Source organism: Marmota monax, unplaced genomic scaffold (genome assembly GCF_021218885.2).
Source record: "Marmota monax isolate L192 unplaced genomic scaffold, Marmota_monax_Labrador192_F-V1.1 WCK01_AAM20220418_F8-fsc00701, whole genome shotgun sequence".
Taxonomy (NCBI): domain Eukaryota; kingdom Metazoa; phylum Chordata; class Mammalia; order Rodentia; family Sciuridae; genus Marmota; species Marmota monax.
In genome coordinates this window covers 133,528-187,237 of record NW_026692643.1, presented here as the reverse complement: position 1 = coordinate 187,237, position 53,710 = coordinate 133,528, and the positions used below count along the sequence as shown (strand labels likewise).

The following is a 53,710-nucleotide window of genomic DNA, read 5'->3' as shown; positions in this document are numbered from 1 at the left end:
GGTCTGCTGAAAAGAGGTCTGACTTGAGCCAGCTGAAAGATGATCACAATCTCATCTGCTTTTTGGACCTGAGTCAGTTGCTAGATGAGGAGATTATGGCAGAAGTGAGGACAGGCCTCATGTTTCTCCACAGTTTTACTTCAGAGCTGGACCTGACTCAAGGAGGACTTCTGTTGACATGGACAAACACATTGGAGAAAAGAGCACATACTTGGGTGGAATAATACATGCAAACACTGATAAACAGTTATTGGCTTCTCAGGGACATTGGGTGGAAAAGAGTTTGATTTCACATAGTGGTAACAGAAAGACACAAGGCTACTATGACCTTATACTTAAATTTCCATCACTCCAGACTCAGAAACGCTTTTATGGATGCCCTGGCCCATAGAAAGGGCGATTGTGGCCAAAAGCTATGCAACACCGCCACCTGGAGGAAGTAGCGAAGATAGCGTTTCATCCCACCGTCGGCAGGTGTGACTTGGAGGTAGCTGCGGTGTCCCCACTTGCCTTCTCACTTTTCCAGTACAGATCAGACCTAGAAGTTGCAGTGTGTCATCAGCAACCCAGTGGCGGTGATCGCTGCTTGAGAAGTGAGCACTTCTCCTTAACTTTCTTCATTCTCCTGCAAGCCCACAGTCCTCAGATGGTGTAAATAGGGCTGATCATAGGTGTGTCAATGAAGCTCAGCTTTGATGTGAAGCTCAGGTGTTATAGCTCCATTGCAGGTGACATGGACGTTTGCTTGGCCAAACTTTAGTCAGGCTTATGACTCATCCGTATGAAATGCACTTAGAGCAAAGAACCCTTGCTACATCAGCTTAGGTAGAAATTCCTGGGCTGATCCCTGATCAGAGTTGTGGTCCCTCACCTTCCCACAGGTAGCCACTGACCATCCTGGGCAGGCTTCAGCAATCGTCCCATTAGGTCAACTTAGCCAGAGGTCCCTTAGGCTGGTGCTTGGATTTAGCCACCTTCCCTACAGATCCCGCACCACTCCATCCCCACTTGCTGCACTCAGAGCTGAGCCCAGTCCCTCTCAGGCCTGAGCCCTAGGCCCAGCACAGTGGTCCTTATCTATTGTTTTCCTACTTCATGTTAATTACTATCACTGAATGATTTTTCTCAGCAAAAACATATAATGTAAACAATAATGTAAAACTGTCAGAGCCTTCTCCCAGAGACCATGGAGAAAACATGCCAGCTGGAATGATGAGCAGCTGGAAGGGGAGAAATGCAGTATCTCTTAAAGTGGCCCTTTATTATTTATTGACATTTTTAAACTTCATGGAGGAATAGTTTACTGACAACCTTTAACAATGATTTTTGGGTAAAGGAAGATATCAGTACGGTAGATTCACTAGTAAAGGGATATCAACAGAAACACCTGTTTTCCCTGAAAGCAACGTACAGCAGCAAATGCACCGACACAGACAGTCCAGGAGCAGGGGCGATCTTACCTATGTTCGTGGGGATTTCAGATGACACACCCGGGAGGACCACCGTAAATCAGAGGCCATACGCAGGACGGCCAGCAGGGGGCACTCTGCTCGCTGCGGAGTGTAGAAAACCGTCCCACCGAATCAAGGACAAGGTTCTAAACTCAGGAAACTGGATGAAGCCTTCTGGACCCCAGCACAGCACAGAGCGCAAGAAGAGACTGCAGAGGTATCAGAGAGAGAGGCCTCGGGAGGTGCTGGGAAGGAAACCCTCCAGCTCCAGGGTCCTCTAGGCCGACTGGGGATTAAACTGGCATACAGAGACTAAGGGAATGGGCTGGGATATAGCTCAGTTGGTAGAGGGCTTCCCTCAAATGCACAAGGCCCTGGGTTCAATCCCCAGCACCACCAAAAAGAGACAGATTAAGGGAGAAAAGCTATTCAGTGACTTGCATGTGCGTGGGAGTCGCCCTCAAGTGGAGACCTAGAGAAGGGCCAGGTAACTGAGATGGCAGAGCCTCTTGAGCTACAGAAAGGGCGTGGGCCTCTGGCATGGTGGAGGGAAGGGAGCAATCCAGGGAATGAGGGTAGCCTTGCTGTGCAGATAGGTCTGCGAGTGCCAGCGTTGTGGGGTGAAGCCCTCTTCCTGGAAGACACCTTCACTGATACAATTTCCTCCCCAAACGAGGTTCTTCAGAGCCACTCCTGTGCCTGCAGTTGCTCAAAAGAATGACCTTGGAATCAATAGGCCAGCGGGCATATTGGGGGGCCTACTTTGGTCTTTAGAGTCATAATTTAGGATGGCATGTGGTGAGCCCCAACATCAAGGCACCCACTTGGGAAGGGTCTGCCAACGCTGTAGGCTTCTGAAGGCTTCCTCTAGCAAGCTGATTGTCCCCAATTCCATTCCCCTTGTGCAGTCCTGACACAGCCACTGTCCCTCACTCCAGCACGCAGAGGGCACTCATCTGTGTTTCTAGATACACCCTGGTCAACCCCAATCTGGAGGTTCACTGAGTCTACTGTGTTAACTTGATGCTGAGACCAAAATACCTGGCAAGAACTGCTTAGAGGAGCAAAAAGCCAATCTTGGCTCATGGTTTCAGAGATTTAGTCCATGGTCAGCCAATGCCACTGCTCTGGGTGGGTCTTGGGTGGGGCAGAGCGGAAAGGCATGGAGGAGGAAACCTGCTCAGGGTGTGAGATGAGCTTCTGTCATAGCAATCACTTCCTATCTGCAGAAGAGGGTGCTCAACAGGCCGTCACCTTTGCTTGTGGGCTATGTTGGGTTTTGTCTGCTGCTTGGGTTTCTTTTGGGGTGGGGGGCTTTTGCTCAGTTTTTGCTGTAGTATTATTTATTCACATTTTACAGCATGTATTTATAACATATAACATATTTATAACATATAAACTTTTCTCTACTGCCTGCAGTCAAGGTGTTAATGGACAGGTCCCAGACTTGACCCCAGTTCTTCTCTCCTGCTGGGCCTTCTTTCAAAAGGGCAGCTATAACTGTGCCCACTCTGCATGATGACCCACAGTGTTCTTTGTCTTCTGACTCGGATTCAGTTCCAGGGACATCCCCAAAGTGGATGTTGTTCTTCACCACATGCACCTCCCATAAAGCTTTAATCTCTAGCATATATAAAGAACTTAAAAAACTTAACACCAAAACCCACAAATAACTCAGTCAATAAATGGGCTAATGAACTGAACAGACACTTCACAGAAGAAGAAACACAATCGATCAACAAATATATGAAAAATTGTTCAGCATCTCTAACAATTAGAGAAATGCAAATTAAAACTACATTAAAATTTCATCTCACTCCTGTCAGAATGGCAAATATCAAGAATACAGGCAACAATAAATTATGGTGAGATGTGGGGAAAAAGGTACACTCATATATTGCTGGGTGGGACTGCAAATTGGTGCAACCACTATGGAAAGCAGTATGGAGATTCCTCAGAAAACTGGGAATGGAACCACCATTGACCCAGCTATCCCACTCCTCCGTTTATACCCAAAGGATTTTAAATCAGCAATTACAGTAATACAGCCATATCGATATTTATAGCAGCTCAATTCATAATAGCTAAACTATGGAACCAACCTAGGTGCCCTTCAATAGATGAAATGGATAAAGAAAATTTGGTATATATATTCAATGGAATATTACTTAACTTTAAAGAAGAATGAAATTATGGCACTTGCCAGTAAATGGGTGGAGCTGGAGTATATCATGCTAAGCAAAATAAGCCAATCCCAAAAAACTGAAGGCCGAATATTTTCTCTAATATGTGGATGCTGATTCACAATAAGGCACTAGGGAAGAATAGTGTTACCTTAGATTAGATAGAGGGAAGTGAAGGGAGGGGAGGGGAGGAGATGTAGTGATAGGAAAGATGGTAGAATGAAACATACATTATTACTGTATGTATATATGTGACTGCAGGACCAATGTGATTCTGCAACATGTACACTCAGAAAAATGAGAAATTATATACCATCTATGTATGATACATCAAAGTGCATAAATGCATCCTACTGTCATGCAGAACCAATTAAAACGAACAAAAAAATTTAAAAAAAAATGTTTCTCTGCCATCATAAAATTCAGGTGGTTTTGATTGCTTTCATTTTCATTGTTTTTATTTTGGAGAATGCATGAAGAAATGTGGACGTAGGTAGCTACAGTGTGCTGTGGAAGCCCTCCACTTCTCCTTGGGAGTTTTAGTGGGAGGTCTCTTCACTATGTGACCCAGGCATGGCCATGGTGCAGAGCCACCAGCAGAGGAGTGCTGTCCTGAGGTCCTGAGTTGGAGACTGGTTCACCCCTCAGTGTGACAGCTCTACGGACTGCCAAGCTGGGAGCCTCGGAGAGCAGACTGGAGATGGCTGACTAAGGCCTTCAGGTAGGACAGCCCAGGCAGCAGTATTCTTAAATTGTCAAAATCAAAGGGGAATCCACACTTGACACATACCATGTAGCTGTCTGTGAAAAGGTCTTGCTGCTCCTCACAACTTTGAAGGAGGCTCCCTGGCATGTGAGAGCAGGGAAGGAAGGGCCAGAGATGTGAGAGGCACTTTGTGCTCATAAAACTGGTCCCAAACAGCAACAGCAAACAGCAAAGCCAAGCGAGGGACAGGAAAGACGCACACAGAGGGTGGGAAGGAGAACTGACTTCAGGAAGCCAATTTCAAGACGTATTAGAGAGGATATGTGCTGAAATAAAAATATGCTGTGCAGAGATATTCAGTCAAAGTAAAATATATTAAAAATATGGTAAGAAATCCAACAGAAGGGCTCAATGATCAGAGTGAGGAAATAGTCCAACAAGCAATCTATAATCAGAAAGAAATGAAAATAAGAGAAAAAAAACAGAAAATTGATACAGAAGGTGGAACACTAAATAATAACAGTAGTCTTAAAAGTTGGGGCTGGGATTGTGGCTCAGCAGCAGAGCTCTCGCCTAGCATGCGTGGGACCTAGGTTCGATCCTCAGCACCACATAAAAATAAAGCATTGTGTTGGGTCCATCTACACCTAAAAAAATAAATATTAAAAAAAGTAGAAAATAGAGGAAAGGAATCACTAATGGGATCAGTTGACAGCGTTTACATCTGAAAGTCAGGTATTACCACATTAAAGGGCTTTCTGAGACCACGGCAAGGTGGTGAAGATGGTTTACTATTCATAACATGCAAGGAAAGCAATTTCTCCATAAGCTTCTGCAGAGGCTAAAAGGATCAGAAGTTCAATGGCTTTCAGTTTCTCACCAAGAAATTGAAATTGAAAATTTTCAAAGTAAAATATTGTCGCTAATCCAAATGTCATTCACATAGAGGCAAAAATAAATATTTTTAAGGTCATAAAAGTTTAACTTCTCTAGGAAACTTTTTAAAAGACTCTGTGTTTCTGTAAGAATAGAAAATATGAGGGAAGAAGATGTGAGTTAAGGGGCTGCAAGTCCAACAAGCAGCTGGGGCAGGTCTGGGAGCTGAGATGGGGCTGTGCCTGTGACGTGGAGGACTACCAGGGCGGAGCAGGCTGAGCTGACCCCAGCAGACATAGATGTCAGTCTTGACTCATATAAAACCTGATGGGTGACTTTTCTGAGGTGTAGATAAGTTAGGCAATAGTTATTCTGTAGATTTCACACTCTCAAGGTACAATTGTAGTGAAATATGTTTGTGCATGATCATTAACTTGAAATGCCTTCTCTCTGCTCTAAAGAGTATGAAATAATTTATTCCCCACCCACATTTGTGCGGCCTTATATGTTTTAGTCTGGTGATTTATAAGCACTGAATCCTCTATTGGGAATATCCAACTATCCATTTTTGTATATTCTGTTGATTTCCTGTCTGTAGCAGTATTCCTTTCTTTTTGATACAATCTTAGTTTTTCCATGTGACGTATGTACTATTCTTCTTGCTATAATAATAGAGAAATAAGAATAAATTTCAGTATTTCTAAGTTGTGCTCTAGAACTCTGCTCTGGGATCTACCAAGGGGAAGAAGAGAGAGCCATTGCAGACACTAAGACTGAATGACTAAATGCTCCAGTCACATCCAGTGTGGGAAGCTCAGTGCTCAGAGCATGGACAGATGGTGTTTGGGGACCTGCACAGAGGAACTGCAGCAAGATCCTTGGAGAGAATGTGCTCAGCAAGTTTAGAGCACAAACTTGCCCCCAGTCTCCTGGGACAGAACTGGGAGCCCTGGGACTCATTAAGCCCTCTGCTTCTTCCTCTAGTTGCTGTCAGGCAATTAGCATGTTTTCTGTTTCTTGTGCTCTCTGTCTCTCCTGGTGCAGCCTGTCTGTTGAACTGAGCAGGAAAAGACAGTCAAGGGTCTTCTGTTTGCTTGGAAGCGTAGGAATTACAAGGTGATTTGTTAGTTTTTGTTGCATGCAGTACTGGGCACTGAACCCAGAGTTGGTCCACCACTGAGCCACATCCCCAGCCCTTTTTATTTTGAGACAGGGTCTTGCTAAGTTGCTGAAGCTGGCCTGGAACTTGTGATCCTCCTGGGTCACTCAGCCTTGAAGCTGGGATTACAGGCAGGACTACAGTGCCTGGCCAAATTGAAGATTTTGATTGATTTTTCTGCCTGGTTTTATTTGAGAAATGTATTTGATGATTCCATTTTCATAAAATTGATGCAATCCCACTGGCAAATCTCTTTATTTACTTATTTATTTTTTTGTTGCCACGAACTCGTATTAATGAATTAGGAATATACTTACATAAATAAGTTTTTAAGTAACATTTCCTAGTGAACTTCTGAATATCTGTGTTAATTCAACTACAGATGTGGGCTGACTTTGCTGTTTCAGATGGGGAAGAAATTAGCCTCAAGGATTCATGCTGCTCCCCAGAGAACATGCCTGCTGATGCCCACGTGAGTCCAAGGGAAGACTCAGGGGAGCCTTCATCTGCCCTGGGCATGGTAAGAAAGTGGAGATGAGGAAGCATTGTTCTCACCTCTTTGCCCACAGGTGTGGGTTGCAAGGCTTGTGACCACTGGAGGCTGAGTGTGGTGGCACATGCCTATAAAACTAGCAGCTGGGGAGGCTGAGACAGGAGGATTAGAGTTCGAAGCCAGCCTCAGCAACAGCAAAGCTCTAAGCACCTCAATGAGACCCTGTCTCTAAATAAAATACAAAGTAGGGCTGGGAGTGTGGCTCTGTGATCAAGTGCCCCTGTGTTCAATTCCAGGTATTAAAAAAATTATGAAAATTATGGATTACTCCACATTTTTGGTTTAAAGAAGCTGATGAGGACATTTCCTATCATGGAAAAAAAATACAACTCTGGTTTTCTTGTTTTCTGTCACAGGCCAGAGGAAAAACGTGGTTGTACAAAACAGAAGTGTGACTGATTCCCTGTAATTTCTCCTCTGTCCCTCCCTTGAGCCCAGGGATCCCATGGGGAATGTGAATGCCCTGGAGTCCTCTTCCCGCTATCTCTGAGGATCCCTCTGGGGAGACTACCTGTCTGATGTCAGCTTCACGAAACCCTTGTCCTCAGGGCCACTGAGGCCCGCTGGAGTCCAGTAGGCGAGGGGAAGCTCCAGGGTCCCTTCCTCTTTCTCTCCTAGTGTCTCTGCTGCTTTGTGGCACAGGAGAGTCATTCCCACCAGCTCAGGCTGGGCCTATTCTGGAGAAAGAGTGAGAAAACAAATGGGCATTGGAAATCACAGGGCAGAGGGCTTTGCTGGAGTCAGACCACCCCTCTTCCTCCTTCCACAAACAGCCAACCTCAGCTGCCTTGGCAACATGACATGCCACCAGGAATGGTGAGCAGGGTATGTACCTAACCTTTCTGCTGATTCTTCACTCCTTCTTCTGTGCATTAGCATGCTGACTAACGACCTCCTTGAACCATCCAGAGTGTGCAGGTAATGCCAAAGGAGAGGCATGGCCTCTGTTCTTAGAGAATTTAATAGAGTGATGCACACCTGCAGAGTGCGTGCCACACACAGACCTACTCAGAGTCCCACAGCAGGGAAACTATGCACAGCCAACTGTCTGGAATTCATTTCTGCTAGTTAATCAAAGAACATAGGCTATAGAAAATACACTTTGAGCTACTCTTCAAATAAAATAATAGGCAAGGATATGCATAGCGATATAAAAGAGAATGGACAAAATTTGTTCATATCAATGGCCCAGAGGGTAAAGAAGATACTGAACTGCAGTAAGTTAATGAAGGGCAGTACCCAGCAGAGAACACTTTCATCTGAATTTGAAGTAAACTGGTGTGTAGAGACAGGATGGGAAAGAAGAAACCCAACCTAGATAGGTAACAGAAAACACTCTGTCATCAGCCTCAGCCTAACACAGGCTGTGGTAGGAAGTCTGGATGTGATGAAGACCAAGGGTAAGGTATGAGAACTCAATGTTGGAGTGATGTGAACACACAGCCAGCATTGGAATTGATGTGGTGGGCACCAGGCACCAGTATCCCACGGAGTCACTGTGCTCTAGAGCAGGGTGAGGAACAGTGCTGTTTCCTGTGAGGAGTAAATGGCCCTCACAGCCAGGTCCTGAGGGGGTGGGCAGAGCTCCTGCCACTCACCTGCTCTGTGCTGGTCACACCTATTGGCACTACCTACCACACATCTGCTATGTGGGTACCTGATTCCAGTGCAGGAGGGAGAACCAGACATCCTCTTGTGCTCAGTGACCTCCACAGAATAAAACCTTAGGGCAGAATGAGAGACAGTATGCTACGTGGCAGGGGAAATCAATGCCTAGGTGTAGGGACAAAGGGTGTGTAGGAAGAAGGGAGGCCCAGGGGACAGGTGGAGACCAAGGCTGCCAAAGCAGGGTCAGTGCAAGCAATCTGAGCAGTCCTAGGAGCTGCACAGAGGAGGGTGAATCCGAAGGACATTGTGAAGAGTGTGCCCAGGGCTGACGGGCCAGGCAGGCTTGCACGCTGCTGCAAATGGCCACATACAGGCCATGGAGTTTGGAAAATTCTCAGCCCTGGAGAGTAGAAGTTGGGACAGAAGACACATAGGCCATTGATGAAGGAATGGTTTGGAAGCAAACCCGGGCACACGGCAGGGTTTTTGGAAAGCAGGCAAAGGCAGCTGGGGATTCATCAGGAGGTGAGCAAAGGGAAACATTTAAATGTTGTAGGGGGAGAGTAGTAATTCAGCAGAGGACTGAAGGCCACGGACAACGGTAGGGAAATGGAAGAAGTGGGGGAACTAGAGGAGGAGGGAAGAGCATAGGGGACACTCAGCATAAATCCAGGCTGTGGTCCAGGTAATGCACAGGCAGGCACAGTCAGCTGAGGTGTGCACCATGGATACTCAGGGAAGTGGGAAACTCCCCACGGTGAAGCACCAGCTCCTCTCTGACCTCCCACTGGGGTTATGATCTTAGTGCAGTGAAAAGATCTGTGTCTTGCTTAGTACTGGTGGCATGAGGTCTAAAATTTTGGTTTATATAAGCCTTTAAATTTCAAATATTTGAAAATGGTATCATTAATTTAAGAAGCAATCATAGCACCTTAAGTTCTATGAGATTTCAAGGTGGTGTTTTAAGGACTGAAGTTGACCTCCTCCTACCTGGACAGTAGATGGAGTCTTAGGAAGCAGTGGTTTTAGCAAACGATACAAAGAGTGGGAAAACGGAAGTGAAGTTTGTTCCACAATCAAGGAACCTGCAGCAATGGAAGGAAAAGAGGCACAAGAGGGTCAGGTCCCCTCTGCCAAGTGCATACTTCTTCATTCTAATAGGAGGTGGAAAAGGGACAGGCTGATCTCATTAACGTCTGTCTGAGACCTGCTTATAAACATTTAGTGATCACCAAACCCCGAAAATCTGGCTAAAATATTCCTCCCTCTGGGTCCATAGGGAAGTCAGTAACCATTTCATTAATTAGTTAAAATGCAAAGTTCTCAAGCTGAACACAGGTACTAGAGACCTAGGATGAAATGACCGTAACCTCTGTCTTCCAAAACTGTCTCTGTATCCCATCATAAGCCTGGGTTAGACACCAAATCCTCAGACTCAGCCTCTTACAGGGTGACTGAAATCACAGACCCTGGAGGAATCAGACAGGCGGGAAAACTCACATCAGTCTTGGTGATGAACGGTCATAATGTGGAAAAGCCAGAATGTCTAGGTGAATCCCTCCCTCTCTTTCTTTTCTTTCCCTTTTCTTTTGTCTTTCCTTCCTTTCTTCTCTCCTCCTTCCTTCCTCCTCCTTCCTTCCTCCCTCCCTCCCTTCCTTTCTCCTTCCTTCCTTCCTCTCTCCCTCCCTTTCTTCCTTTATTCTTCTCTCCTCCCTCCTTCCTCCCTTCTTTCTTCCTCCCTCCCTCCCTCCCTTTCTCCTTCCTTTCTTCTCTCCTCCTTCCTTCCATCCTTCTTCTTTTCCTTTCTTTGAGGAATCTGGCAGGAGCCAACCTCTCCTAAAGATTGGTGATGACGAAAGTTGCCACGGCGTCCACCCAGCCTCAGGTGCACTCAGGATGCTCATTCACAGAGAGAGGAGGGACTCCGACCCTGGTACCATGTCTCCACTTTCCTCCTGGGCTGAGGAAGAGGACAGACGAGCTCTGCTTGTTCATGGGGAGCCTGATTCAGGGGGTTCAGGTCTAGAGGAAAAATAGGGAATTTTCTGCCCTAAAAATTATTTCTGTAAATCTTAAAAATGTTTTCATCTTCAAAAAATTTGATCAATGTTTAGCAAAATGTTCATAATATAGTGTTTAAAAATATACTCTCTCTTTAAGAATATGTTTATTTTTGATTCCCACAAACTTTCTGTTTATTTTTTAAATAATATTTAGGTTTTACATTTTGTTTTGAGTACATTTTTTTTACCTCGATGTATAAACACTATTGATTTCTGGTGTTAACCCAGTAAGCGATGCACATGGACAGACACGTTTTCACCAGAAGTTCCAGATGTTCTTAGTATGTGACGGGTGCAGAGGGGCTGGGAATTACTTTTTCTTTTCTTTTTTTTTTTTTTTGTTTCAAATTCCATTTTCCTCAGGTGCAGTAGAGATGGATAGGACCAACGGCAGCACCCAGGGCCATTTCATCCTCCTGGGTTTCTCTGACCGCCCCCACCTGGAGAGGGTCCTCTTTGTGGTCATCCTGGTAGCCTACCTGCTGACCCTGGTGGGCAACAGCACCATCATCCTGGTGTCTCGGCTGGACTCCCGGCTCCACACGCCCATGTACTTCTTCCTCACCCACCTGTCCTTCCTGGACCTCAGCTTCACCACCAGCTCCATCCCACAGCTGCTCCACAACCTGAGTGGCCGTGACAAGACCATCAGCTATGTGGGCTGCGTGGTCCAGCTCTTCCTGTTCCTGGGCCTGGGTGGAGTGGAGTGTCTGTTGCTGGCCGTCATGGCCTATGACAGGTTTGTGGCCGTCTGCAAGCCCCTGCACTACATGACTATTATGCATCCACAACTCTGCCTGGGCTTGGTGTCGGTGGCCTGGGGCTGTGGGATGGCCAATTCTTTGATCATGTCACCAATGACGTTGTGGCTACCTCGATGTGGGCACAACAAGGTGGACCACTTCCTGTGTGAGATGCCCGCGCTGATCCGGTTGGCCTGCATCAGCACTGCTGCTGTGGAGGGCATTGCCTTCATCCTGGCCGTGGGCATCGTGCTGTCTCCCCTGGTCTTCATCTTGGTGTCCTATGGCCACATCGTCAGGGCTGTGTTCAGAATCCAGTCGTCCTCAGGAAGACACAGAATCTTCAACACCTGTGGCTCCCACCTCACCGTGGTCTCCCTGTTCTACGGGAACATCATCTACATGTACATGCAGCCAGGACACAGCTCCTCCCAGGACCAGGGCAAGTTCTTCACCCTCTTCTACAACATCGTCACCCCCCTCCTGAACCCCCTGATCTACACCCTCAGAAACAAGGAGGTGAAGGGGGCACTGAGAAGGCTGCTGCTGGGAAATATAAGTTTAGGAAAGAATTTATAACCAAAGGTAAATTTGGGAACTCCCGCTTATGTTAAGACTTACAAAGCTGGGGGTGTTGAACCACGATTTAGCATCACCAATGTCTGTCAGAATTTCAGCAGGATTCATCACCAGCTTGTCCCCCACATTTAGTTTGCCTGGTGTGCGAGTCATGCAGGAGTACAGCAGGGCTGACACCCAGAAGCAGGACTTCTCAAGGGAAGGTCTGCTGACCACTGCTGATGCAGATATGGAGAAGGGCTGTGCCATTCTCACAGCTAGGTGTTTGGAGGAAGCTGTGTTTTCCACGCCTAGAGGGGAAAGGGAGGAGGGAAACAGCTCTTCCTTGAATGGGCTGGGAGATGTAGAACCATTGAGTACAATGCACTGAGGGTCTCATCCTAATTGCCCACCCTTGCAAACCTTGGTAAGATGCTGTCAACATGCAACAGAGTTTTGTTACCCTGTCACTGTCTTTCATCAAGGGAGCAACAACAGCTCCTTTGCTTGGTGCATATGTCTGTTAGAGCTCGTCACCTGCCATCCACAGTTACAAGGTCACCCTTCTGTTTCAGGCACTTGGCTGAACATCTTTCAGGGCTGGGTCTGAACATCCAATCACACTCCTGCTCTGGGAGGGACAGTGACAATGGATCTGGAGGAGAAAATGGCCACGCAGCCTACATGCTGTCAATAGAATAAAACACCGCCTTGGAGACAGCTGGAGGAGGGAGGTCTCAGGCAGGGTGTCCAGGGACAGTTCTGAAGCCACATTCTGGCTGCATCTGCGTGATGAACAGGAAGACCCAGGAGGTGACTCCAGCACCAGGGCCAAGTTTGCATTTCCTCAGGCTGAAGTGAGCCTGTCATGCCCCCAGACAGGAAAGCAGCAGTGCCACCCGAGAGGGAGCAGAGTGCAGGGCTGAGCACCCATAGCAGAGTGGAAGAGCAGGACTTGGAGCATAACACAGGGTGTCTTGGAGGAAGTTCAGTAACATGCACCTGGTCTTACCAGGCGCGCCATCTGCTGGGAGGGCATCCTGGCTGCAGGTGAGCAAGCTGATGTCAGTCAGAGGCAGCAGGATGGCTTGTGCCGAGGCATCAGTGCCAGGAAGCTCTGGGAGCCTCCCTGTGCTTTAGAGGTCCAGCCACAGGGACTGGAGTGGAACTTGTGGAAGGAGTGAAAACAGAGCAGGAGCAACCCCTGTGTTTTTAGCCTCACAATTAGACCATTTCTGGACACTTCCCAGATGGGAACAGCTGGAGGAGAAGCAGACGTGAATGGGAGGTAGACTGTTCTCTTAGGACAGATTATATCTGAGATAAGTTATAAACAGCGGCCTGAGGAAGCAGAAGAGATGGCAAGACATGGCAGGAGCCCTGTTAAGAAGGGCAGGCTGGAGGGAAAGCAGGAACTCCCCAGCATATACTCATGACTGAAAGGCATCAGATTGTATCCTTCTATCTGGGCAGAAATAGGTAAGAGAAGTGAATTAAAATGAAGACTAAAGAAAGACAAAGTAAGGGACTGGGACTAAGCCCTAAAATGAATGCACGTTTATAATCCAGGCAGAAGGACCGGGGAAGGCAGCATGGTCACTCATCTGGGGACTCTGCCAGGCCTCCCGCCCTGTGCCAGCATGTTCCCCCATCATGCCCTTCGTTCAGCGTGGTCACGTGAGTGGCTTTCCATAGCAGCACGTGGCAGATGTCATGTGGTGTCAGGCCTGGACCAGCTCCTTGAGGCTGGCGGCTACTGACTTTGTTCTCTTGGGGTCCAGCTGCGAGGCAAAGGAGCTCAGGCCAGACTGCTGAATGACGAAAGGCCAAGGAGAGGAGGGTGTTGCCACTGCAGCCTGCAGCCTGAAGAGGTCCTCTTATCTGAAGCCAGCGCTCAGAGCATGCATGCTAGCAAGTCTCCTTAACAGGCTGCACACTGAATAGGGACGAATACAACTGTAAAAATTTGAAGACTCGTGAATAATAAATACCACAGTTATTTTAAGCCATTAGTGTTGGCATCATTTGTTTTGCAGCCATAAATGAGAAACTTTGCTTTTAAAACCTGACACTGGGGCTTAGAAAGGAAATAGATAAATGAGAAACTGGAAGGTTTTGTTTAACCTTTAAAGTTAAAGATGTGCTCAATGTGTTTGTAAGTTGAAGCAGTGTTTCAATAAAAGGAGAATCTCTCATTGCCAAATAGAAGGTCTAATATTAGGACTGAGGTGAGATTCCGGTGGCAACCAGGAAATTTCCATTGTAATGCCCGACAGGCTGACAGATAGCTAGCCAGAGAGATGCAGAACAGTTCTTGGGCCCATGAATGTAATTCATGGAGCTCCTGACTGCTCCTGTTTCTTGTAGCAGTGTAAGAATTAGCCACCAGTTGAGCCCAGTGAGAGGTAGAGCCAGGGCATGGGGTTCACACTGAACAAAAGGGAGAAGGTAAAACATAGCCTGAACTGGAAAATTGAAGTTTTTTTTTTTTTTAAACTGATGATTGAACCCAGGGGTGCACTAAACACTGAGCTATGTCCCCAGCCCTCTTTTATATTTTATTTAGAGACAGGGTCTCACTGAGTTGCTAAGTGCCTTGATGAATTTCTCAGACTGACTTTGAACTCACAATCTTCCTCCCTCAGCTTCCTGAGTTCTGGGATAATAGGCGTGCACCACCGAACCGGGCAAAAATTGAAGGTTCTTTGCAAGCAGAAATCTCGTTTTTGATACTGTTGCCTGTTCTTTTGTCTTTTGTGGGCATGCATTCAAAATGAGATAAACCAGCACATTTTGTAGGTTTTCTTGAGAGGCATGTTCTGTTAGAAAACAGTGAAGTTCTTCCAGGCATGGGGCTTTGCCTAGTGTGTGAGACCAAAGACAAACGTTTCTCCATCTACAACCTACAGTTTGTAGGTTATGTTAGCCTTGCTTGCAAATGGTATAACAGGGACTGGAATTCCTGGAGTGAGGGATAGAAATCTATATGTATAATATTTTATCATCAGAGAAACTCTGAATTAGGAGTAATTACTTACAATTTTAAATATTAAATTTAGATTCCAAGATGATGAGTTACCTTGGTTTCAAATAATGGAGAGAGAGAATTTCCACTAAATGAAGAGCAGCTGTCAGAAACCGCTATATGATAAGGAACAGGTGCAGGGTGCTTCTGCCACCCTGGCTGAGTACTGTGCAGGCCTTTGCCCCTCAGCAGGGCTTGCATGCTGGTTTCTCAGGACCATTCTGTGGCTTTGGAGAGGAACGCCTGAGGTGGAATGCTGCTCTCCTGGCCTCTTACCAAGGGCGCCTCCCACCCCTGGGACTTGATGTTGTTGATACTGAGCTCACTTCCACAGTGGAGGCAGAATTGTCAGGTCTCCACAGTGACGATCCTCCCTCTGTCCTGTACCACAGGGACCTCTACACCCTGTGGCTTACTTCTCCACCTGAGCTCCTACTGCCTGGGCAAACTTTGACCTTTCATTGTCTCTGGTTTAAATCTTTGCTTTTAAAGCCTGTTTCATAGCTGGAATCATGCAGGAGGGACCCTTGTGAGACCAGCTTCTCTCACTTGGCAACATGCATTTGGCAAACACCCTTGCCCTGGTTTCTTTGTCCCTCTGGGTGATACTCCGCTGTGGGGGAGCCACACTTTATCCATCCACCTCTTAAACAGTGTCTTGGTTGCTTCCAGTTTGTGGTGAATGAACGAAGCCACATTCTTATAAAGATTTTGTGTGGCTCTACGTTTAGAAATCAGTTGGGTAAATAGTCAGAAGTGGACCACATGGAAGAACATGTGTGTCTGCAAGAAACTGCCAAAGCACCATCAGAGTGGCTCTCTTGCTTTGCATTTGCACTAGCAAGGACAGAGCACCCTTTGTGCTGTGCATGGGAAGGGCACACCAGCTCTGCTCATGTTTTAGGCTCCTTCTATCAGGTGTGTAGTGGTGTCACACCAGTGGTTTAGATTTCATTTCTCTAAGGAAGATGGTGACTGGCACCTCCTTATTTACCATCCATATATCTTCTGACCTGAAGTGTTTTTCAGATCTTTTGTCCGTTTAAAATTTTTTTCCCTTTTTTATTGTTTCCTTTTAGGAGTTTTAGTATATTTTGAAAACAAGTTCATTATCTATTTATCTATCATCTTTTGGTTCTGGAAATTGATTCCAGGGCTGAAAACAGTTACAGACCCAGCCCTTTTTTATTGTGAGACAGGATCTTGCTAAGTTGCTGAGACTGATTTTAAACTTGTGAACTTTCTGCCCCAGCCTCCTGAGTTGCTGGGGTTATGAATATGCATCACTGTGCCTGGCTACATATGTAGTGTTTTTTTTTTTTGAAATATTTTTTAGCTATAGATGGACATAATATCTTTATTTTTATTTATGTATTTTTATGTGGTGCTGAGGGTCAAACCCAGTGCCTCACACATGTGAAGCAAGAAGTGCTCTACCACTGAGCTACAACCCCAGCCCCGACGTATGTAGTGTTTTTACAAATATTTCCCTCAGTCTGTGGCATGTTTTCCTCCATGGTCCTTGAATACTGATGACTCCAGAAGTCCTTCATTTTATAAAGGTTCATTCTATCACATTCACCTTTGTTGGAGCAAGCTTGGATCTTGTATGTGAAAACTGCCAAGCCCAGAGGTCTAGACTTTCTGTGTTCTTGATGAGGCTGTAGAGTTTTGCATTTTATGTTGAGGTATATGGTATATTTGAGTTAGCTTTTCAGCAGGTGGAAGTGTCCAGATCAATCACCTTTTCCTGATGTCAGGACCATACTCTGCCAGCGAGTAAGGAAATTCAAAGCCCACAGGACTCTGCCACAGAGACTCGGGCCACAGTACAACCCTGCCCGCACTGTCCTCTAAGAAACTGACCCTGTTTGCCCTGCCTTCCCTCAGGCAGGCTGTGGCCTAATTATAAACTGTCCTTCAAATGCTGAGCTCAGTCGAGTTTGTTTCTCTGGAAACATATAAATAAAAATATCATTGAGTCACACTATCACCATCACCAGAAGCCTGACATCTTCAGAAGTCTGAAGAAGGTCATGAGGCAATCTCAGCTCAGAATTTCACATTTTTCCCTTTAGATCTAGATCATGTCTGTTTCTTGGCTTCATGATTTTTTTATTGCTCTCAGCTATATTACTTACAGTGTAAGCAATTGGTTCTTTGGTTCTTCACCTATAAAACTGGATGATATCAGGGTACATGGTATATATGGGTCTGTGGGTATAAAGTTAATTTGTTATTACAAATTTCTTGGAAGAATGCCAGTTACACACAGGATATTTAGAGCTACACCTCTTAGGTTGACTTTGAATTTTATAAAAGAGTACAAATTAGCTCATAAAATGTAGTTTTACCTGCTGACATCCTCAAACACACAGATTATATGGAATGATGCAAGAATTAACATATTTTTTCTATTTTTATTATCATCAATATTTTTCTCAATGACAAGTGAGCTTTATTTCTTGCTGGTATACCTAATGGTCCATTGATAGACATGTATTTTGCAATGGTCAGCTTTTCCCAGTTAGCAGATGCAGTACCTTGTGCACTTGGGGATTTTTTGTCCTGACAGCACTTAATTTCTATCTTCTCAGCTGTTTCCAACATGACATTTATGATTATAGCTGAGGTCACCATGCCTCATGAACTTGTTCTTCCTGTGTAACAGAAATTCTGCTTCCTTTGAATACCTGCCAGGGCCACCTCTGTTTCCTAGAAGCCCTGTTGACCACAGTGCCACTCTGCTTCTAAGAATGAGTATCACTCCTCAGACTCCAGAGTCAAGGTCATGTGCTGCTTGTTCTGCTGAGCCTGGCTTGTTTCACACAATGTCCTCCAGGTCACCCATTGTCACTAGTGAGAGACTGTCCCTCCTCTCTAATGCTGAGTGGTACAACGTCTCCTGCAAACATGTGTTTTCTCAGTCCATTCATTTGCTGACACACACCTGGGTTAATTCTGTGCCTTGGCACTGGGAATGACGCTGTCATAGCTAGAGACATGGACTTTCTTTGACACACTGACTCGTGTGGTTTGAGGACACACCCTGCTCAGGACTGCTGCATCCTATGGTAGTTTTACCTTAGGTTTTCCTGGAGCCACTATCCCTTTTCCCAAAGTGACTGCACCAATTGTCATTCCCATTAGCAAAATGTGTGAGTGTTCCCTTTTTTCTCTGAACTCTCACAAACATGTAGCTTCTGTTTTTTGAAAATAGCCATTCAAATAGGTATGAAGTGAACAAATAAATAAGTATGAAGTGGCATCTCTGTGACTTTAATTTGAATTTCACTTATGATTGATGATGTTAAACATTCTTCAAACATCTGTTGATCTTTTGTACATTTTTAGTGGAATACTTATCATATTACTTGACCATTTAACCATCAGATTATTTTCTTGCTATTGAGTTGTTTGAGTAATATGAATAATTCAGCTCCAGTTCCCCTGATCTTGTCTAACATATTTACAGTCATACAGCATATATTATCACAGAAAAAATTGTTTAATATTTTTTCATTCTGCTAAGAAATACTGAAAATAAGGTAATCAAATAGAAATGCAAACCAAATCAACACCAGGAGGCACCTCACACAATCCAAAATCATTACAGTCAACATGTCATTAGATCCAACCAAGCTCCCTGCAAAAGAGTCACCAAATTCTTAGAAGAAACAAAATACAATGATTTGCATTACAGTTACTAACAAGAAGGCAGAATGTGAAAACAATTTTGGAAACAATTTGTATTTTTATATTAATCTTGTATAATTTTAAAAATTTCAGTTGGATTTTAAAATTTGCACAGTAATATTTCAGGAATTAGAAAAAATAACCCATGGCTTTATTTATTTATTTTTATTTGCTATTTTTTTTTCAATCAAAAAAATGGAGAGACAAGATTTTTTAAAATTCTCCTTTTCCTAAAGAAGCATGACCTTTTTCTCTAGGTCACAGTAGTTTGAACATGTGTCTGCATTTTTATGCTGATTGAACTATTGTCAGGGTGGTGGCCACTCCATCAAGTGTGAAATCTCAGCTGCTTGGCAGAGGAGAGTGGGAAACCATCAGATAGGAGTGTATTCCCTATGTGACCTCTGCTGTCACCTGCCAGTAACAGGGTTTCCTTGGAGAGGAGAAGAGAATGAAAGCAGTCCTCTCTGAGGCAGGCAGGCATGTAGGCAGCCGGGAGTACGATCAGCTTCTAAACATTATTCAGCGGATGCACCACGTTGGTGCCAGAGACCCAGACCACATACCTTCTGAGATCTGTGGCACCTCCCAGGTGTTTTCCAAGAGCACCCCAGGGTGGCCTTCACTGTCCCCACCATTCCAGAAACCAAACAAGCCTCTGATTGCCAGTGGTGCAGTCATATACACTCTGAAAAGGTTGAGTGACTTCTGCCTTCCACACGGGATGCTTCTGGAAGGCATTGTCAGGAAACAAAGGTCAAAGGTGGGACTTGGTTTCCTATCAGTTCAGATGAACACACAGTGATTACATGGTTGTTTGTGGGAAAAATCAAGCAGTGTTATTCTACAATGAGAAAGGATGGATTTCCCTGGTAACTTGGTGAAAGTGTTGGAGGAGAAACTTACTCCACGTGGGGGAAGGTGGAGTAGAGGAAGGGTCAGGTGCCAGCTGCCCCTGAGCTGGGATCCCAGCAGCAGGAGGATTGCTTCCTAACAGGGTGACGGAGGAAATTCACTGGAATTCAGCATTGGACAGTAAAATAACCGTAGAGAGAAATTTACAGGTTTTGAACATGGAACAAAAAGTACTGCATTAGAGATGAGCCAGTTTTGCTGGAGGGGGAGTCTGCTTCATCCCCCCCGCACCCCCCAACGTTCCTTTCAGGCAGCCAGGGAGGGAAGCACTGGCAATGAACTTGGCACCTGTGAACCTGTGGAAGAGAGGGAGGCGGATCTCAACAGATCCAAGAAAGGCAGCAAGTTGGTGATGGAAAGACGCTGAGCATCTCTGGGCGGGCCGGGGATACCTGGGTCTGAGGGCGCCCTTGGCTGCTGGGAGCTGGTGCAGGCATCTGGGAAGAGAACAGACAGTGTCCAGACCCCGCATCTGCACTCCAGGCCTGACCCTGGGGAATGTGCATGTGGTAGAGTATGTGTGGCCTATGCAGGGACAGGGGAGGTTTCTGAGCCTGGGCTCCAGGGAGTGCGCCGTGTGTGTGTGTGTGTGTGTGTGTGTGTGTGTGTGTGTGTGGTTTCATTCTTATCACTTTTCTTCCCCTCATCTGTTATCTGCCCTGTTCTGACTTGGAGCCATGGGTGTCTGTGGGTTGGTTTTGGTTGAGTTTCTACTTGTTCCTACCTTAGTGCTCGTTCCTTTTTTCCTCCTTCTCTTCATTCCCTCTCTAATAGCCACATGCTCTCGTTTCAGTGCTGACCCACTGTTCCTCTTTGTGGGCCGTTAGTGATACAGATGTCATTGCAGGCACCAGACGTTTATTTTAAGCTTTATATTGGTTGACACCATTATTATTTCATGCTCCCTGTTTTCCTAAGAGGGGCTGGGAAGTGATTGGGACACTACAGATTCTCAGCATAGAGATCCTACTGCTGAGCTATCCTCACAGCTCTGTCAAGTAGCAGCCAATTGCATTGCTTGCACAAGCTGTCTCTCAGACGCCAGCAAGACTTTAATACACAGAATGGAGGAGACAAAGTCTCAGACCAACAACCAGGCCCCAAGTAGGAACACCTAGAGGGGGACCTCAGTTTTCACTCCCAGATATCAATTCACACACTCAGAACAGAAAAGTTCCAGAGGAGAGCTCTGAGAAGTCTGTGGCTCTGCAGCAGGTCTCCAAGAGTGAATTAAATCACTGGCCTATATCAGTGACTTGAGTGGGGCTGGAGGTTGAAATTAACACTCAGATTATTAACACTCAGGGCTAAGTGGTGAAACTAAATGATACCAACAGCACAGGACTTAATACGTGAAAGATAACTACACACAAAAGGGCTCTCTCTCACACACACAAGGAACAGGAGTCATCTCAACGGATCACAAGTTCAAGACCTCTGAAAACATGAGGAAATAGCCAAGTTTCCACCCAAAATTTATAACACCCCAAGAAAGGAGCCTGCCGCTATGGAAGTGGATGACATTCCAGATAAAGACTATAGAATTATTTATATGTTCAATGATCTAAATTAAGACCAAAGAACTGTTGCGACCCCTTGCCTGCAAGGAAGACGCAACTCGGGAATCTTCTTTCAGCAGTTTATTCAGGCCCTTGATATTTCTTCTTCTAACTCCCGGATGCCCCTCCCAGCCTTAATAAAGCATCCCAAGCCCCAATGCAAAGCTGCCGCGTGGAGCTTTCTCAAAGGGTGGTGAAAAATCATGTGCCAACTTTCCCAGATAAGAAGTTGTTTGTCACAGACCACAGTGGAGCCAGCGTCATCTTGTAATGGCGACCATAGTCTGCAGAAACGGCAGAAGCGGCTCACCACAAAGAACAAATGAAGAAAAATACAGAAAGTGAAAGACCATTTAAATAAATAAATAATGAAATTGAATACAGAAAAGCCCATCAGAATTCCTGGAAATGCAAGGTACAATGATGCCAATAGAATTCAACTGAAAGTGTCACCAATAGATGAGATTGTGTAGAAAATGAGGCACAGAACTCTCAGCAATTTATAGAAATACCCATGGTCTTGAAATATGTACTCTAGAACTATGTTCAGCAACCATAACTAAAATAAGGGAAACGTTCATTTCTAGATGAACTTCTGTGTGGGAACATTAATCAGGATTATTAATAAGTCTCAGAACCTGAGGAAGCAATTACTTCAAGGAGTAGGTGATTTATCAGCCACTAAATACTGAGTATTTATAACATTGTAGTGGACATAGAAGTAAATCTAAGTGTCCCATAAGTTGAAGATCACAATACCCTGTCTCTAAATTAAAAAGGAAAGAGGACTACTGTTATGGCCCAGTGGCTAAGCACTCATAGGTTCATCCTCTGGCACAAAAAAAAAAAAAAAAAAGAAAAAAAATGAATGAATGAATGAATGAATAAAATTAGTGAATAAAACTGAAGGCTAGTTTGACATTTGGGCCTTAGGATGAGCACTTTCATCCAATTGCCACCAATCTAGGTAATTATAAGATCTTATTGTTTCCTAAATATTTTAATGTTTCTCTCCTCCTCCATTAGTATAATTACTGCTCTTGTTTTCCATAATATTTTCTAGTTACATTCAAACTGACATTTGAATCTGATTGCATCAACCAGGGTTCTTAATTGAAAGGAATGAAGCAAATTAATTTCTATTAAAACAGAAAAGAAACATACTGAAAGGTATCTGATGGTCCCTACGGTCTTCAGAAACACCAAGCAGTCAGGCTGGATGTGTATACATCAAGAACATCCCCAGTACATGTGTGAGATAAAACGATAGAGGATGTCCCTGGCCAAACAGCAGATGATTGTGCTGATGCCACACCACCAGGTCAAGTGACCTCAGTAAATCCCATAAGCTCCAGTTTGGTGAAATGAGACAGAACGTGGATGGAGAGTTACCTCCAGGATGGAGCTGGGCATGTGGCCGATGGCTCATGGAACTGACCAGGCAGGCAGATTAGAAAGCATGAGACCCAGTGATATCTGCAGACCCAGGCTGCCTGTGAGGCTTGGGAGGGCACAGCCATGCACCTGAGAGAGGCACACCGTGTTGACTGCCCAGATGGTGGGAAAGAAGACCCCAAAGAGGTTGCTCGATTGGCAAGCTTGGCCTTGAACTTGCCATCTTCCTGCCTACCCCTCCCAAGTCACACTGTGCCTGGCTATTGTGACTTCTAAAGGTTTACTGTGGAATCATGAGGTTTTCCACATGTGTTATTATGTTACATATGAGCAGCTACAGTATTACTTCTCATTCCCCCAGTAGGAGAACCTTTATTTATTCTTTCTTGGCTAATTTATCTGACTTAACTTCCTGTTGTCAGTTGAATGGAGCCAGGGAAAATGAGGGTACTTGTTCCAGGTCCCAGAAGTGAAGCTCTTAGTCTTTCACTACTCGGTATGAAGTAACTGTGGGTTACACTCTCCACAGAACACAACTTTCACATTAAGTCACAGTTCCATTCAAATAATGCATGGACAATATCAGCAGTCCAAGGACTAAGTGCTGACCCCAGACCACTCTTCCAGACCCAGGGTAAAAAATTCAAACAATTTTACATTTACTCTATTTTTTCCCAGTTATTCTCAAATCACATGCATCTCCTCCACCTCAATTCCCACAGCCTGCTCACCACCCCCTGACTCAGCACTGTGGGCATTGGAATACAGAAACATTCCTGGCCACATGGTCACCTGCATGGCGCTCACACTCCTCCCATTCTCTCGAGGGACTGTGTACTTCCCAATGGCTCTCAAGGGACTGTGTCCTTCCCAATGACTCCCTGCCTCTTATTGTCAATACCTGTGTTCCCTCAGGTGCTTTAGGATCTTGTTTCCTAGGAGAATTTCTGCGTCCTGGGAAGAAGGCAGAGCAGAGCGAGGTGGTGACCTTGATCCCTCCTCAATACAGAAAGGAGCCCCGAAGTATACTGACCAAAACAGTGGGTGACAGAACAAATGCGTCCCCAAGACCCAACATTAGACATTCTGAGACCTGGGGGAGCTTGAGGTTGGGTTTCTGGAGCAGAAAATGAGGATAGAGTTCCCTGGCCCCAAACCTGGACCAGCGTGAGGAGGGCACGGGGGACAGTGAGGAGAAGCTGGCCACTCCCTCCCACTGCAACTGGAGAAAACAGGCCAAAGTAAGTGCCCCAGGAGCAGGAGGCATGGAAAGAGATCAAGCAGTTCAACACAATAATGGACAGAAAGCAGAGCCCTGCAGGACAGCCATCTCGTGGAGCCCACAGCTGCCCTGCTGCCCCAGGAGAACTTAAATCAACTGTGTCTCCCACCTTGGGAAAGTAATATAGAGCCCTGTAGCTGGACTATCAGTGATTCAACTATGAGGAACTTGTTGCTGCATCCCCCTCCCCACGATAACAAGAGGAGCTGGAAGGAGCATCCCTGCTCAGGAAGTGCTGACCTAACCTGCCCTGCCCGCAGAGTCCCAGAGCTGGGCAGAGAGGAGTGGAGACAGTGATTCACAGTGGGGGGAAGGGAACTCAGATCCAGGAAGGCAGCCTTGGTCCTGGGCAGTTATGGTTGGGGGCAGGGAATGAAGCATGCACCCTTGACCTTGACCACAACCAAGGCTGTTTGGACCCTGACAGGTGCTGCTTCAGTCTCAGGGAGCAGTGCTCATGGTTCAGGACCTTGGGCAGTGGAAGCTAGAGCCCAAGTAAACCAGCTGAATCTGTATCTGGTAGCATGGACGGTCCCCAAGGCCAGCTGTGTTGGTCGGAGGACCTGTTTCTGCACGACAGTCCACCAATGGAGAATTCACCACCACAGGCCCAGGACTTGCAGACATTCACCAGACACTCTGAAAAGACTCCATGGAGGTGAGCAGGTTCACAGTGACCCTCCCTACTCCCAGCAACAGCCAGGAGCCCTGCAACCTGAGCTCCCACACACCACAGAAATAGCAACACACACCATCTGCACCTTCTGAGCAGCCAGCCTCAGGTCTGAGTGACAAATGACAAGCAGCTGGTGGGAAGTTCCTGGCAACCAGGGGAGTGGCTCCTGTGTTCCAACACCTTCAGGGGTGGGGAGGGGAACCCAAAGCCAAAAAATGATGGACATCTCCTGAAGGTCCCGAATTCTGAAGAAAGCCCAAACAAAGCTCAAGAATTTTGTTCATTTTGGCATAGTTTACTATAAATAGCTCTAATGTTTATTGTGAAGAGCTCAACTTTGATTATGTATATATCACTTTCCATCCTGACTTGGTTGTTGTTACCCTAATAGCCAAGACTGTGTTGATTTGGTAGTTGTTACCCTAATAGCCAAGACTGTGTCCCAAATCCTTTTCATTTTGTTTCTTCTATTTTTAAAAAAAAAATTGGTGTTAGGGTTTGAATCTTGGGGTGCTTAACCACTGAGCCACATCCTCACATCCCCAGCAATACTAATACTAATACTAATTATTATTATTATTATTTTGAGACAATGTTTTTCTAAGTTGCACAGGCTTCGATAATTTGCTGAGGCTGGCTTTGAACTTGCAGTTCTCCTGCCTCAGCCTCCCAAGCCACTGGGATTAGAGTTATACACCACTACACCTGGCTCTCTTCTAATGTTTTAATGTATTAATTGGAATCATCCTCTCTCTCTCTCTGTTTTTCTAGATCAGGTTCACATAGGTTCCTCTTACTTCTCTTTTCCCTCTTACTTTACCTGCTACTGTCAAAAATCTCCTTAATTATCTTTTCCTTCTTTTTGCCTTGAAATATTATTCTTAAATATCTTTTGTTTTCTTTTTTAACTAGTTTTTTCCTCCACCCATTTTCAGTCCCTAGATAAAGTTATATCAATTTCACTATGCCTAACAACTAATTTTTCAACATATACCATAACTACATAATTATACATTCCATAACTTTATATAATTACATATTCCATAACTATGTATAATTACAAGTTCCACATGAATTGGAGAAACTATGAATAACTGTAAAACTTTTTCATTTTTCATACATTTGAATAATATGTGGCTATGCTCTGAAGGGATTGTAGTAAATAGCATTTTGTGGCTTCTGTCAAACAGATGCTGATACAGAGAAGATTTGAAATATGAATACTTAGATATTTACCCAGCCCAGGGCTTTTGAGAGAAAGAAGCTCATGAAATAGTCCCATGCATAAAAAAGATGTGATAATCATTCCAACAGATGGGTAGATGCACAACCCATTTGAAAAAGCAAGGGGTAAACCATGCCCTAACAGCCCACAAAACTTCACCAACGGACTACCTTGATACCTTGATACCATAGTGGATGAAATATTTGAGAAAGAATTTAGAAAATTCACAGTTAAAATGTGCAATGTGCTTAAATAAGATATAAGAAATAAAATTAGAGAGAAAACACTGGAAATGAAGACCATTTCAATAAAGTGATAGAGATTCTGAAAAAGAGCCAAAGGAAAATCATGGAAATAAGACATAATCAAATTAAAATTTTATAATGGGAAGCATCACCAGTACATTATAATATTAATGGATGATTTTCAAACTTTAAAGACAAAATTTAAAATCTAAAAGTAAAGTCAAAAATAAAGAACAGATATTAAGTGATCATGAACAAAACCTGGGATTACATCAAGAGACTAAATATAAGAATAATTGGAGTGGATCAGGCTCTGAAATAAACTAAAGGAATAAACAACCTTTTCAATAAAATTCCATTAGAAAAACTTCCAAATCTAAGGCTAGGTTTGTAGCTTAGTGGCAGAGTGCTTGCCTCGCATGTGTGAGGCCCTGGGTTTGATCCCCAGCACCACATAAAAATAAACAAATAAAACTAAAGCTATTGTGTCCATCTACAATTAAAACAAACAAGCAAACAATAAAAAAAACACACAAAAACAACAACAACAACAAAAAAAAACAAACTTCCAATCTTAGGAATGAGATGGAAATCCAAATACCAAATCGCATAGAATTCCAAATAGGTAAGATCAAAATCGATCCTCTCAAATACATATCATGATAAAAAATACCCAAGATGCAGAGCAAGAACAAAATTTTAAAAGCTGAAAGAAAAACAGCAGGTCACATATTAACTGATCTCTCAACTCAGACTTAAATAGCCAGGAGGGGTTGGAAATATATAAAAAGCCCTAAAAAAATCAGTGCCAACAAAGATTACTACATTCAGCTAAATTATCCTTCAGAATATGAGACAAAACAAAAACCTTCCATGACAAGAAGAAACTGAGTTATAAGCACTAAGCTTGTATGACAAAAAATGTTCAAAGAAATATTTCATAAAGAAGATTATAAAAAGTGGAAAATTAAAACCAGCATGGGGATAAATTGTAGAAGATGAACAGACAATTAAAGAAGAATAAAGTTTGAATTATGCATTAGAATATAAATGGTCTAAAATATTCAATGAAAAGACAGACACAGATTGGATTAAAAAAAGACCTGACCATATGCTTTTTGCAAGAGACAGTTACAAAGACATCAACAAATTCAGGTGAAAAAATGAGAAAACATATAACATGGAAACGGTAGCTGAAAACAAGTAGAGGTACCTACTGTCATCTCAGACAAAGTAGACCTCAGGTCGAATTAATTAGAAGACACAAAGAAGTTACTTTATACTGGTTATAGGAATCATTCAAAAAGATATTGTGATTGTACACATTTATGACACAAACAATGATGCATCTACTTACACAAAACAAATGCTTCTCAACATAAAGAAACAAGTAGACTGTGATAAAGCAATATTTAGTGATTTGAAAACACCCCTCACCACTACATAGTTTATCCAGACATTAACTAAGCAAGGATTCTTTAGAACTTAAAAAAAGCTATTAATCAAATGAACCTAACAGACATCTATACAATATTTCATCCATTGATAAGTAAATTCACCTACTTCTCAGCAGTCCTTGGAACATTCTCTCAAACAAATCGTATTTTAAGGCACAAAGCAAATCTTAGCAAATGCAATAAAAAAGAGAGAAGTCCTAGCATCCTACCAGATCAAAATGGAATATAATTAAAAGTGATAGGAAAAAACCAAACCATTGTAACACATGACATTTATGTAATACACTTTAGCTTAAGGAATAGGTCACAGAAGAAATCAGGGTAGACATTTAGAAAAAATAGAAAAAAATAAAAATAGAAATACAACATATAAAAAGATCTGGGATCTTATAAAGGCAATTCTAAGAGGAAAGTTTACAGTACTGAATTCCTACATTAAAAACAAATAGAAAGATACCAAATAAATAATCTAATATTACACATCAAGGCTCTAGAAAAAGTAGAACAAAGTAACATCACAATTAGTAGAAGACAGGAAATAATTAAAATCATAGACAAACTCAACTAAATTGAGACTAAGAAAAACAATACAAAGAGTCAATGAGACACGGAGTTGTTCTTTTTTATTTTTTATTTTACTTATTTTTATGTGATGCTAAGGATCAAACCCAGTGCCTCACACATGCAAGGCAAGTGCTGTACCATTGAGCCCCAGCCCCAGCCCTAGGGTTGTTTCTTTAAAAAAATAAAGAAGATTGGTAAATGTTCAGTCAAATGAACCCAAAGAAAGGAATAAAAAAACCAAATTAACATTAGTGGTACAAAAATAAATATCACCACAGATACTACTGAAATCTAGACTATCATGAGAAACTATTTGGAGTTTTATACTCTAATTAGCCAGAAAATCTCAAAGATTTTGAGAAATTTTTAAAGATACATGACCTACCCAAATTGAGCTATGAAGATGTAGAAAACTTAACAAGAGCAATATAAAGAAATGGAATAGAAGCAATTTTTAAAAAGGTTTCTAACAAAAACCCAGATCCAAGCTCTACCAGGCCTTTAAAAAAAAAGCTAACACCAATCCTCCTGAAATTATTCCATGAAATAGAAAGGGAGCAAAGACAGCAAAATTTATTCCATAAAGTCAGTGTCACCCAGATACCAAACAAAGTCAACAACAAGGGAAACAAAAATCAGGCCAATATCCTTGATGGATACAGATATAAAATTTCTTAATGGAATATTCACAAACTCTATTCAAATACACTATAACAAGATAGTATGCCATGAACAAGTGGGTTTTATTCCAAGGATGAAACATTAGTTTAACATCCACAAATCAAAAATGTAATTTAGCACATAAATAAAGTTAAGGACAAGAATCACTTGACTACCCCATTAGAATCGAGAAAGCCTGTGACAACGTCCAGCAGCCATTCATGTTTAAACCCCTGGAGAACGTAGGGATACAAGGCACTTGCTTCAGCATTGTGAAGGTTATCTATGGCAAACCCAAGAGCAATTCCACACTGAATGGAGAACACTGAGAGCATTTCCCCTAAAAACAGGAACAAGGCAAGAGAGTTCACACTCACCACTCCTATTCAACATAGTTCTTGAAACTCTAACCAGAGCCATCAGGTAAGAGGAGGAAATGAAAGGCAAATAGGAAAAGAAGAAGTCTAGTTAACTCTGTTGGCAACAGCATGGTCCTATAATTAGAATATTAAAAAGAAATCCAGCAGAAGACTGCTAGAGCTGATAATCAATTTTAGTAAAGTGCAGGATACAAGATTAATATCCATAAATCAATCACTTTCTTGTACTCCATTAATAACTCCACTGAAAAAGGAAATTGGTAAAATGATTCCATTCACAATAAACCTCAAAAAACAATTGAAAGTTTGTCAAATGAAGGATATGAAAGACCTCTACAATAAAAATAAAGACCATTAAATAAAGAAATTGAAGTCTTTAGCATATAAAAATAACTCTCATGCTTTTGGATAGGCAGAATTAATATTGTCAATTGGCCATACTACCAAAAGTCTCATACAAAGTCAATGCAATCCCCATGAAAATACCAATAACATTCTTCACAGGACTGGAATAAGAGTTGTAAAATTCATTTGAAAGAAAAAGAGATTCAGAACAGACAAAGCAATCCTGAGCAAGAAGAGCTCTAATGGAGGTATCACAACACCAGACCTCAAGTTATACTATAAAATTCTACTAACCAAACTTCCATGGTATTGGCATTGAAGCAGACATGAAGACCAACTGAATAGAATAGAAGTCACAGAGACCAACACACATGATTACAGTCATCTGATACTCAACAAAGGTGTCAAAACAACTATTAGAGAAAAGATAACCTTTTTTTTTAAAAAAGTATAAACCCCCAGAATATCCATATAGAGAAGAATGAAAATTGAACCCCATATCTCACTCTGCACAAAAGTCAACTCAAAGTGGATCCAGGACTAAGGAATTAGACCAGAAACCCTGCTACTGGTAGAAAATTGTTTAGGCTCAGGTCTCCAACACATGGCCACAGGCATTAACTTCCTTAACAAAACTCATAAGTGTTAGAGTCTGTAAACAAGTCTGGATGGAGACTGGAAAAATGCCAGAGGGAGTGGTTTGTGAAGTAACACCAGCGAGCCATTAAGTGTGGAGATTTCTTATTGGTTGACTGATGTATCTAGTTTATGCTAATTAGATAAGCTGTGGGGAATGTAAATACTGCTCCTGTCCTGCAATAAAGGGCTCCCACTCCTGCTGTATCAATGTATGCAAGTTGTTGGTCACCCCCCAGTTATTTTGCTGCAGCCATACTGCGGCAGATGGTGGCCCGTACGGGGAGTCCCGGGACACTCGGGGGTAAGTGACGAAAAAAAAAAGCTGCCCGTCCATAGATAGGACGGGAGCAAATCTGCTCGTCCCTAGGCAGATAGGGCGAGAAGAAAAATGGCCATTTTGAGAAAATGGAGAAGATTGATACAGTAGGTTTGTGTCTTGTTTTGTCTCAGTGTATTGTATTGTCTTTGTGATGAAAATATGGAAGGGGTGAGAAGTAAATTACTAAGGGAAGGAGGCACCCCAGTGGAACCAAGAGCAGTTAGGGCATGTGTTGATGGAAGCCCAGGAACTCTAGTCAGAAAGAAAAAGAAAGTTCAGAAGAAAAAGGATTATCAGGAAAAAAGTTGCAGCAAAAGGTTATTACTGAATACTTTTCGTTACCAGAGAGTGCGTAAAGCTGTGAGCCGGTCATGGCACAGCAAGGATTTTTCAAGCAGCGGCAACTGGCTCTTCCTCGCCACTGCGAGAGCCCAAATCCAAACCTGACCCGGAGGCACAGTCTCGCAGGCTCTTGACCCTGTGCCCGGAAGCAGTTTGAGTCCAAGACACTCCCCAGCACCATCTGGGGCTGCCTGGGACACTACAGCTGGCAGAAGACTGCCTGTGTCCCTGATGTTTGGTCATTTTTCAATGCCAATAACTAAGCTACAATGGTTCTCCCACACCTGGAAGCTGATGAGTAATGAGCACTATTAATGCTTATTTCAAATGCAAAAAAACCTTGAGATAATGTACTAAATTGTTCAGAAGGTTGTTTTCTTAGTAGAATGCTACAGGATTTTCTTTAGCCATCCAGAGTTCCTGCCTTTGTCCCAGTGCTGGTGAAGACGAAGGTGGAAGAATTTCCAGTGTTGCTGAAAACCGGTCAAGACTTCAGCTGAGAAACGGACGAGATTTCAGATCAAGCTAGTTGCCTGCAGAACTTACCTGGACTGTGATTTAAGCTAGCTGCCTGCAGAACTTACCTGGACTGTGATTTACCTGGACTGTGAGTTAATCTATTGAGACACTGCTTTACCTGGACTGAGACAACAAACTGTAATCTATAACAAATTGTAACTCGGTATCTTTGCTAATGCTGTCATTGCTGGTATAATTTTTCCAAGGGCTTCTTGCATGGAGCAATCAATTGGCTTGGTATTGTGACATTTTGTACCCTCCCCTTCTGCTCATAGCAGATTATTTGTGGTGTTTATGTAAAAACCACTATGGTTGTTATTTAAATTAAACAAAAGGGGGAAATGTTAGAGTCTGTAAACAAGTCTGGATGGCGCCTGGCAAAATGCCAGAGGGAGTGGTTTGTGAAGTAACACCAGTGAGCCACTAAGTGTGGAGATTTCTTATTGGTTGACTGATGTATCTAGTTTATGCTAATTAGATAAGCTGTGTGGAATGTATAAATACTGCTCCTGTCCTGCAAAAAAGGGCTCCCACTCCTGCTGTATCAATGTATGCAAGTTGTTCGTCACCCCCCAGTTATTTTGCTGCAGCCGTACTGCAGCACATAAGCACAAGAAATAAAACCAACAATCAGTAAGTACTTCTGCTGTGTGTTGATGCTCCTGGTGCCCTTCTGAATCATCCTGACCTCCTACAGTCTCATCCTGGCTGCTGTCCTCCACATGCGCTCCCCAGAAGCCCACAAGAAGGCCTTTGCCACCTGCTCCTCACACGTGGCTGTGGTGGGGCTCTTTTATGGAGCAGCCATTTTTATCTACATGAGACCCAAATCCTACAGGTCAGCTCACTACGATAAGGTAGTGTCAGACTTCTATAGCATCCTCACTCCTATGCTGAACCCCTTCATCTACAGCCTGAGGAACAGCAAGGTCAAGGGGACCCTGAGAAAGTGTGTGGCCAGTGTGTGGCCTTGACACTTTATTAATAATACACTAAGTTGTCCCAGCTTTTTGTTATTGGGCAGAGTGACTGGTGGGATTTTTAGAGTGGTAATTACAGGGACCCCTCCTTATGAATGGGAGACAGCATCCACATTGCCCAGGAGAAACCTGGAACCACTGATGCTCTCTCTGAAAACATTGTTGACCTTAGCTGAACACTGAGAGCTGTGGCCATAACTTTTGCAACTTGACGTTCAAGAGCAAAAGTAGCACGCTTTTCTTTTTCCTTCTTTGCAGTTTCACATGTATATTTACTCTTAGCAAAGATCTCTGCAAACTCTGCCTACAATTCTTTTCTTTTCTCATTAAGTGGAGAGGTTCATCTTTTCAGGTCAGACTGGAGCATTGCTGTGCCAGATTCTATACTTATGGAATATGTATTTCTGGATTTTTTAAATTTAAGTTTTCAGTTTGTAGTTGATTGCAGGTAACTGAGTCTCTGGTGCACAAAACCAGAGATAAGGGAGAACTACTGGATTCCCTTGGATCTGTATATCTGTCCCCCACATTTTATTTTATCATTAAACCTGCATGTTTTAATGAGCTTTTACTCAAAAAGTGAATTCACTATTCCAGCAATTTTGGGATTATTATCTATGTTTCAACTGAGGTATACTTTTTAAGAAGTACGATGCTCACAACCCAGCCTTTTCTTTCAAGCAATTTCAATAAACGCTAGCCTAATAGTCTACACTGTAATCAACAAAAGTTACTTGCACCAGCCTCCCAAGTCCCTCCACCACCAGTGAAGCACCCTCAAGAACGACCGTGGATCTGCTGTTTATCCCATTGTTTAGTTTGGCCTGTTCTATTCTTGTCCTTGGAACCCCACGATGAACAGTCCTACATCCTGTGTTTTTCTCTCAGTTCAAAGACTCCCCTGCAACTCTGCTCTCACCAGTTCTTCACCCTGTTTAATTCCTACAGGTCTTCTATTGTCTAAAATGCCACAATGTGTTACCCCATGTGTTTTGGAGGATGTCTGGACTGTGTTCAGTTTGGATCTGTAGTAATTAAAGCTCCTTTGTGGGATCAAAAGTTGTTGTTGTTGTTTTAATTACTATTATTTTGGTAGATGGATGATGAACTTTTTCATGACTTGTTCTCTGAAAGAGGCTATTAATTTTACATTTCCACCACCACAGTGCTCAAGATTCTCTTGCTTCCATTGTTATCATACATTTAAAAAAATTTTTAGAACATCTAGTGAGTGTGTTTATAACTTTTTTTGTTTTTAGCTTGGCTTTCCCTGATGGCTGTTAGAGTTCTATATTTTTTTTTATTAGTTTACTGTCTGATTTTGTTTTTTATTTTGTTAACTGGATGTTATTTTCTTGGAAAGAAATAATAAAACATGTAGTCTGCCCAACGAACCCAATGTGGTAGTTCATTCATACACCATATATGACATTTTAAATGCTATATAAAATTTGGTATAAAAGAAAAAAACTGAAATTACATATTCAGTTGTTTGTTATATATTTTCAAATACTCACTTTAATTCAATGGCTGAAGATGAACTGTTTTTACTATTTGTGTATTTGGGTAATATATCTTCAGCCTCTTTCATTTTATTTGAAACAATAAAATTTACATGTTGGTTATACTATGAATTTTGTTTTGTTTAATATTTTTATATTGTGCTAGGAATAGAAGCCAGTGCATCATGAATCTTAGGCAATCACTCTACAACTGATCCACAACCTGAGTCCTAGAGTATGCCCTTTAAAAGAGTCTTCCAATTTCATTAGAAGAATGATGACATTGAGAATCTGAATTTTTTATAGAAACATTTTTTATGCTAAAATATAAAATATTAGATGAAAAATGATAAATAGATTATCAAAAATGAAGTTTCAGGTTATCAGATGATATGTTTTATCTTTAACTGGTGAATTTTTATAAACCTATAATAATTTTCAGACAAGACATGTGGCAAGCTTGCAAAGCTATAATTTTACAAATAAAATAATTGCACCTAAAATATTTATGTACTGTAAAACTGTCTAGATATTATTTGTATAAAAGCCAAGGAAAAATCTAATTAAGTACAAATTCAATTCCAAGATAATGGTTCAAAATAAAATATTTAGAGATTAATTATTTTGGTTTTTACGTTGACTTATTTTGTTATCAGAAGAATTACTTCTTTCACAACTTTTTATTTTCTTGAGCAGAATTTAGTCCAAATTTTCCACTTTAAAATAATATCTTTAAATATATTAAATATTAATATATTTAAATATTAATCTTAAATATTAATATATTTAAATAATAATTAAATATTAATATATTTAAAATATTTAAAAGAACATATTTTAGAGAAAGGTATCTCTAAAATACTCTATCCTCTGTAACTTTCAGATCACTTGGGTATTGTTAAAGTACCGGCCAACAGAGTGGATTGCATTCCCAGGAAAGAGAGAATTCATTTACAAGTACCATCTCATTTATTGTTGGAAATCTGCCTCCTTTCAATGAATCATATCCTGGTAATAACAGTGCACTAGCCCTGCAGGAAGTTTGCTTCAGGGATCCAATATCCTGGGATTTGAGAATCATCTGCATTGAGCTAATAAGAAGAGAAAATGTCTTGTCACCCTATCCTACTGAACATGCTCCTGTTGAGACTTCCCAAGCCTGATGGTAAGGTGCTCTAGGATTTGGATGGGTACCTCTCATTTTACACAAGCAGCAGAGCCTTTTATACAAGTACACAGTGGTCCAGGGCCAGAGCCTGGGAGCTCCGGGCCCTGCACAGTGGCTGCTCAGGAGGCAGGTCAGTGCCAAGACTTAGCCTGAGTGCTGGAAAGAGGTAGTGTTCTCTAAAGCTGCCGTCGCTGTCATTTTTTTTTTAATATTTTTAAGGCCTGTATCATAATTTTAAAATCAAGAATTAAAATATCTTGATCTCATCCAATAACCTCTTATCTTTCCTTTACTCTCTGCCAACACATTTTGTAAAATTTGCAATGGGTTAGGTCAGCATTCCTATAGTCAAATAGTTTTCATATGTGGTAAATTAATAAAGTATTTCTCACCTACTTCCTTTGTGCAATAAGGGTGTTTGGGGCACTGCATCTGCTGAGAATGACTATCACAGTGGTGTTCCCTACTTGAATTAACTTGTCAGTTACCAAAAAGCTTATCCTTGGATGCAACCTAAGCCTTGGAAAGTCCATTATTTATTTTATGTTATTTGATTTATTCAGTAAATGAGTCTTGACACTGTTGTAATTGCAGGTACAATGAAACCTGGGAATAGGGAAACCTAGGAGGACTCTCTCAGGCCTGCATTCTGGAGTCATGTTCTCTAATAATGTGTTGTGAAAATGTCTAGATATTATTTGTATAAAAGCCAAAGGAAAAAGTAATTAGTTCTGTTTGAGAAAAGACATTTCCCTTTGATTTTCCAGGAATAAAAAAAATCCATTCATGTAAGCACTCTGTTTCTACATCTAGCATTCTAAAATGTAAGCACAATCGGCCTCATTTATCTGTTGTGACATTAGATAAGACAATCCTTGATGAAGTGGGGCTTAGGGTGATATTTCCACAGCTGTTATCATCTGTGTTGGAACAGAGCTACCACTCTGTCCCTGGGAGACATAGTGAAGGGTGCTTTATGGTAAATTCTGTGATTGATTCAAGAAAACTACCCTATTCAGGACAAATCTAAGTATTGGTCAGCAAGATATGTGACATGCACCTTCAGTGGAAAGATTGCAGCTTTTCTCATTCTGGGGAGCCACACTGAAGTGGGTGGACATACTCTGTAGATGGAAGAAGTGAGCTCTCCATAATCAAAAAGCTTATGTAATTGGGAAATAAGCAACAGCAGGATGTTATTGTTTTTAATATAGAGAGGAAAAGGGCAGCAAACTGATAATTCTTTGTCCCCACAAATGTTGCTTGAGATTAATTGTATGGAGGCACACATAATTGTATTCATTTGGCCACAATATTTTTTTGTCATGAACACATTCTAGGATTTTATCATTTGATTTATTGCTTCCAAATTTGAAAAAAAAATGTGAAAATTATTGTGTACATGAAAATATCCATGATATATTAATTCAAAATAATTCTTTAAGCATATTAATTTTACTAATTCAATTCTTTAAGTATATTAACTTTACTAATTAAAGTTAATTTGGTAATTTATGAAGAATTTCAAGACTAATAAAGGGCATTAAATTAGCGGTGCTCCTGTTGGACTGTTGTATATTCAAAGAATTTATGAAAGACACACAAAGTTCAGAGTCCAAAGTGATGTTGAAAGTATTGTCTTTTAAATATATATATATATATATATATATATATATATATATATATATATATGTGTGTGTGTGTGTGTGTGTGTGTGTGTGTGTATACACACATATATACTCACACAATATTATAATCGTAAAGTATTCATTTATTTTCCCAAAATATTTGGGTAGGCTGTATCTATTCATGACCAATTGTAATAATATTCTAAACCTAATAATTATGGGTAATATTTGTGGAACCGAAGGGTCATGCATGCTACAATGTTTTTGAATGAATTTTCTTTTGTAATCATCAAACAATGAAAGAAGTGCATACTATCCTAATACATATTGTTAGGCCATCCAGTCTGTGCAGAATAAAGTTGAGGTTTACATTGATTTAAGTTGCCTAATTTTATCCAACTACTGGTAAGATATATAGATTTTTAAGGTTAAGTCCCCAGACCACAAAACTGTATTTCTGTATGCACATAATTAAAGAAATGATTCTATTGAGATAAGGAAAGGAAGACAAATACATATTAGTGCTTTAATTTTTAGAATTTCTCTTAACAACTCACATAAATTTCTGGATTTTAGGTGTCCACTTGTTAATATGCATACATTCCACAGGATACTTCATGTGGAAATTTAAATAGAAAGGAGTGTTCAGTGAGCGAAAAGTTCATCAGATCACAAAAATGTTTTGAAATACTTTTAGTGTCAAATGATTTTCTTCTTCACATATGAATAGAGAGTTCAAATTACATTGAAATGTTTTATGCTCTGCAGATTTTGTGGGAAGCTGGTGTCGGCACAGCTGTTGCTGTTTTCATAAAACATGGGTCAGAGAGAGAACCCACAGCAGTAGGAAGCCAGGGCTGGAAGCTTCCAGGGCAGTGTGAGGTTCTCCCGAGTCTGGGACCTGCCAGGGTATGTCTCAGGGGGCTAGTGACCTGCCCCACATCTCACACAGCTTTTCTGAGTAGATTTGTGCAGGACTTGGATGCTTTCCTTCCACTCTCAGGCTAACTCAGCCACCCATAATCACATCTCTGTCCATGATGCACTGTGCTGCCTGGCTTAACCACAGCAAGCCCTTCTTCATCTGTGGTTGAGGCAGTCACAGAGCACAGCCTTTCCATCCACACCAAGCAGTGGGAAGACAAGCTTGGACCAGTGCATTTGTAAGACTGAGATATATGAGAGCAGTATTTGCTAACAGTGAAAATCAATACCAAACTCACAGTGATTATGAATATAGTTTACATAGCAATCAGTGGCACCTTTATCCCAAAATTATGCAGAGCATTCAGATTTGAAAAGCTACTCACATAATGCATCCCATCCACATATGAGTAACAGCATGTAAGTGCACCAATATGGGGGTATATAATGCAAATTTTGATCCTAAATAGTGTAATAAAAGTTTGGATTCTATAAAATAGTTCAGGGAAGATATCTGCAATGTATATAAATGATAAAATAAAGCAATTGTGTATAAATAACAAGATGTGTAAGAGTGGCTGGGGATGTGGCTCAAGCGGTAGAGTGCTCGCCTGGCATGCGTGCGGCCCGGGTTCGATCCTCAGCACCACATACAGAAAAAGATGTTGTGTCCACCGAGAACTAAAAACATAAATATTAAAAAAAAATTCTCCCTCTCTCTCTCTCTCTTTAAAAAAAGATGTGTAAGAAACATTTTCAACAGAAAGAAGTGGAAAATACTTCACAATGGGTTTGCAGATGAATCCAGGGGTCAAGGAGTATAACAGTTTCTGCCTTGGTATCATAGGAAATGTGACTGAAAACTTATTTTCACAGTATTATAACTGGCAATTATTACTGCTCCTGAAAATATTTAACAACATCACAGATGCAGGAAATGAAACAGATTGACAGCTGAATATAGTGAGAAAGTAAGGGGTTCATATATCTTCAAGAATAAAGACAACAATTTAAGATTGATTACTATAGAAATTCTTACCACATGTAAAGGACATAGATCACAATATGAGTATTACAGAGGAACCAGGCATTTATAAGTATACTATGCTATATGCATAATGTCCAACTGATGCAGCAGTGATTAAGAATTGGTAAACTGGATGTACATATACATACATATGCAATAAAGAGGGCATGACAGTAATATGTTCAATATTATAACAATAATGTTAAATATTATGATAATTATGATATTATGACACTGGCTATTTTGATAACAATAAAATCTAAGTATTTAAATTTAAAGAGCATTGTTGGCATACTACATTAGTCAGTATAGCTGCAGTGTTTATTAGAGGTGTGCTGCCCACTTACAAAATTTATCTTGGTTTTCAATTAAATTGAAAAAATAAATCAGAAATGGCCTGCTACACATAGATTATGACTGAACCCCCACATTGTTTTATTGGTAGTCATTAGTCTATTGCTCTCTGTGAAAACTTGAATTTGTAAGGAGAAGATAAATTCACTGAGGTGTGAGAAGAGAGCCTTTCACCCACGGAGGACATCATGGCAGAGAAACGCCATCTGGAGGTTTCAGTTACAAGAGAGCCATCCTGTGATTAAGGGAGAGGCTCTGGGTCCTGCTCATAATCCATGCTGAGTATTCAACACTAACTTCAAGTGAAGAAGCTTGTTTGGACAAGTCTTAATTAACAGACTGGCGCTTGTCTCCTGCCTTTAAGAACCTAGGATTACTTAAATGTGAGAGCCTGCAAGTAGCATAGTTTGTTTCTTTATGTTATTTATGAAATTATCAACTTTTTAAATAGGAATTTTCAGTCTAACATAGCAGCTCTTTGAGTACCTAATAGATGTGGAAGACAGTTGCCCGGAGGGTGTTGTACTGACTAATGGCTCCTGATCAGGAGGAGAAGTGGTGACCAGGTGAGGAGGTGGGCGTGGTGGGGCACACCCCTGCCTTTGTGGAATAGAGAAATTTAGTCATGTTTTCTTTCCTAAACAGCAAAGTCTGATTTCAGTGGTTATACATTTTTGTTTAGATTGCTTATTTAAATTTTAAATTTCAATTCATCCTAGTATTGAAGGAAATCTCCAGAAACTCCCTTAAATACAAGTGTGAGAAAACTGAAAAGTTACAATCACAAGAGAGAGTGCAACATCCACTAATCTACATGAATTCAAAAGTCCTCCAACAGGGAGATATTCCAATGTAGAAACCTGGGATTACACAACATGGCTTCTTTGGGCCAGGATGACATGAAAGGCATCACACTGGCAATCACAGGCCTTCTCAGACTAGCACTCTGCTGCAGCCTGAGAGAGAGCCTTGTATAAAAGCTGTGTATACATTTTTTCTAATTTAGCTGGAATTGAGAACATACTAAACTCCTGGCAGCTATGAACCATGGAATGCTAAGGAAAATGTTTTGCTGGAGAGAAGAAAATTAAATAACTAGGCCTCCAGGATAAGGCTTTCTGTCAGGTGACCAAGCCATTTTAAGGAAGTTCCAGATCCTCATTTTAACCAGGCCCTTTTCCTCAGCCATCCTCCTGCCTTCCAGGTTGCCCACAGCCATGGAGAACTCCACTTACTCCACAGGGATTAACTTCATTCTTCTGGGGCTCTTTGACCACACACAGACCCATCGAGTCCTGTTTTCTCTGGTGTTCATGACCTTCATCGCCTCCCTGGTGGGCAACACCCTGATGATCCTGCTCATCCACACAGACCCCAGACTTCACACCCCCATGTACTTCCTGCTCAGCCAGCTATCCCTCATGGACTTGATGCTGGTCTCCACCATCATCCCCAAAATGGCAGCCAACTACCTGCTGAACTCCAGGTCCATTTCTCCTGCTGGCTGTGGTTCCCAGATCTTCTTGTTCCTCACTCTGGGAGGGGGAGAGTGCTTCCTCCTGTCAGCCATGTCCTATGACCGCTATGTGGCTATATGCCACCCATTGCGCTACCATGTTCTGATGAGCCACAAGCTGTGTTCCCAACTGGTAGCAGGCTCCTGGCTTATGGGAGGGATTGATGGGCTGATGCAAGCCAGTGCCACTATGAGTTTCCCCTACTGCCACTCCAGGGAGATAGACCACTTCTTCTGTGAGGTACCTTTGTTGGTGAGCCTAGCTTGTGCAGACACCACTGTTTTTGAGCTTTTCAGGTATGTTTGCTGCACCCTGATGCTCTTGATCCCTCTGTCTCTCATTGTGGCCTCATACAGTCTCATCCTGGCTGCTGTGTTAAGAATGCATTCTGCTGCAGCCAGAAAGAAAGCCTTCACCACCTGCTCCTCTCACCTGGCTGTGGTGGGGCTGTTCTATGGCACCCTCATGGTCATTTACATGAGACCCAAGTCCTACCACTCAGTGGGCCATAGCAAAGTAGTCTCTGCATTTTACACCATCTTTACTCCTGTGCTGAACCCCCTCATCTACAGCGTGAGGAATAAAGACGTCAAGGGGGCCTTCAGAAATTGGCTGGGCAAGACACATGCTATGTGATTCCAACACAAGGATTTACCAAAATTGCACCTCCAAAAATGGATTCATGTTGCCTTTACAAATTATTAGTTTATTTGCTCTATTGATCTGCTGATTTTGTGTTCTATCAATTTATTTTGTTTTCACTTTGCCATTTTATCTTTTAAGGTATTTCTGTGCAGTGTTTGGTGAATCAAAAATTTCATTGTACCAAGTGATAGACCCAGTCTGATTCCCTCTTAAAATTGGGAGCCATCTCACTAAAAGACATGAAAATCTAATTTTGGCTTTACTATAAATTACTGCAAATTCTGATCTTGCTTGGAATGCCTGCCCCTTCGTGCCTTGAACTCACCCATGCCTGGCTCTCTCTGACCAGAAAGCAGCCCTCTCTAAACTTTAATGATGCTTCATAAATCTTGGCCTTCCCTGGCCAAGATAAGTACCCTCACTGAGGCTCTAATGACCTTCATAAATTCTGATGTCGGGGCCAGCAACAATGTAAACTAGCCTTTGTGTTATGCTCCTCAGAGTTTTGTTATCTGTAACCCCCTTTGTGTAACTTTCTGGACTATAAAGCTGAGCTGCAAGAAAGCTGCAGGGCTATGTTGTTGCTGTGGTTTTTGTTGGGAGAGGTAGCCCAGCTGGTTGAAACAATAAGCTTGCTTTAATTTTATTTTAATTGGAGTCAGTGGTCTTTTCTTTGCCTCCTGGTCTAACACCAAGTTTCCTCTTGGTACTGTTGAGATTTCTTTGTTCCCTCATATGGAATCTAGCCCAAGAGATGCCAGAGTCTGTGGATAAGAACATTTTGGGTGCCATGTTCTTGCCTGCCCACTGCATCCAGTTGGTTCCAGTTGCAGTTAAACCCAGGGCTGAAGGCAAGTGTTGAAGGTGCCTGTCGTTATGACACTGCTGTCTCTGTCCTCACAGTGAACAGCCTTGCTTTATACATTGGGTATGTTTTATTCTCCTGTTGAATCATCTCCTGTATAAAGATGGTGACTTCAACTCTTGTTTCTTTTAGCATCAGTCATTTTATTTGAATTCAAGCCTATCTGGCTGCTCTCTTTGGCTTCCATTCATGGAATATCCTCTTCTTTCCTTCACTTTCCTCTGTGTGTTCTCACATGTGAGGGGTTCTCTTGGATGAACATAGGGTTATACTTTGGTGTTTTTAACCATTCAGCTGCTTAACGTTTTATAACCAAAGAATTTATTCATTGTGTGTTCAATTTATTCATTTTATGTTCAAACGATATAATTATTAATAGGTAAGAACTTATTACTTTCCCTTGTTTTTTCTATTTTTGCTGTATGTTAATTCTTTTTTTTTCTTACTATATTCCATGTAGTTAAGCAATTGCATCTATTGTTATGTTTTGAATCTTTGCTTTTGGTTTTCATTGCATCAGGTTTTTTGCTTAGTGATTACAAAAACCTCTATGGGGACTATTACACAGTAATATCAGGTTATATTAATCAAATGATTACTTAATTTTGATTACCTTCAAAAAAAAGAAAAAAAGTAATTAAAGCAAGACAGTTGTGTCTCAGTTGTACAGCACTTGCCTAGGATGCATAAGGACCTGCACTCTGTCACCAGCCCCACAAATATACATACATAAATGTGAATACTCCATTTTAACTCCACTCCTTCCTCATATTTACAAGGCAAGTTGACATGATCTATAACCTTGTATCTTGCATACTTTTGAACAAATAATGGTTATTTTTAATAGATTTGCCTTTCAAACTTTGAACTAAGGAGAACCAGGGTACAGGCCCATTTGTGTTGCTGGTGTTTTGATTGTGAATTCAGACTTCTCTGTTCACTGGGCTTTGTTCCTCTAATTGTCTTTCTGATGCTCAGCAAGGCCCTGTCTTTCCCTGACCCTTGACTTGGTGCCTGTTTTTACTGGTGAATGCCGTGTGGGTGAGGTAGGAGCTCTGCTGTTCCCAGCCTACTGTGAGCAGTGTTCTGCTTGATGTGGACCCTGAATCAGGAAGTCAAGTGCTCTGAGCAGAAACTCCCCCTTCACTACCCTGAGGGGATTCATTTACAACCCAGGGAATCAACTTGAGTGTATGACCAGCTAACTGTGCAGTTGTGGGAGAGAAGTGAGTCAGAATTCTGACAGTAAGATGTTCTGTTTGTCTTTTCACATTGTGTCAAATGTGCACTTGTACTGAAACACAGAATGGAAGGTACAGATCTATCCACATGTGCTATCTTCCTATATGACTGAGGAGGTGTGATCACTGTCTCTGGAGACAAGGGGAATATTTCCCTCGATGTGCCATGAGCAGTAAACCTTTTTTTTCCTCTTTGATGTCAGCATCACTTCAGGACTTGTGCTTGGAAAAGAAAAGTGAGTGATGGAAGGAAGTGTTCTCGTGGAAGCAGAAGCTTTGGGAGCCTTCATCTTGCTCCTCTTCCCTCTCACTCTGGGTGGTGGAGAGTGCTTCCTCTTAGCAGCCATGTCCTATGACCACTAGTGGCCGTATGCCACCCTCTGCGCTATCCCATGCTCATGAGCTGGCCACTGTGTCTGAGGATGACCGTGGGGTCCTGGTTCCTGGGATCAGCAGATGGGCTGATGCAGGCAGTTGTTGCCCTGAGCTTCCTGTTTTGCAGCAGGTGAAATAACTGCCATATAATTTCTTCTGTGAGACCCCTACACTGGTGTGCTTGGCTTGTGCTGACACATCTGTCTTTGAGGATGTCATGTACTTCTGCTGTGTGTTGATGATCCTGGTGCCCTTCTGCCTCATCCTGACCTCCTACAGTCTCATCCTGGCTGCTGTCCTCCACATGTGCTCCCCAGAAGCCCACAAGAAGGCCTTTGCCACCTGCTCCTCACACATGGCTGTGGTGGGGTTCTTTTATGGAGGTGTGATTTTTAACTACAAGAGACCTAAATCCTACAGGTCAGCTCACCACGATAAGGTGGTGTCAGCTTTCTATAGCATCCTCACCCCTATGCTGAACCCCCTCATCTACAGCCTGAGGAACAGTGAGGTCAAGGGGGCCCTGAGAAAATGTGTGGCCAGTGTCTGGCCTTGGATAATTGTGGGGACAAGTGCATGGAGTACTGCATACATGGCATACATTAAGGGCGTCTAAGTGGCAGGCTGCTCCCCTGTGCTAGGCATGTGAGCAGCAGGCCACTTACCTCATAGGCACAGCCCTGGGCATGAGGCCATGTGTTGCAGTCCCTGCACTTGCTCCATGGCTCACTCCTTCATTGGTCACTGCAAAGACAGCAGAATTTGCATTAGTGATTGCCTGTAATCTACTTAGCTACTGCCTGAGTATATATACATGGTAACTGCACAATAAAATCAAACCTGTTTCCTGCTTAGTCTCTGGAAGTCTTGATTAGCGACTCCGAAGTCACATTCTCCTCTACACTGTTCCATGGACCTCCTTGCTGGACGAGAGAGAGCTCACACACCTGACACCTGAGCAGGCATCTGAAGTAAGCCTATAAGACAGGGTGTGGAAGGGGAAATGGGGAACCTACTGTCTCGCAGCTGTAAGTGCTTCATACTCTCTTGGATACTCGAACCCTAAATAAGAGAGAAGTCCAGAAGTTCTGGGATATAAACACTAACCCATGGGTCAATACTGCTGATGTTTCTGATCCTAGGATATGGGACAAGGCACAGCAAGCTGAAGTGAGACAGGGGTATATTTTGCCACTACATTTTTTTTATTGTGACAACAATTGAGCAAAGTTTAGGGGGCCCTGCAACAGACCCTTGCCATACAATGATGGCCCTGGGGGAAGATGAGGCTGTGAGAGACAGACAGGGGGAAAAAGGCAAGGGCAATGGCAACTGCCTCCTTATGAGGCAATGCCCAAGCCAGCAAGGAACTATCACAGCTTAGAATTGACCAGGCCACTGGACAGGCCCAAGCCATGGTCTCCCAGAAACCTATTCCAGGAGCCAAAGATCCTTTTGAACATCTATGTAGGATAAGAGATGAGAAGTGGGGTGAGGGAGTACAACCCTTCCCAGTCAACACGGTCCCCACCCCAGAGCACCTTGCAGAGCAAACGCTTGAATCCCTCAGTCTTGAACTAAATTGCCCTCAGGACTGGAGAGACCTAGCCAGAGCAGCTCTTGAGCCTGCAACATTTTTGAAGTGGAAGGCATTCTCCTGTGATGAATGTGAACAGCGGGGGGATCCTAACCACACCACAAATGTTAGCCTCCCAGCTGAGTGCTTGCAGGAGAGGGAATCTACAGTTCCCCTGTGGTACAAGCCACAGGCCCACCAAATTATTTCCATCAGGGGCGGCTCTGTACTCTGAGAGCCTGGAGGAAGTTGGCAGCTGGGGAGGGACAGTTTCCATACAGGGCTTAAGGCAGAAGGCCACAGAGGACTTGCCACAGTTTACCAACAGGGTAAGCAAAGTAGAAGAAGAAAAGGTGTCTCCTGAAGTAGCCAGGGTGGCCTTAGCCAAGAAGTCGATCTGGGATGGACTAAATAAGGAACTCAGAGCAGCAGTGGCAACATTTTGAAATGACACACTGGATGACTAGAATTTGGCCCCCCAGGATATAGGGACACAAGCAGCTCAAGCCTCTCTGCTGCCCTCAGACATGACAGTTGCATAAAAGCAGGACTAAGGAGGCTTGCAGACAGCTAGTCAGAGACTGTAAAATGTGCACCTTTTCTCCCCAAATCTAATGCTCTATGCCAAATGGATGTCACTTACTTTGCAACTTTTAGAAATTTAAAATATATTCATGTAATAATTGATGTCTATTCAGGCTGTGTAATGGCCACAGCCTCCACAGGAGAAACCACAAGAAAGGTCATCTCCCATCTACTTAAAATATTTTGGAATTATGGATGTTCCCATGTCTATTAAAACTGACAATGGGCCAATCTATACTAGCAAGACATTTGAAGCAGTTTGCAATGATTGGCATATACAGCACGTAACTGGGATCCCCTACAACCCTTAGAATCAAAGCAACATAGAAAGAACATACAAGGAATTAAAGATCATGCTACAAAACAGAGGGTGAAAGTAGTCCCCTCTTGATGCCTCTTATTTGCTTTAATTTTCTTCCAATGTCAAAATCTTCTATGGAAACAGCAGCCCGTAAGTATTGGCCCCCCCTCTTGTGTCCCCTCCCATCTATCTATGGTCTCATGGAAGGATCCCATAACAAATACATGGGATGGCTTGGGGCCCCTCTTAACCATGGGTTGGGGTTTTGGATATGCTAAGAGGAGCCTCACCCCATCTGGGTGCCTGCCAGAAAGTCAAGTCCTGGACCCCCAGAACCACCAACCAATAAGATGAAGACACTAACTCTGGAGGAAAAATCTCACAAGCAAAGGACTCAACAACACAAATGGAACTCATGTAGAGAAACCTGGGGTGATATAGGTCTTGTTGAACAAGTCTCCAGATTGGCCCCTTTGCCTGGTGACAACCCCATCCCGGGCCTATTCTGATGGTCCTAGTGTGTACAATGCTCACTGCTAACAGTGAAGCCTCCCATGAGGTAAATTCAGCTTTGGTCACTAGGCCACCACCTTTAGCATTGGCCAATTGGGAAGGAGCCCTACTCAAACTCTTTTCCAATAAGTCCGACCTTATTGATCCTGAGTTACCCATCCAGGAGGTAACCGTACCCTGGAATACCAGCATTTCCATACCTACTCTGCCCATTTGTTTCTCTGAATTAGATAATGTCCCCTCTGTTTTGCTCTTGCCAATGAAACTATTGTAGATAACTATAATAAGTCACATGTTGGGCTGTCTCTCACAGACCTTAGAGTTTTAGTTAATGCTACCTGTAGCCAGAGACTCCCCCATGGCAAAAGCAAGAAACCCTTGCTGCCAACATGCTCAACAACGCTTTTGGAAAGCTCCCCTCAGATAATGATAGCATCCCATGGAATCAGTGTGTCACTGCCATAGCTTATCTCCTTGATAAGAGGAATTTCTCTTGGGAAGAACAATATCTATGCACCTGGGCAGGCGAAGCTCCCTGGAATGTAACTGATGTGCCCCCAAACCATATGGACCACTGCAGTAACTGCTATACGGGACAAGCCACTACCAATCAGTATGCAGGAAATCAGTATGGCATGATTGACATCACGCCAATATTGCTAGCTGCTACACCCATCAAATAGGTGGCAGATGGCTGGATGAATGGGTCTATATTGAGTCCAGACCCTGACCATGGACTTGCCTTTGTGCCAAATTATACCCATACCCACTATGCACAAGCTTGTGTGACACCACCCTTTGCCATGCCAATAATCAACAATACTGATGGCATAAACATCACTCATACAGAGATCCCTTGTGAGTCAATACATCCTGCTGGCTCACAAATTGTCTAATCCCTGCTGTGAAAACTAAAGGTATATTTATCCTCAGAGTGCCCCCAGCAATCTGGCTTCCAGTGACACTGTACAGACAGCGGAGGAGTCCATAGGGCATAGAGATGAAGAACATTCTGAATGAGATCCTGCACCAGACAAGGCATGCAATTAGCCTTATCATCACTGGGATTATTGCCCTGGTGACCACCATCGCAGCCACAGCCACTGCCACTGCTTCCCTCACTCAGAATATCCAGACTGCTCAGACTGTGAACAATGTGTCCACTGCCGTGGCAGAAGCCTTTGCCATCCAAAATGACTTAAATAAACTGACCTGAGCCACTATTTTAGTCATTCAGCAAGAACTAGACCTCACCAGGAACAACTAGATATTCTGTTTTGTTGCAGAGGCTCACTTGTGACTCTGAGTTTCATTGTATTTGTGTCACCCAATATGCTGTGTCTGAAAACGTAACCTTACACTTCTCCAGTTTTTCTCTGCATATTAAGGGCACTTGGGATGCTAACTATATTATGACTATGCATAACCTTACTAAGGCAATTGTCAAAAACAGTGAGACTAAGATGTCTATCTTGATAACCTCCTCTTTCTTCCAGGGACTGACTGAACACTGGAAAAACCTGATAGGCAAAGTAATCTTTATAATGCTATTACCCTGGTCCTACTGTTTATTATAGTGATAATTTTTTCCTGTGTTGTGAGGCTTATGTAACCATGTAAAGGCCACCAAACAAAAAACAACAATGCTGGCTGAGGTCCTTGAAGCACAGTCAGAGGGAGGAGATGTGGGGACAAGTGCCTAGAGTACTGCATACATGGCATACTTTAAGGGCATCTGGGTGGCAGGCCACTCCCCTGTGCTGGGTGTGTGACCGGCAAACCACTTACCCCATAAGCACAGCCCTTGGGGAGAGGCCATGTGTTGCAGTCCCTGTGCTTGCTCCACCGCCCATTCCCCAATTGGTCCCTGCAAGTACAGTTAGCAGAAATTGCATTGGTGGCTGCCTGTAATCTGCTTAGCTACTGCCTGAGTATATATACATGGTAACTGCTCAATAAAATCAGATCTGCTTCCTGCTTGGTCTCTGGAGGAGGTCTTGATTAATTACTCTGCAGCCATACTCTCCTCTACCTTATTTTGAGAATCTTTTCGCTGGATGAGAATGAGCCCATGCAAATAATGACTAAAAGGTTATCTACTTGCCCAAACAGGAAGGCCTATACAAAGACCTTGGTATTTCTTAGGGAGAAGGTATTTAACTTTCGTATATAAATAGATATAGATATAAATATATCTTTTCTGCTTTACTCTGGATCATTCATGAAGGTCCACACTTTGAATCTGTTTACTGATCTGTCTTCAGCAGGTCAAACTGTGGATTGTTAAAAACTGATGTGAATCTGCAATCTGTGTATGGGGTGAAGGTGGGAGTTCATAACCCACTTGAATCAAAGTGTGGAATATGATATGTCAAGAAATTTGTAATGTTTTGAACAACCCACAATAAAAAATTAAAAAAAAATAAAATGTAAATAACATTTCTATGTCATCCACCACAGTGGTTTCTTTTTTAAATAATGAACTAGTGTCTAATGACTTTGTGGTTTGAGGTTCTTTGCTGCCCGAGAGTGTATGATTTCCACAGTTGGGTGTTTAGACTGCAGGCATCCTCTTCAGAGGTTTCCACAAGTCTCTGCACTCGCAGCTCACACCCACCTCAAGCAACATGGCCCACTGAGGCAGGAAGGCAGAGCACCCCTTGGGACAGGACCTGGGCCTCAGCAAGGGAACCAGGCAGGGGGTCTGTGCAGTCCTGGAGGAGACAGGGACCTGGATAGCACCCTTCACTGCCCCAAAAGCGTCAGCTGAGGTGGCTCTTCCTTAGTGTCCCTTCCCCTCCCCCAGCCACGGCCAACCTTGGAACTTGTAAAGCGCTTCCTCGTGGACAGCAGAGCCTCGCCCCAACCCTCGTGCTAATGGAGGCTTGGAAATTAAAGGAAGCTTGGAGTTTGAGCTCCTGAGACAGGAGCCCCCAGCCAGCGCGTCTGGAGCTGCAGCGCTGCAGGACGGCTCCCCCTGCCGGTCCCACGAGGCTGCGCAGCTGCGCGGTTAACTCGGCCCTGGGTAAGGCCGCTCTACCACTGTGTCTAGAGGCCAAGTGGCCGCAGGTGCTGTCTCTGCCTGGGTGTTTCCCTCCAAGGTCAGGACTCTGGTCAGAACCCCCATCCGCACTGTCGGTGTGTCTGCTGTTTTCCTGCCAGTGGTCCTCCCTGGCTGGCGCCTTCGCGTTCCTCGGCCCATCGCTTAGCAGAGAGACATCTGCGCAGTGTGCAGTGCGAACCACCATGACTGAACTGTCTCCACCTCTCTCCGTGTCAAGTGCCTCTGTTCCTCTTGGGATGGCGGTAACTTACTCAGCTGCTTTTCAGAGCGTCTGCGGACTTCAGCCAGCAATGAACACCGATCCGAACTGTTCCCAGTATTATGGAAACTTTTCCATTTTGGCCAATTCTTGTGAGCACTTGGCTTTTCATTTGAATTTTCCTGATGACGAATGGGCCTTGAGGACTTGCCATTAGCAGATTGTCTATGTGCTTATGTTCCTTTTTGTCTTTTGAACTATTTCAGTTTTGGAAAAGGAGTCTGTGGATACTTCAAAACCAAACACAGCCATTGATTCCATAACAGAAAGTATAGGGCATTCAGAACACTATTGGGAGTTTTAGAAATAAGACTCATGTGTTATGAATTTTCAAACATATCTTGTAATTCATTGCCCAATTTAATTGGTGTGTGTGTGTGTGTGTGTGTGTGTGAGAGAGAGAGAGAGAGAGAGAGAGAGAGAGAGAGAGAGAGAGATTTCTTTTCCACCTCCTCTCTTTTGCTAGAATCTGTAACTTTATTTCTTTTAATTATGATTTCTTACAAACTACTGGTCTTCCATTGGAGGGCAGATTCCACTGAAAATCTAAGACCTTTTTAAAATTGGGACTCAGGTTTTTTTTATTTTTTTAATTTTTTATTGTTGGTTGTTCAAAACATTACAAATTTCTTGACATATCATATTCCACACTTTGATTCAAGTGGGTTATGAACTCCCACCTTCACCCCATACACAGATTGCAGAATCACATCAGTTACACATCCATTGATTTACATATTGCCATACTAGTGTCTGTTGTGCTCCGCTGCCTTTCCCATCCTCCCCCCTCCCCCCTCCCCACCTTTCCCCTCCCCTCCCCCTCCCCACCTCTCCCCTCCCCTCCCCTCCTCTCTCTCTACCCCCTCCACTGTATAACCCTGAGGGTCTCCTTCCATTTCCATGCAATTTCCCTTCTCTCTCCCTTTCCCTCCCACCTCTCATCCCTGTTAAATGTTAATCTTCTTCTCCTGCTCTTCGTCCCTACTTTGATCTTAGTTACTCTCCTTATATCAAAGAAGACATTTGGCATTTGTTTTTTAGGGATTGGCTAGCTTCACTTAGCATAATCTGCTCTAATGCCATCCATTTCCCTGCAAATTCTATGATTTTGTCATTTTTTAATGCAGAGTAATACTCCATTGTGTATAAATGCCACATTTTTTTTATCCATTCGTCTATTGAAGGGCATCTAGGTTGGTTCCACAGTCTTGCTATTGTGAATTGTGCTGCTATGAACATCGATGTAGCAGTGTCCCTCTTTTTAGGTCTTTAGGGAATAGACCAAGAAGGGGAATATCTGGGTCAAATGGTGGCTCCATTCCCAGCTTTCCAAGAAATTTCCATACTGCTTTCCAAATTGGCTGCACCAATAGGACTCAGGTGTTTTGGAACAATCTTTGTTCAACAAATGATTACATACTCAGAATAATTAATAAGGGATAAATTTGACACCTTTAAACAAATTGTTGAATTTGTCAAGAAAATAATTATGGCTATACATTTTGAATAGACCTATCTTTCACACATATTTGTGTGATCTTCAAAGACAAAGCTAGAGAATTCAAAAACCATCCCAAGGCTGTGGTTTAAAATAGCACCTACAGTGTTACTGTTGTGATTCTTTTCTCCTCTTCTGCTAATCTTGTCTTGATCTGGTTCCCGTCTTCACCACCTTTTCTTCTCTTGAATGAGGCTCAGTAGTTGTCCCTGATCAGGTGGTGGAAGCTGCAGAGGACTCTAAGCACAGCAGGAATAAAATATGCTGAGGAAACAGAGCAGGGTGGAGAGGCTCAGGAAAACTTTATTTTTCCTTTGAAAACTGTTTTTTCTTGATCTTTTTTCTTGTTGTTATCATCATTACCATAAATTTAATTCTACATGATTAATTGATGGCAAAACAGTCCATCCCTTCTTCCCTGAGAGCCAGCCTCGCCATTGCTCCTGCAGGAGTGCCAGGGCTGCCCTAGGTGTCCACCACTGTCACCATGATACTTATGCCTGCTCCCGCCCCCTCCTTCCCAGGCCATGCCCTGGGGACTGGCTCCTTCTGCTGCCCTATGAAAAGACCACTGTTTTCTCCCTGAGGCCGCTTGCCACAGGGCTCCCAGTGAGGACCTGCCTCCTGTGCTTCTGTTTGCTGGTTCCAAATGACTCATGCAGTGTGCTTGCCAAATCCATCCCATCTGAAGGAGTGCCAAGTCCAGGCAGCTCTGGTGCCCTCAGCCACTCCCTTGGACGTGTCTCTTTGCAGAAGCCAGGGCTCAGGGCCATTGGGGTGAGGGTGACTGATGCCCCAGTGAGTAGAGGAGGCTAAGTGAGAAATGCTGCCTGTGGTGTTTACCTGGTGAGATCCAGGGAGGTGGATGTGGCCCTGTGAGTGCACGTTTGGGACTCAGGGCTCCAGGCTGAGCCTGCAGCAGAGTGCACACCCATCTCAATGCCTCACCAGTGCACCGAGCATCCATCCTGCTAGGCCTGCCTGGTTCTGGGGGACTGATCTGTTTGCCGAGAACATGAGGTCCAGTGGAGGGGGACTTTACCACTGAAAATGGAGAACTGAAGACTCTGAATCCTCTGAGAGTGCTGGGTGGAGGGTGTGTGCTGCAGAAAGCAGCCAGGCATGGAAGGGAGGCAGGTAGGTAAGATCCACCACCCAAACTCTTAGACGCAGTGGAAGGCCTGCAGACCAGGACTTAGGAGGAGTGAGGGAATGTGATGGAGCAGAGTGTGTGTGTACTTAAAAGTGAATTCCAGAAGAAATGTCTGCATTAGGACAAAACTGTATGTATATGTGGCAAAACTAGAGGCCGATAATTAATTTAGTTTTCTTTATAACATATTAATTTAAATTTTTATCTCATGAAATGGTGAGTGCTAAGCATTTTGAGTAAAAGGTACTAGAATTATCCTTGGTTTTGGTTGAAGATTCCCCAAATTACAATTTAATAGAAACTTTAAGAGCACCCAACTATCATGGGAGGCAGTAGATTTTCCCTTCCCAGATCTCACTTGCCCAAGTTAGTGAATTTTGTTTTCATTAATATGTTCCTGGAATAAATTTTTATTTCAAAATGTATAATATTCTACAATGATTTTATATATATATAACATATGTATCCATCCATATGTAAAATTCATGAAAAAATTAAATTCTGAAACTCATGTGGAGAACATATTTTGGGGCCAGCTTCCAAGGTTACAGAGGAGAGGTGGGTAGGAAGTCTGTGTTGCATGTCTCTCCAACATTAATAAGGATTTGTGGAGTGAGGTGGGGAAACAGACTTCACCCTGGGAAAGAGTTGCATGTCCAGGGGAGAAGCTGCCGGGTGTGTATCAGGTTTTTTCTCCATCCTTACACATTAACTAGCTTGCTGCTAGAGCACTCATCTTTGGATTCAGGTGTGGCTCTTCCAGTCAATCCAGATGCCAGTGAATGGCACAGAAGGTATAGTTTCATTAATAATCCTGGCATCTTAGGAGTGTGCTCCAGACCCGGGGTGATGGATGGGCAGAGTCATGAAATGTGCCTGTGGAAATTCTAGGTGCCTCATAGAAGTTGCACCTGGAGGTAGAAGCAGGACACTGAGGGAGACAGGAGTGAGTGGTGTTGGCTTCCCAGGGCTGCAGAGAAAATGTGGATGTGGCTGTGTAGACTCAGTGAACACCACAGGAACACAGTCAAGTCAGAAATGCACAGGAGGAAGAACTTAGGAGCAATTGAAAATATTTCATGTTGTAGTCCATTTAAAAATCCTGTCTGTGGTAAGTCTTTAATGGCACCTGCAATGGGCACAGAGTCTGTTAAACACAGGGATCTCAGTAGAAAATGGTCAGGAGGTGACTTCAATAAAACGGATAATTGGAAAAGCAAAACCAGAGGGAACATAGCTTCCAGAGACACAGTATTGTTCAGTTTGAGTTGTAGTGATTTTCACTGATTTGGGAAATATTTGTGACCAACCAGCTCACAGAAGGCACATTGCCTGAAGTCTCCACCTGAGTGTGTCATCAAGGCTTCTGAGCTGTGGGTCAGAGCCTTTGGA

General features: G+C 42.9%; 2 protein-coding genes and 1 pseudogene across 2 annotated transcripts; all 3 read left to right on the top strand.

The window, feature by feature from the left end:
* The first annotated feature begins 10,973 nt into the window (after nt 1-10,973).
* Nucleotides 10,974-13,181, top strand: LOC124093751 (olfactory receptor 2W3-like). Its single transcript, XM_046446321.1, has 2 exons — nt 10,974-11,887; nt 13,151-13,181. Exons 1-2 carry the CDS (start codon nt 10,974-10,976, stop codon nt 13,179-13,181), a joined length of 945 nt encoding a protein of 314 aa, XP_046302277.1.
* Nucleotides 13,182-39,943: 26,762 nt separating this feature from the next.
* LOC124093750 (olfactory receptor 2T33-like) lies at nt 39,944-40,879 on the top strand. Its single transcript, XM_046446320.1, has one exon. It carries the CDS (start codon nt 39,944-39,946, stop codon nt 40,877-40,879), a length of 936 nt encoding a protein of 311 aa, XP_046302276.1.
* Nucleotides 40,880-43,237: 2,358 nt separating this feature from the next.
* LOC124093749 (olfactory receptor 2T8-like) lies at nt 43,238-47,027 on the top strand (annotated as a pseudogene).
* Nucleotides 47,028-53,710: the final 6,683 nt, after the last annotated feature.

Coding starts and splice junctions, on each gene's coding strand:
- LOC124093750 (XM_046446320.1), top strand. CDS start 39,944: ATGGAGAACTCCACTTACTCCACAGGGATTAACTTCATTCTTCTGGGG.
- LOC124093751 (XM_046446321.1), top strand. CDS start 10,974: ATGGATAGGACCAACGGCAGCACCCAGGGCCATTTCATCCTCCTGGGT. Junction 11,888..13,150: donor GGGGCACTGAGAAGGCTGCT/GCTGGGAAATAT, acceptor GACACTTCCCAG/ATGGGAACAGCTGGAGGAGA.